The sequence below is a fragment of the Pleurodeles waltl genome, chromosome 11 (assembly GCF_031143425.1).
Source record: "Pleurodeles waltl isolate 20211129_DDA chromosome 11, aPleWal1.hap1.20221129, whole genome shotgun sequence".
In the NCBI taxonomy this organism is placed as follows: domain Eukaryota; kingdom Metazoa; phylum Chordata; class Amphibia; order Caudata; family Salamandridae; genus Pleurodeles; species Pleurodeles waltl.
In genome coordinates this window covers 82,479,125-82,551,213 of record NC_090450.1, presented here as the reverse complement: position 1 = coordinate 82,551,213, position 72,089 = coordinate 82,479,125, and the positions used below count along the sequence as shown (strand labels likewise).

The 72,089-nt window shown below is 44.2% G+C and overlaps 1 protein-coding gene across 1 annotated transcript; it reads left to right on the top strand.

Annotated features, from left to right (window-relative positions):
- The first annotated feature begins 25,001 nt into the window (after positions 1-25,001).
- On the top strand, positions 25,002-64,742 carry LOC138265426 (fetuin-B-like). The gene is made up of 7 exons (XM_069213124.1): positions 25,002-25,308; positions 31,284-31,391; positions 34,971-35,058; positions 35,359-35,522; positions 38,458-38,565; positions 58,615-58,710; positions 64,033-64,742. Exons 1-7 carry the CDS (start codon positions 25,090-25,092, stop codon positions 64,612-64,614), a joined length of 1,365 nt encoding a protein of 454 aa, XP_069069225.1. The 5' UTR covers positions 25,002-25,089; the 3' UTR covers positions 64,615-64,742.
- Positions 64,743-72,089: the final 7,347 nt, after the last annotated feature.

The window sequence follows — 72,089 nt, the reverse complement described above, 5'->3', positions numbered from 1 at the left end:
GCTTTAAACAAGCTGCCTGGAAGAACTTTAAGTGGTTAAACTCCCTAAGACGTTCTTTTCAGAGGTATGTTCCAGATCTTGATAACTTTGATTACCCTGGCACAGCGGCAGCAGATGCACACTTTGACATCAATGAACCATTTTGACGTCTAATAGGAATTATAAGACTTCCGAGATGAGCGCTCACATTTAACTTCTAAACGTTCTGCCACTGATGACATGAAGGAGCACCTAGCATCTTCTGGCTGGATTCCTGAAGTTGGGGATCTTGTTGGGAGAATATTGCAGACATGAAAGAGTTTGGCATGTCCTATCATGCACCAGTTCCTGTCCTTGTTTTTGAAGGTATTCAAACTGTGATTTTGCCACCGCTTGCTAGTTGTAAACAGAAACTACAAGTTTTCATTGATTTGGTCAATTACATTACGTGGCCAGTTCTCAACAGTAGGCCATAAGGGTATCTGGGTAGTTAGTTGTCTCATCTCTCATTTCACCCTGCTAGAGATCCCTCTATATGCATTAAGTAAGCCTAATCTTTTTACTCTCCTGTTGGGGTCTTCAGATGCTGAACTTTCAGTTGTGCCTGTTGCTAATGCCAATACAAGCTACAACTTTGATGTGAGCTTCCAGTTTTCTACTTCTGCCTCCTTACATTGAAATATCATCAATCTCCTTTGCCTAATGAAGCATCTGTTTTTACTCAGTCTGCCTCTGGTTATTTTGCTGACACTTATGATTTTTCCTCAAGTTCTTTGCATACCTCCTTACATAGTGCACGTGCTCTAATATTTTAGTTGAAACAGACATCTGACTCCTCTATGGTCCTTCCTTTGCACTTTGTTTCATTGTTTTTTCTCTTCATCTGGATTGAATTTGCTACAGTTTTCTTCTTGTTGTTGAACTGATGCTATCTTCCAGATTGCTGTTCTTCAGAACTGGTAGCTGAAGTGCTTATTCCCCATTCTTATTTGCATAATATCCAATGAGACTTGTCCCTTGTGAAAATTACTGCATTTACTGTCCATGGCGGTATTGTTTGGGATAAGGTCCCTATGACATTTGGTCCTTCACAGACTTTGCAAATTCCGTATGTCTTTAGGAATGCTGTGGACAATATTGTTACCCTAGCTTCCATTTCTGATGAATGTGATGTTGTGACGGTTTCTAATATGCTAACTGAATTAGAATCATATACGGTATTTGAAAATGAGGATTTGTATTTAATTCTGCAAACTATGGTGAAATGTTATGCACATCACTATTTGCAAAGAGCTAGTACTCCACATGCTTTGTTTAATTATAGACAGTTAGAACACTGCCTCACATCACCTAGAGTTCCAAAACATATTTGAAGAAGTTTGCATATTTGTCTGGTCATGTCTCAACAGATCCAGTTTAATTTCAATCAAAATTTCACGCTTCCCCACCAAAGAAAAATATGCTGACACAAACAAAATTGATTTATTCTGACTCCTTGATTTCCCAATTAACCATAAGGGATCATGAATATTGGAAAGGCAATATTGATGTAAAATCTGTTTGGGGTACCCAACTGGCAACTGCAGGGCAATGATGCTTTATTTAGGGCTTGTGTGATCCCTCAAGAAATGATTGTTTTAAATAAAACAGTACAACAGACTATGGGGTCGATCATGACTTCGGCAGACGTAAAAAGGCATCCGCCGAAGTCCCGACGGTCAGGTTGCCACCAGTGCAGCGCCTTCCCGCAGTCCCCATTAATAGTTTTCCACTGGCCCGGCGGGAAATGGCCTACAACATTGATGCTGGCTCATAATAGAGCCTGCGGCAATGGTGTAGTGCGTAGGGTGCACCAGCACCCATTTTGATGGGGCTGGCCCCGGGGCCCATACACTGCCCATGCCAAGTGCATGGGCAGTGCAAGGACCCCCTGGTGCCACCTGCACCCTGTCTCCGCCAGCCATTACATGGCAGTGCTACCGCCATGTAATCGCTGGCATAAAAGGGACTCAGAATCCCTAGGGTAGCCCTGCTTGCAGCGCTTCCCTAGCGGATTAGGACCACCAGCACCACCAGACCGATGAAAACTTGTAATCTGGCAGTGCTGGCGGCCTGACCGTGGTGCTACTGCCATGGTCATAATGTGGTGGTCGGACCGCCGCATTGGCAGCGGTCCACCCGCCACCGAGCCTTGGTGATCTTAAGAATGCCAAGGTCATAATGACCCCCTGTGTCTTGGGTTGGCAAATATAAATACATCTAACATTCCCTGTGTTGAATGGTTTGATACTTGGCAACAGTACATTAATTTCACAGAAGAACAGCTTAATAAAATGCTGCAGATTGGAACATTTAACTCTTCACTTTCTGGTTTGAATAAGTGACAAGTGTGACCCGTTGACACCAAGGTCTGCAATTCCCTTTTTTTACCTCTTTCACTGGGTTTACAGCAAGCTCTGGCATATTCAGTCACAACACTTGTGTGTAGTCACTGCCTATAGCATAGGAAAGTTATACTGGGATCGGTTAGAACATTCCACCTTGTCTGCAATTAAAGAACACATATCTCTCCTTCCGGATGATATGGATTTACTAGATTTTTTGTTGGGTCGCAGATCTCCTTGTTTCATATATGCTACTTATAATGAAATTTGGAAAAATTCTCAACAGGAAGCTGCTGAAAATTTGCAACAAGTACTAGGAAAATTTTGAGAAAGCTTTGCCTGTTGTCCATAATCGTATGACTACATTGTCAACTCATACTTATTCTTTTAATAATATTGTTTCATCTGCATTTGATATCATGAAAAATAAAATGTCTATGCTTCAACATGGTCAAAGTCAATTGAGATCGATTTTGCGATTGAGTTGGACATTGCAGATAATAAAAACAAACAGAGTGGCATGGAAATATTTGAATGAAACAGGATTGTTTTTGCCTTATATTATGTATCATATACAACAGGTCACGGCAAAAAAGATGCAACCTACACTGTGCCTAAAAACTCTTAGAACACTTAACAAAACTGCCTTTCACTGTAGCAGAAATTCCGTCTGCCATTTGGCTTATTCATGGGTTCATTTCAGAACCAATTTCTATGTTTCATTTCATATCAGTTCTGAAACATTTTGAGGTCGGCAGATATTATTATTATTATTATTATTATTATTATTATTATTATTATTATTATTATTATTATTATTATTATTATAATAATTATTATCATTATTATCTCCAGGGGGTTTCCTAGCAATAAGCATGAATGGTGAGTGGCCAGGCAAGAACCAAAGAAAGAGAATAGTAAAGCATGCTTTAATAGATTTACGGACAACACTAAGGGATGGGCACATTCTTAACAAATTGGGGAAGGAATTCCAAAGCATAGGGCTCAACAAAGCAAAAGAATGACCCCCCTGATGTGTTCTTTTAATTTTGGAGACTGTCCACAAATTGTGATTACTAGAGAGGGGAGAGCGACTGGGATGATAGGGAGTCACCAATGATGTCAAATAAGAAGGACCAGCATTTGACTCAGCCTCATGCATATAGCAAAGGGCTTAATACTGAATATGTTTTTCCACAGGCAACCAACAAAGGTCTTGCATAAGTTTGGACATGGAAGCCTGTTTAGGAAGATGGAATAACATTCTACCACCTGCGTTCTGCACAACTTGCAGACACTTACGTGATGTTTTAGAGGCCCCAAGGCAAAAGATATTGCCATAGTCTAATTAGGATAGGAATAAGGCCTCAATACCTGTTCGCTGTGTTCAGAATCGTAATATCCAAAGACTTTTTCTTAACCACTTTGAGATAGCAAAATAAGTGGAGGTTACCATGGAAATCTAAGGTTTCACTGGGAGTTTGCCATTGTGTCAGAAACCCTAATTCTTCTTCGAGTGCCAAGGATGTCTGGCCAGTGATGGGGTCCCCAAAAAAAAGGCATTTTTGTCTTCTGTCCATTCAGGTAGCTTCAGGAGACAGATGTTCAAGGAGTCAGAGCTGCAAACTTTCTTTGATGAAAGAGAGAAGATGATCTGGGTAATATATGCATAAGACAACAGAGAGCGAGTCCACAACCATCCACAATATCACCCAGGGGGCGCACTTGGTTGTTACACAGCATTGGACTCAAAGCTGATCTCTGGGGTAGTCCTGAGGTGGGAGGATGGAGTCTGGAAGTATGGTTAGAAGCAAAGACCTGGAAGGTCCAGTCTTGTAGAAATAAAGCTAATCAGGACAGAGCCAGATCATGAAAACCTATATCCTCTATTCTTATGAGGCGCAGTTCATGAGATGTTGTGTTGAAAGCTGTATTGAGATCAAGTACTGTCAGCGCAGCTGTACCGCTACTGTCGAGATGAGATCTGAGTAGTTCAGTGACTCCCTGCAGAGTAGATTCAGAGCTGTAGCCAGCCCTTAAACCAGATTGAGATGAAGAAGATCATTTGCTTCAACAAATGCTGAAATGGGATTATTCATATGTTTTTCAAGAATTTCAGAGATTAAGGGTAGAAGTGAAGTTGGTCTATAATTAGACCAATTAGGAGGATCAAGGTTGGGTGTTTTGAGAAGGGGCAGGATCATAGCATGTATACATGCTTTAGGGACTTGACCCTCTAAAAGTGAAGAGTTGAGAAGAGTAGTCACCTTAAGCAGATGTTTATGACAAAGTTTGCTCATAGAGGACAATGGAAGAGGGTCTAAAGTTGAGCCAGACTTTAAAGAATTGAGCAGAGTAAGGAGGGCAGGGACATCCTGGGGTGGGAAAGAATTGATTAGATATTTAGGACCTTGACGAAATTGACCATCACTGCATGACACCTTTGAGGCGACAACAGTCATGATCCCATCCAACTCCCATTCTGATTGAGGCTGGAAAGTATGAGACATGGTTAAAATGGAGGCCAGAATGTCTACCACCTTAAAAAAAAGACAGCCAAATATTCCCATTGAAACTGTAAGCGGGGAATAAGGGGATATCCTTCCTGAATCAGATAATTTTTCATCCAAGCAGAAAAGCATTTTTGGACAATTCTGAGAAGCTCAAGGCAAATGGCAGGCTTTGAGGTATTCTTTCAAAGGCAGTTTATAAGTGCTTTCTTCTATCTCAGTAGGATTCATGCCAAACCTTGTCCAGAAGCTTACAATGTTTTTAATCCACCAAAGAGTGTCATTGAACCAAGTGGCTGGATGGTGCTTTCTGAACTGAGTGAAGCATTTAAAGGGGAGAAGCGATTCTAAGGAATCTCAGAACTACCCATTGGCCTTAACAGAATCAGATTCAACTGACTGATTCAGAATAGGTAGTGTGGTATAGAAAGAGGTGTTGAGAGCAGAGAGATTGAGCTTCAACCAATTTCTAGAAAGTGTGGCTGAACTTAGGAATTGTGCTGTTACAGAGGAAGAGAGTGGGAAAGAAAAAGATACAGCAAAGTGGTCTGACCAAGGTAGAGGAATAGGGCAATGTACTTCAAGACCCTTAAGGTTTGCAAAAATGGGGTTGAGTACATGACCTGAGCTGTGAGTGGGGGCATTATGCATTAAAGGAAGATCTAGCACACTAAAATCCTCTATAAAAGAGGAGGCAATGCTACATGATTGGTCCTCAAAATGAATTTTGAGGTCTCCAATTACACTAAAAAAGGCACTTTTAAGGATGTGACTTGATAGAGCATCCGATAACTGGGTGATCCAGTAATCAGCATATCTCAGAGGTCGATAAATCAATGCACCTGACGGTGTAAAGTTATGAGAGCGACAAAGAGAAAAAAAGCAGGCCTCAAAGTTAGGTAATGAGAGGCCTTGGATTCTATACTGGAAAGGTTTTCTGAAAACAATGTCAATACCACTGCCTTTTTGACCATACAGTCTAATCTAACCAAACCGTAATTCGAAGGTAGATATGAGCAGATGGGTGAAATGTTTTTACCCAAAGCCTGGTTTCTTCCCTTCGATTTCAGATATATGCATATGGACAAACAGGTTTTTATTAGTGGAAATGAATGTGGACTTTTTTGGATCATTCATTAGTCTGTAAAGAGATAACACTTCATGAAATTTCTAATGCGTCCATGGCTAACTTAACTTGTTGTTTGAAGGGGGCTTCCATATCCCTGATAAAGTCAGCATTTCTGTTACTTTCTAATGGAAGCTACTTGATTTTAAATGATTAACGTTGCTGTGGAATGATATAGGTGTTCCTTTTGTTGTTACTGTTTCCAAGCTTGTGACTTGCTGTATGAATATTTTATATCCTCATACACACACAGCTGGGTAAGTTGACTTGTGGCCAACAGTCCCTATTTCTAAAATTAATGTTGCTAAGTTAAGCTGACTGAAAGCTTTATTGTTTCAAAAAGATGTTGCATTAACGTCTACCCTAGAAATTTTTGATATTCAAGTTGCCTGATCTTCCTCAGAAGAGTATTTGCTTTTAAGTACTAACTTGCCACAGCATGTCGGTGACCTTGTACTCAGTATTTTTAATGCTTCTAACACAGGTGGAATGACCCCAGTTTTAAAGGGATTGGGTCTGGATTTGTTTCTATATTCCAGACTGTACTTGGAGTGCCTCCGTCTTTTATACATTCCTCTTTGTCAGGCATTTTTGGAGGCATTCCACTGGTGTTATAACTGTTGATTGCTATTTTGGATCTCTTTTTGTTGCTCCGCACTGGATGTTCCACAAGCAGGCCAAATGATGATGGAATTGGCACACATCCTTCTGTACCGTGAACGCATGATACACTACTTTGGAGTGTCCTTGTTACTGTAACTGAACGAGAACTGGTCTATGTTCTTCCGGACTGTGTGGTTCCAGAATAGACAGCATGCATTTCATTGTCTAATGTACTGTATTCTTTCTAGTGTGCAGAAGACTTATGCCTTGCTACGCAACTATTGCTGCCTGCGGGTCTCAATCTGCTTGTGCGTCTTTCGTGGGTGCACCAACAGTGTTGTCCTTTGTTGCTTCCTTTGCTGCAAGATGCCTATTATGAGCTGCTTTCACCAATATTGATGGATGCTTCTGTTCCAGGGTTTCCTGTGTCTTGCTCCTCTTCTGAGGCTCACTCCTAGTACCGATGCCTTTGGCTCCTGCTGAATGGGCCGGTACTGACCATGTTTGTTCCTTGGAACTTGTTCTTCAAGCCTCTGTGGGTCTTTTGTCTGCAGATGAGGGTTCCTTCCTAGACATTAATGACTCCCTGAACAAGGTGAACATTTCAGAGATGCCATCTGGCAATTCAGGTGTCTCCCAGGCTTTCTAACTTGGCTCCTTATTTTTTAAAAATTTTAATTAATTTTTTAGTAGTTTGTGGTTTTTTTTATTTGCTATTTTTATGGCTTTCAGTGCCTGCTTATGTTTTTAAAGTGTCTTATTGCATAACATTAGACTTTTAGATCCTTTTAGAACTATTTGTATCAAGTAGTCTCCTTTCCCACCAAGTGAAGGGTGTAGGGCCTGCATTTAATGTCCTTAAAGTTCCTTTTTTGATTTGACATCTTTTCCTAATAATGACTTTTTATATAATGTCCTCCAACACTGGAATTATTCTTGGTAGGCATTGCCGCCCTGTATTCTGCACATTTAGATCCAGGGTTGTACAATCAAAATGCAACACACTTGTTTATTTTCAGTGCTCATCGGAGGTAACTTTTTTATTCTAGACATACTAACAAGCTGTTCTGCACTGTCTTTGACGGTAGTTAGGTATACTTCAAAAATAAAAGTAGCTGAAAAACAGTGGTGCTGTGTGTAATACCAGGTTTGTGACAAATTCCAGTAATTGGCCTTTGGAGCTGAAAGATCTCAGCAGTTTCTTAGGGGAGGCGAATGAGGTATTACTGTAGGAGAGAGTTTTCACCTTGTTTCTGACTTTGAATAGTGAAGGAGTGAGCTTAAATTGTGCTAGCTTGCCCAAGATCTTCCTTACGTAAACTCCGAAGTCTTCTCTGGTCTTAAGGCATATCCTGATTTCAAATTTGGCCGTGTGTTGCATTAAACTCCTGAGATTGGGAATTTATTTTGAGAAGTAGGTTGTTGAGGTGACAAAATAGGGCTTAAAGTGTCTTGGGTGCTGCAGAGTCAGTCAGTGCAGATCTATCAGGATGGAAATGGTGGTGTGGTTCTATTTCTTATATCTGTTCACATGGAATTAGTGGAATATTCTTTAGTGAAGCCAAATGAGCATGTGAGATGCTGGCAAATAGGCTGTTGACATTTTCTGTGTAAAAAGGGAACATCAGTTGGATGTTGATTCAGAAGAGATCATTGGTACCAGTCAGTCTGAGATTTATTGCCTATAGTGTATTTGAAGAATAGACAACTTGTGACTATGAATCTAAGTGAGTTTATACTGATGGTGACTTGGGGTGTCAATGTGTCTAACGTTATATTGGAGAGCCAGTCCTGGATTTACATAGATTTAGATTTGAGGCAGACACCCAGCATCCTGGCTTGCATGAGACACATATTGCCTGATTTATAGTTTGTCGGACAAACACTCTGCCAGACACCTGATGAATATCCAGGCTCCTTATTACAAGTGCTGTCAGATATAAAACAGTTGCAATAAGGTGAATGGGAAATCTGTCATGTTTGTGATGGAGTAACCCATCTACCAAACTCTAAATCATGCCAATAGTAGTTGAGGTATTCAATGTCCTCTCTATGTGACAAGAAGCTACATTACTACAATTAGTGGAGAGAAGGAGTCAACATTTCTTAACACAGGCTAAACTGATGAGTAATCAAAAGAATTGCAGTCAATCACTTATATTAGAAACTCACAAGGCAAATATTTAACTCAAAACAGTTAAGCCATTTAGAGTGTAGGGGCACGCAGGCTCTAGAAACACTCATTACACATAACAGACCCTGTGGTGGGGAGAAGGCTCAATTTTTTGTTGTAATAATAGGCTACATCTGCATGAGGTATGATCCAGTCGTGACACAATAATATCCAGTGTGATCCTCGCTACGTAACACCTAATTTTAGAATCTCCTAGAGTATAAAATAAATACCAGATAAATTAGATGTTAAAACAGTCACTGGCAGGCTTGTGAGGTAGGTTTGAGAGTTTACTGATAGTTTCTCTTACAAGGTATTTTTCAAAAGTAAAACTGTACATTCATCCTGCAGTTTGAGAGATGAGGCCGATATTAACCTTAACCTTGACGACATTGCCTTGACGCCAGGTGCAGTTCGACACCGATGGACATCGAATCCACCATCTACTTGGCTCGATAATGCTGATCAGCGTGGCTTGATGTTGACACACTTACATTCACTTCAATGGAGTTCAACGATGATGCATGGCTCGACGGCAACGCAGTGGATTCTCAATGTCGACAAAGGCTCACTCAAAGTTACTGTTTCAGTGGGACCTGTCTGTGTCCTGTAGCCAGCCTACCCTGCATCGCGGTCGGCTTGGATTTTGGATTTTCACTGGTCCCTTGCGACCTCAAGTAACCCTTTGAGTGTTATTGACTTCTAAGCCCTGTTTCCACATTTATTATTTACAAATTCTAATCTCAGCTTCTACAAATTGGATGTTTACCATTTTGGTCTTGCTTTACTCAGATACATATTCTCTATTTTTCTAAGCTGGTGTGGAGTCATTTTGCAGTGTTTTCATTGAGTTACTATATTTTAAGTGTTTTGCACAAATACTTTACACATTGCCTTTCAAGTAAAGCCTTACTCCTCTGTGTGTTCCAAGCTACTAGAGGGTGAGCACAGGTGAATATAGAGAGTGCAACTTACCCTGACTAGGATTGTGGTCCCTGTTTAGACATGGTGCATCCCTCTGCCAAGTAGAGCCCCAATTTCGAACAATAAGGAATGTTTTATTATAGGCGGGGTAGTCCTCACAGTAGTGAAACACAAATTTGGGAGTTTTTCACTATGAGGACAAGTAAAACTGAAAAGTATATGTCCTATCTTTTATGTACACACCACTCTGGCCTATGGACTGCCTAGGGCCTATCTTAAGGGTGACGTATATGCAGTAAAGGGGAGTTTAAAGCTTGGCAAGGGTTTCTAAATGCCAAGTTGACCTTGCACTGGGACACTGTATTCAGGCTGCAATAGCAGGCCAGGGACATGTTTTGAAGTGATATTTAAGTGGTTAGCACAATACATCCTGCAGGCCTGAGGGTAGCATTTAATTTACAGGCCCTGGGTATATGGTATACCACTCTACAAGGGACGTACAAGTGAATATTTTTGTACCCTGTGGAGTCTGGAGTCACATAATGTACTTCATCTCACGCTGGGCATGGGGGAAGTGAGGTTGAGAAAGAGAGCAGTCGTTTCTGCGCTAGCACTCCAGCCAAGAGTGTGTACCTTCAGTTGCAGGCCATGATGAGTGGCTTTTGATTTACCCCATTTCTCTCTCTAAAACATGCACTGTATATTGCTCTCTTTTCTCACTTCAAACTACAAGAGTGAGATAAAGATGCTGGAAGGTCAGGATGGTAGAAAGGGAGGCATGAGCATGAATCAAGACCAGCCAATTTGTTTTCATTTGAGTGACTTCTTTATTAGACTAAGGTCAACAAACACATAGGGCTCGGAGCAATGGGCTGTTGCTATTTGATGTCTTGCTGTCTCCCCACCCCTCCTCTCTTCTCCTGTTAACTGTCACTGGACCTGCCTGGATTGCTTATGGAGGATAACAGGCATGCTAGTAAAAGGAGCCCTGTTATTCTTTAGACATACATTCTGATACACGAGTGGGGAAAGCAGTAAGCCATCCTCTGAATCAGTACAAAAGCCATGCAATGTCAGAAACTCCAGTACCTGGTCACACAAGAGTATTTAGTTAATAAAATATATGTGCAGGTGACCTGAGTGATTAGATAAAAAGTTATATTACGAACTTGTTAGAATTAATTTTTTTGTCTTTGAAGTATGACATACAGATTTGGCCCCTAGGGGGATTAAAGCTTGCTGGCAGATCTCTGTGCACATCACAAGTTGTGTGCTTAACATGATGAGCTCTTTTAAGAGCTTTAACAAGTGATATATATGTACATTGAAAGAACATAAAAATGACAGGGCTATTTCGTAAGAACACCACTATATAGCTCAATGAATTAAAACCTCTCTGCTCAGATCAGGTATTACCCGAGGTCACAAATTATGGCAAAATGGTTAATATCCTCTATATTTATGCTCTTGCACCTAAAGTAATACTCCTGAAAAAATTGTTTCTGGAGGCAGATTGTCGAGTATTTGAATGCCTTAAGAGTAACCCTTCTGAATTCCCTTTTAATTAAACATACAGGCCCTCATTATGACCCTGGCGGTCAGTGTTAAAGAGGCGGTAATACTGCCAACAGGCCGGCGGTAAAAAAAAAAGGGATTATGACCCTGGCGGTAAGCGCCAACACAGACAGCCACTTTAACACACCGACCTCCAGGGTGGTAACGGCCGCTGGGCTGGAGACCTCGCTCTCCAGCCCGGAGGCCGTCACAATCCCACCTTTGGGATTACGACCCGGCCTACCACCATGGTTTTCGTGCCAATCTTACCGCAACGAAAACCATGGCGGTGGGTACTATCAGTGCCAGGGAATCCCTTGCCGGGCCCTGATAGAGGTCTCCCCCGCCCCCTCCCCGACCATCCCCCTTCTTCTTCTGCCCCCGCACATTTACACACCCACACGCGCACCCATATCCACGAATGCACACACACATATCCACATCCACCCACGCATGCACACATACATACCCACACACCGCAACATATATCAACATACTTTGTCATACACATGCATTCACAACACACAACTTACACGGACACTCACAGTCATTCACGCACTCATTCAACGTGACTCCCACCCGCATGCATGCATACCAAAACATACACATGCACACACACACACCCACACCCACACACAACACCCCCACACACGCACACAACACCCCCCATCCTCCTCTCCAGTCTGAGAACCCGACTTACCTGCTTGCAGGGGGTCCTCCGGATTGGAGACGGGACACGGCGCTGCTGTCAGCAGCAACGTCCGCCAGCAAAACACCGCCAGGTTGTATCATTGCTCAGGATATGGTCGGCGGGGTTTTGCTGGCGTGGCGGTGCTACTATCAGCAGCGCCACCTTACCGCCATCCGCAGCCGTGACCGTCGGCGGTATTTTGCCAGCCTTCTGGCAGAATACCGTCAACGGTCATAATACGTGTGGACGGCTGGTAGCCACGCGGCAGTATGTTGGCGGCCGTTGCCGTGGCTGTAGGCGGCAGTTACCGCCAATGTCATTGTTGGAAAATGGGTCATTGGTAAGGGCAGGTAAGTACCTACACTTAACAATAGGCCACTAACCTCCACTTAGGTCCAGTTAGGTCTCAGTAAATTAAACCCAGCTCAACCCTTAGTAGCTTGGCAACGAGCGATAAGGCTTAACTTAGGAGACAAAGCGTAAAGCATTCAAATATCACAAAACAGTAATTAAATAAAACACAGGAAACAGCTTAAAAATCCAAAATCAATTTATAAAAATAGATTATATTTTTATCTTTAAAATGACACCAAGACGAATAAAATTGGATAAGGGGAACCGGAGATTTGAATTTTTAAAGAAATATTGCTTTCTAGCGCATAGAAACAACTAGCGCTCAAAGGGTTAAAAAAGGTCACACTGGAAAGGAACAAAGTCCAGAGTTCAGGCCACCCACGAGGTGACACTGTCACACTTATTTTCAGAAGTGTTTGATTCAGGAAAGTGGACCACAGCACCAGCCAAGGGTTCAGAGGCTCCGGTATGCCTCTTGGGGTCTGGAACTACAACTCCCACAATTTATAGAGATGCTCCAAACGTCTCCAAACTTCTGGATCTTCTTTCAGGGGTCCTTTTTGTGTCCTTGAAGTGTCCACAACTTGATCCAAGGTTCCAGAAGCTCGGAGTTGCTCCTTGGGAGTTGGGACTACAATTCCCAGAATGCACCTGGTCAGAATCCTCAATAGCCACTGGACGCTGTTCAGCTGGGCTCTGCTTGCAGGACTTGATGCAGGGGACTCTGGGCAGCTCCTTTGTAATGGTAGCAAATGGGGAGTCCCTTCTTGAAGCAGTAGAAGACAGGTAAAGTCCTTTTAGTGGTGAAGCCCAAGTGTGCAGAAGCCCAAGTGTCCTCCAGAGTGCAGTGTCCAAGTGCAGTTCAGGGGTCCAGCCGGGCAATCCTTCTCCTGTCATTCTTCCTTGTTGGAATCTGATAGGGATCTGGTAGGGAACTGATGTGTGGGTGCAGGTCTGACAGTGTTATCCCTGCTCCTCGGTGAAAAACAGGGGGGTCCTGGTTCTCCAATCAGGTGCAGGGTCCTTCCGACTGTGATGACCACTTCCTGGGAAGTGTGGCAAAAATCAATCCCAGGGAGCAACATTTCTCAAAAATCCATCATGGCGGAAAGTGATTTTTGGAGGTTACATCTGGCTGAGCCCACCCACTGGTGTGGCTAAAAACCCTAAACACACCCCTCTCCTAATCTAATCAAGGGGGCACCTGATTGTCTGGGTTTGAGGGATGTGGGGGTGTTGCTGGGCTGCTCCAAATGTCCTTCTCTGCCTTTGAAGACCAGTTTGGCAGCCCTCCCCCTTCCTGCCTCACCATCTGCTGAGGGGAGATCTCCTCCCACAGGCACATCTCTTTGTGTGAAGCCAGGCCACTTCCCACCTCATCAAGGCAGCCTGCCCAGGCTGCCAGAGGCTGGCCAATCAGAGCACAGCAGCAAAAACACTGAAGGGCTGAAGTTGGCAACTTTTCAGGTAAAGTTTAAAACTCTTTACCTGAACAAGTTATATTAAATCCCACAACTACAAGTTGTGGGATTTATTATAACAATTAATTTGATACCAAACTCTTGGTATCTGTTACCTAAGGGGACTTTTAAAATTAAAATTAAGTCTCCCCATTCTAGCCTATGGAGGCTATTCACTACAATGAGGGGAAAATGAATTTGGCTGTTTTACCTCACCAGGGCTTATAAAACTATTTTTAGAAGGTCCCTGCGTATAGTTACATGGCACCCAGCACTAGGGGCACATAGGGCACACCTTAGGGGTGACTTATATGAAAAAATAAGGTAGTTTAAGACTTTGGAACTACTTTTAATTCCAAAGTCGAATTTGCATGTAACTTTAATTTAAAAGCAGCCAACAAGGCAGGCCTGGCTTTAAAATGGCACTGGGCACCTCAGCAGTGCACCTATGGGTGCACTACGTATGCTGGGGACCCTACACATACATGCCCTACCATATACTAGGGACTTAGTTGACTGAGCCAATTATAATTAGCCTAATTTGCATACTGATTTTATACAGAGCACGGGCCCTGGTTAGCAGTATCCAGGGCACCATCAGAGTCAGGAAAACACCAGCAAAAAGTGGAAAACGGGGGCAAAACGTTAGGGGGCCTCATATCAATCTGCAACTGATTTTTGGGGGTAAAAACATTTTGGACTTGTCCAACAGGTAAAAGAGATGGAAGGGAACTCTGTGTCACTGAGTGTTTGGCATTCTTATCCTTGTCCGCCGTTTCCTTCCACCAGTTCCTGACATCAGTATCCCTTGTACGTGATACCATGACAGGCAGGAAGAGGACCAAAAGCACAAGGTGAGATCACATCACAGAATCATGTCTCCTTTTGGAAGGATTTAGAAGGAGGGAATGAGCTTAGGACAAAAATTCCATCAACAAATTAGGCATAATGCAATGGTTTGGGTGGAAATGATAGAATACACAGTGACAGGCCTATGCATTTATTCTTCACTTTCACCTGTCACTTTGGCTCTCCCTTTTAGACATGCTAAAACTAGCATATACAGTCAATTTATTTGTAAGATCAAAGTATGTGGTACAGCATAACACTGTAAAAATGTCTACATGTCTGTCATTACAGCCTGGTTGGGAAGTTTTACGCTGCCTTTTGGACCTCATAAAATAAACCTTTGGCCTGGCTCAAATCTTCTTTTTTAATACCTCTAAGTAGGCTGGGGCTGAATATCAATTATGCCAGAGTTATCGGAGTAACTTTAGTAATTCTGTGTTACTCACAATGCTCAATCACTGATTAATTCAATTAATGCAATGCAATTAATGCAATTAATTCCACATGCTTGATTAAGAGAATTTTGTGGGGGAAAATCCTACAACAGGAGAACATTTAGTGAGTGCTCAGCATCTGCTCACACTGCTCTTTATGTTCTATTAAATGTAGTGCTATTTTCTTAGAATGAAATGCATCCCAGCATCCACTTTGAATGCAAAGGTGCTTTTAGCGCTATGAAACTAGCTCTAAACGCTGGGAGTAAACTGGGGAAAAATCCTTCCCCAAGGACATATTTAGTAAGTGCGTGAGGCTGCTTACTCTCACCATTCAGGTTCGGTTGCATTTAGCTTTATTCCCTACCACAACATGCATCCTCACACCCATTTAGGACTTGGGGAGGCAATTTTGCATAGCACTAAATGCATAATTACTCTTCTCGCATAATTCTGCTTAGTCTTGCAGGATTTTGGGGTAATTCTGCACGATTACACTACACAGAATTACACAAGTTATGCCCACCCCTGCATACCCCTTCCCACTAAGGTAGGCCCTAAATGTCCAGGGTGCCTGGTGTTTAAAAACTAGGACATGTATATTTAAGGTTTTACATATCCTTGCAGTGAAAAACTGCCAAATTCATGTTTTACTGTAGGAAAGCTGGCTCTCCCATCTGGAAACACTGAGGCCCTCATTATGACCCACGATGCGGCCTGACCACAACATTATGACTGCGTAGTTATCGTCACGACCGGACCGCCAGCACTGCCACTTTCGGCTGCCTGACGGCCTGGCAGTGGCGGTGGTCCCAATCCGCCAGGGCAGCACTGCAAGCAGCACTAAGAGGATTATGACCCCTCTCTCATCCAGCATTTACATGGAGGTTTTACCGCCATGTAAAGGCTGATGGAGACAGGGTGCCGGGGGCACTTGGCTTGGGCATTGCCCCCCTGGCAAGCCCCGTCAAGCAACTCAGAAAGTGATTTGGACGGTGGGTGCTGGTGCACCCAATGCACAATAGCATTGCCGCCGGCTCTATTATGAGCTGGTGTCAATGTTGTTGTGCGTTTCCCACTGGGCCAGTGCCACTGACCCAACGGGAAACTCATAATAGGGCTGGCGGTAAGGAGACCGCACTGGCGGTCTCCTGACCGCTGGAGTTTGGCGGATGGCCTTTTCCGCCCGTCAAACTCGTAATTAGGGCCTGAGTTACATTATAACAACTTATAATACTTAGTAATAGTTGGTGAGCAGCTAGAAAAACTATTCAAGGACTCATAATAAAAGTAATAGAATCCAACTTAATAGTAAAGCCGAATTTTATAGTACTATTTTGAAAATGGTACTTTTGGAAAGTGTCATTTCACTTTCTAAGTCAAATGTGCTTTTCTGCCAGTGCCCAGTGTCACCTGACTGATGAATGGTTCCCCTGTGGTGAGATGTGGATTTCTCCGAGACAGTGGACAAAAGGCTTGAGTGCGGAGAGGTGTTTCTCTTCCCTGAGCTAGATGGTCTGGGGGGGTTGTGCCCATCCGCTTCCTGAGCTGCAGTGGGTCCCTGTCCTGTGTCTGGCAGATGTTGCTCACATCTAGACCTGCCCCCTTTGTCTTCCTAGTCATCTTCGATCTAAACCCAGTGGGCGGGTGGAGCTACCCCAGAACAAGACCACAAGGTATATTATAGTAGCCACAACTCTGGCTTGGCACATGGAGCTCTCACCAGAGGACAAAGGGTCCTACCAATGCTGGATTTAGGTGGAGAAATGCACTGTGGGATAGTTTACTGTAGAACAAACAGGAAATGCTGCAAAAGTATGTAAGGTCCTCCTAGGATATTCTACCACATAGGACAGGGAGTTGCCAGGGTTTACCATCACCTACAGATTGGCACTGGTAAAAGGGTGGCATAAAAGTGGTATCTCCAGTATCCCTCTCAAAATAGTCCTGGACCTGTGAAGAATCAGAAGAAGGATTGCTTTGCTGTAAGGAGAACCTCAGGAAATACTGGTCTTGCTTGCCTTGAAACCATTGTCCCAGAGGTGATTCTAAGGATCAGTAAGCTGACCTCCTATTTGAGCTGTTAGACACATCAAGCTTCCAGAGGACTTTTGCTGCAACTGCCCAGCTAAACAGTTTCTACTACACACTGGACCCTGCTGCTGACCTCTGCTGGGTTGAGTCTTGACTCCTAAGTGCTATCACCATGGCCCTGGACCCTTAGCCAGGGCTGGATCAATGTACACTCCTCCTAACATTTCCGGAAACCTGGGACTTAGAAATGTTTTGCCAACTTTGTGCTCTGACTACCAGTGGAGGACCAGGGCCAACCGGCCAAGCTGATTGAGTGAAGGTGCATCGCCTTCGAGCCAAAGATTCAGGTTAATCCCGCTGAGTTCTCCAGAGCAGCAAATCCAGTCCAGCAGGACTTTGCAAAGAAAGAGTCTGGCCTTATGGAGCCCTCTTCGACGTCAGCCTGCAGTCTTGCTCTGCTTAAATAATCTGAGCTCCTAAAAAGTAACTAACTTTAAAGATAGAAATCTCCACCGGGGAAAGGCACAAAAAGTATATGGCAAGTGAGGGACCTTCTCTGGGCATGAAATTTAAATTTCTCCCACTTTGAGTTTCGCACCAAAAGTGAAAGTTTCACTGAGACCCTGTCCTATAGCTATCCCAGGAAGTGGAGCCATTTTCGGTTCCAGCCTACTGCCATGCCCCTCTGAGGATATTTGACTTCCATTCCAGAGACTAATTTAGAAGGTAACATTTTTCACTGGGACAAACCGTGTCCCTGTATCCAACCGGTGCTCCATTGCGTTAGGCCTTAACTGGTAACATTTAGCCAGCCTAACATGGCTAAAAGCATGATTTAGAACTTGGTGGATGGGTTCCTGCATCAGAATGGTTACAGATATCCTGTCCGCCAAAATCTAAATCCCTTTAGGACATAATGGGATTTAGATTTCGGCAGACGGAATAGCCATCACCATTGTGACGCACTAATCCATCCGGCAAGTTCTAAATCAGGCGCTAGGAAACCGTGGTTGGCCCCTAACATTTGTTGGTGCAATTTTGAATCTAAAACTTAAAAAATTCATAACTTAAGTTCTACTTTTTGGATTTTTGTCATTTTTGTGTAATTGTATTTATTGAAATTCATTCTAACTTTCTAACTTAATTTGGGATTGTTCTTGTGTTTTCTCATTAATACTCTTTGAGGACTGCATAAAAACTTTACACATTTTCTCTAGGTTAAGCCTGACTACTTTTGTCTCAGGCTACAGGAGGGTTAATGTTAGGCCTGTCAGCCTTGAGGTATCCTTCCCTCCAACTTTTTGCCTTCCTCCAACATTTTTCAGACCTTGTTTTCGTTGGTGTTAGGCCTCTGCATACTATACCACTGCTAACCAGCGCTAAAGTGCTGGTGCTAGCTCCCCTAAACATGGTCATATCGGCTTATTCCCAATTGGCATATTTATTTTACATAAAAGTCCCTAGTAAAGTGCGTCCAAGGCCCATAAATTAAATGTTCCTAGTGTGCCTGCCGCACTGACTATGCCACCCACTTAAGTAGCCCTTTCAACATGTCACAGGCCTGCCATTGCAGAGCCTGTGTGTGCAGTTTTAAACTGCCATTTCATAAACATTTTGCCAGGCCTGAACCTTCCTTTTTTGGTACACACAAATCACCCCTGGGGTGGGCACTGGATAGGCCAGAGGGCATGGTGCAATGTATTTAAAAAGGAGGACATGTACTTTTAAGTTTTACACATACTGGTAGTGAAAAACTCTTAAGTTTGTTTTTAACTTTTAACTTCTGAAAGTCCCATCTCTCTCATAGGACAATACTGGAATTGACTTATTGCAGAGAAAATTCCTTCAAGTTTGGTGTCTCTCAAATCATAATTTCAATTCCTAATTTATGGTGAAGCCGAATTTTAATTTGCAATCCAGAAAATGCTACTTTTAGGAAGTTGCCATTTTTTTACCTTAGGGATTTGGTGCCTGCAGCCTTCCTGGGTCACATGACTGGTGTAGTTGGCAGTTGGGTTTTGTGTATTCCTGCTAGACAACCACACACAATGAGAGGTTAGGTGTGTCTTGTTGGTGTAGGAAGCTGCCTCTTTATACAGTAGAACAAAATTAGGTACACTGCCCAAAGAGTCCAGGCAATCCCCAGAGGAATCACAGAAGCCCAAATGACATCCCAAATGCTCTCCTTTGTGGTACTGTGGTCGAGCTTTAATGCATATCGGAGGGCAGTGGTAAGCATTAAAGTCAAACACTCATACAGCAAGTGAGACACACACTCAATGAAGAACTATGACAGCAATTGATAAAAATAACATGTGCTTTTATATAAACTTTGATACCAAGATTGCTGAAATGAGCTGGGTACTTTTTGAGTTATGAAGCATAAGAGTTTGCAAAGGTTGACAGTGCATTTTTCAGATGCTGTAAAGATATCCTATAGAGGAAGAACAAGCACTGCATACAGGTATTGTACAGCGACTTATGGGACGAATCTCCTAGACTTAGGATAAGTATGGTATAGGGTCCAAGGCCACACAGTAGGTCTCTTCATGCGACACTGGGGCAGCTGGGTGCAGGGGTGCAATTCAGAGTTGGGTGCCCCGTGTAAGTCTATGGGGATTGGTTCAGTTACAAAGTTGCTGAAGGAGTGGACTGGAAGATCAGTCCAGAGGAACCCACGGGGGCTCAACCCTTGAGGACCTTGGGCATGTGGGGACACTGTTGGTCCACTTCTCCTCAGGATGTGGGACGCAGGTGCAGTGGTGTCTTGTAGCATTGGGTCTGGTGGTGCAGTTCCTCACGGTTGCAGGGGTTCCCACAGAAAAGGTTTGCAGGTGTGGACTGGGGGTCAGTCCGACCAAGCCAACAAGTGGGCACAGGTCTCATGATGCTGAGAGACATGGAGACACCCTCGGTCCTCTTCTCTTCGGTTCGGGGTGGATGGGTGCAGAGGTGTCCTGAGGTGTCGGGTCTTTGTCTTCAGGTCACTCGCAGGTGCTGGGGGGTTTACAGAAACAGGCTTCAGATGTCGTTGTGAAGTCCACATTGGACAAACTCAAGCTGGGCTTTGTCTCTGGGGGGCCTGGGGACCACGCTGACACCGTTGCCCCAATTCAGCTCAGGCTAGGTGGCTCGGGTGCAGTGGTGATGTGCAGTGTTGTGTTTTTGGTGATTCTCACAGTTCTTTCTTGGGTGCCTGAAGATGCAGGGAAGCAGCTCCTCTGTCCCAAGGGAGTTATTCTTGGAGATTTGTGAAGTACTGGCAGCTATCCCAGTTTCTTGAAGGCTGCAGTGGCAGGACAGTTCAGTTGCTTCACGAGGGTCGTGTGCAGCAGGCAGGCCAGCAGGGTTGCCGCCAAGTAAGTCGTGCACCTCTGTTTTGGGGTTCAGCAGGCTTCTTGCCCACTCCTTCTTTTTGTCCAATGACGATCTGAGTATCTGGTATCAGGGGGTCCCCAAAATACTAAGTTTAGGGGGCATTAAGAGAAGTGAAGGGCAGTAGCCAATGGGCTACCTACCCCTGGGGTCACTACACCCTCTAGATGACCACTTTCTTTGGGGAGTGAGCATCACCCTGTTCCAGAATTCCTAATCCCAACACACACAAGATGGCAGAATTTCCAAGGTTGTGTGCACTTCAGGCTGGTCATCCTTGAGGTGTGTCTAGCTGGGAGATACGTCTCATCTCCTGCATAGGTAATTTTCCCGCCTGTCCAGGTGCCAGATGGGCCCTGGGGCAGGGGAATTGACATCTCCCTGTGAGCAAGGTCAGATCTACATACCAAAGGTGGGGGATTCTTTGAAGCTCTTGCCTTGGATTGCAGGTCATTTTGTGAGGAGGTGTGTGCAACACCCTTTCCAAAGCAGGTTTTGTTTCTGACCTCCAGAGAGCAAAAGCTCTCTACCTTGGTGAGTCGGATTCCCATCTGTTGGTGGCAGGCTGGTTAGATCTAGTCTGTGAGCTCACCAGCAGTTAGTAGGTTTTCAGGGGCACCTTTAAGGTGCCCTCTGGGTGCATGTATTAATAAATCCATCACTGGGTCAGTGAGGGTTCATTAATACGAGATGTCTGATACCAAACAGCCCTATTTTCAGTGAAGCCATCATGTAGCTGGGGAACTCGTACTGACCACTGTCCAGCACATATGCCTAAAATGGCTTCCCTGTGCACTTCCTATGTCTAAGAATCAACAAAGACATACCAGGGGCAGATCTGCAATTGTAGGTATGACAGCACATGTAATATAATGCAGCCTGCCTTAGGACTGTAGGACCTGCTGTAGGGGTGACTTCCAAATATTAAACGCAATGTTTAGGGCACATGGTACACAGGCTGTGTGTCATGTTGAGTTTTCACTTTTAGGTAGTACCTTGCCACGCAGCCTGCTATGGCAGTCTGCTTGTGTTTGGTGCTCAGTCCCTCAGAGTGGTACAAGTTGTGCTGCAGCTCTTAGGGACCCTCTGCAGAACCTAGGTCCTAGGTACTAACTGTTTTACTTACCATGGACTTACAAGAGTGCTACAGGGCCTGGTCACTTGGGGATCAAGTGAACAGGTGTCTTGTTTTGGGGAAGGAACACTGGCACTGGGGACCTGGTTAGCAGGAACCCAGTGAACTTCAGTCAAAGTTGCATCAAAAAACAGGCAAAAAGTGTGTGGGGTACTGCAACCGGAACCCAGCTTCCTACCCTGTATTGTCACCATAGCCGGCTTGGAGCCAGGGCTGGTGAGGGAGGGAAGTCTTGCACTTCAAACCACTATCTAGAGATTTCTCCCACCTTTCAGAACCAGGGCACCAGGGTATAAAAGGTGGGCTTCAGACACCACCATTTCAGTACACTTCTAGACCTGTGGATACTCTACCAGGAAGAAGGACTGCTCTGCTGTTGAAGGACTGCCACTCTGCTGGACTGCACTCTGCTGGACTCCTGCTTTGCAGTCCTGACCTGCTGCACTCTTGCCTGGGTGAGAAAGACTGGACCTGCTTCTCCTGAACTCAGAACCCAGAGTGACTCCAAGGGCTAGTTGGCTAGCCTCCTGATCTGAAGTCACTGGGAGATGACAGACTTCCAACAACCCTGCTTCCTCACCTGGACTATGCCATCTGTGAGTCTACCCTTCCAAGTGGGCCCACCCCATTCCTAAGATGCTTTCCTGTGGAACTGACACATACTCTCTGCTGACGACTCCATCCCAAGCAGAACCAACGCATCTCCTTTGCAGAGCGGTGCACCCCAAAGCAGAACAAACGCATTGCGACTACTGTGTGAATTGGAGTGGTTGCAAAAGGCACGCATCGCTGCCATATCCCACATGTTGGGTTTGATGCCTCGCCTTCAGAACTGCTGCTGCACAACGTTTTTCAAGAACAGATCCTTGCATCTGTCATTGTCGATGGCAACTTTGACGGAGATGTTGACCCGCCACATCAAAGCTTCACCGGTCTTCAGAATTGACGTATCACCTCAATTGTGCATTGCATCCCAGACACTGGCCTTTGCATCACAAGCCCCGTCAATGGGATCCTCGACATCAATACAACAGATTCTCGAACCGCAGACTTGCTGCATATCAGGACCAAAGCATCGCCTCAGCTGCGTGACTCATCTTCGACATGGATACATGAAATGCTCCACAACCCGGATTTAAGTTAGTTTAATCAGCGACCGAACTGAGTCCCTTCAGCTGGCTCATACTCCATCGTGATCGGCCTGAACTTGTGACTTTGTCCCGGTCTGCAACAACCAGAAATCTCCCAATAGCACTTTGTGCCTTTTGGTGCTATTTTTACTAAAACTTTAAAATTCTATATCTCCGGGTCTATTGATTGAATTTCTGTCATTTTGGCTTTGTTTTATTTATTAAAACCAACCCTCATTGTTTAACCTTTGTCGTGGGCTCCTTTTGTTGTGTGTTTTCACTGCATTACTGTTTCAAGTGTGCCACAAATACTTACACTTTGCCTCACTGCTCTGTTCCAAGTTACCCGGGGTTTGGGCACAGATTAATTTTGGGGTTTGCTTGTGTTTTATACTGATAAGGATTGTGGTTGGTCCTTGACTAGGGCTTACACCCCAGTCAACCAACAAACCAATATCTTACAATTAAGCGCAGGTTTACCTAGTGACTTTTGTGGTACTCCCTGACAAGGATTGTGGCTGTTCTTTGAAGTGGGTTCTTATTTACTACAACAGATTTTCCTTCTTACAAAACCACTTCAAACTTTTCACCTTTCGCCCTCTTGAAAACTTGGGCGTGCAGTGATACAAATGATACTTTCACATCATGCCATCTCCTGTTGTAGGAAGCCAGATAATCAAGTTGAACAACTTAGAAAGTAATTACATACTTCCTGCTATGGACTGCCCAAATAAGGAAACTAAGTAGATTAATGCCAGACTCCATGTAAAAATATTGCTACAATAACTAATGAATAATATTGAAGACATAAGCATTATCACAGAAAGAGTAGAAAGGTAGTGGCAGGGGAGATGATGCATGTGAAGAGCGGTGACAGTGTTTGATCAGATAATAAGAGTCACATAATCAAAGGCACATTGGAGATTTACTCAAAGTGTAAGATATTGTGTATGTTTCATGTATGTCTTTGCTGATTTATACACAGAATTAAAGGACATTTTGTTGGAGGCACTGCTGGTCCAGTGAAGTAATTTACTAATGAGGAGCACAGGAGCAAACCCCATGCTTCTGTTTTGGGAACCATCAAAACTACTGTAGGATTTGCTACTTTGTCACTGTAGAGAAGATTACCCTTTGCTAAGCCTGCCTGGGTCGATCTATAGACACTGATCAATTGTTCCCTCAGCAGTTCCTACTGCTGATGTGAGACATTTGGAGCTAGGATTTCATATCTATTAACACAACTAACACTGAGTATATGGCTTTCAATCCTTACAAACTGTTCAGGCAGGAAACAGGTTTAGGCCAAATCCCTCTTATAATTTGTCTATTTAGGAGCCTGCTTAAGTGTTAATAAGAGGCGGTGGGAGTAAATCAATAATTGCATCCCTTCCGATTCTTGATTCATAGATCTGATGCAGTAAAGAGATATACGATAAGGTCCCCCTTACTTCTCTCTCACAATAAAGAAGCATGGTTCAATTCTTAGTCTTTGTTTATCTACATTGGGCGCCAGCCTCTCTACTTTGTTTCAGTTTAGAAACGTTCAGATCCTTCTGTGTGCTCCCAATGTTTGAGAGTTTCTGGTAACATCTTGGCCACTCCTCTAGAAGATCAAAATGAACGTTAACCTTAGGTATTTCCCCAATGAGGTCAACACTGAATGTTCAGGGCTCCTCCAGAATGTGCATTTCTAGCCACATGTATTCCTTCAGCGCATGTCCAACACTGGTTGGCCAATGATCAGGACATTTGTACCAAGACACCCTTAAAAGGGAAGGCTCGGGGGCAATGCCCCTACTCAAATCCCATAATAAAAGTCTCCCGCCCCGTCCACTCATGGCTGGACAGGCAATATGAGACACTGGGAAAACCCAAAAGTTACTTTTAAGAGAGGAGGGAGAGACGTATCACCAGCAATCCAGCCAGGCAAACAGCCCTGAGGGAAAGAATAACATTTTATTTTAGACTTCTTATAATTTTTCCCCAAAGGCTCATGGAGACGGTCTGCCTCACTTGCCACACTCTCTCTGCGCATTATGGGCTACCAAAAACCACTAAAGTCCTGAGTTTGGAGACTCGGGCAGAGAAGGTATCATGATGTTCCAAAACAAATATATTGAAGGGACTCTGATAACGGATGACCCTTTGCAAAGGAAAGGCCGATTACACAATCTAATTGGCTTTAGCTAAGTACCACCCATAAATCATTTACTCCAAATAATGCTGATTCAGCCCACGGATAACGGACACGATTGATGAAGAGGGCTATATAAATCATGCTAGTATGAGTTACAACTGGACTTTTATTATGTGCTTGTAATTAAAGTTCGTCTAAACCCAATCGCAGCTCAGAAGGGGGAGGAGCGTGAACATGAAGCAGCTGACTGCAGTCCTGTGTCTCGCGCTGCTGTCCCTTGTCAATGCCTACCTCATCGTGGTCCCCGAAAACCGCCCCCCTGTGGTGATATCCCAAGACTGCAACGCCACCGAGCGTCAAGCGGCCTTGGCCCTTGATGAGATAAACAAAGACCGAGATGATGGCTTCATCCTCAGCCTGTACCGCGTGGTCGACGCCCACCTCCAGTCAGATGTAAGTGGTTCCCGTTGCACGCATTGTACCTCGGAAAGCTTAATGACCAGTGCTTAATTTGTGCTTGCTGGTTCCGGTTCATCCTCAGCCTGTACCGCGTGGTCGACGCCCACCTCCAGTCAGATGTAAGTGGTTCCCGTTGCACGCATTGTACCTCGGAAAGCTTAATGACCAGTGCTTAATTTGTGCTTGCTGGTTCCGGTGCTGAGCACCGGCACATATTTTTGAGGGCCGGGACTTATTCTTCTGCCTCAAGCATTTGATGTGAGCAAAAGGCACATTTGGGAACGGCGGAGGAAGAGAAAATGGAAAAAGCGTCACAAAGTGAGAAAGCAGAAAGCTGCCAGAGTCAGCTGAAGGGGTAGGGAGTGGCTGTAAATGGATTAAAGAGGCCCGAGATGGTTTCAGGATTACGCTGCCCCAAGGAGGGCTTTGGACACCAGCACGTTTTTATTTACAAATTAAGCACTGTTAATGACACAGAGTGCTCTTTTACTATTATTTATTGTTGATATATTTAGAAAAGGAGGTAGCAATGTATGCAAAAAACTAAGAAAAATCGGTTTGTCACGTTACCATCCATTTATACTTCATAATTTCTTATTGTGGGAATATATTTCTTGAACTGCTGCTGATAAGAGACTGCAGCCACACTCCCCAGTGTACCCTTGTTATCACACTCAGTATGTTGAGAGGCTGACAACTCGCCTTTAGATTCATTTCATCTGCCATCTTTATGAGAGAGAGCTCTGCTACCTAGACCTTGCGTATTACCGGGCTCTTGTTAAACTCCGTCCCTCTCAGTTTATTTTCTTGGGCGATTGCAACGTTTCCTGTTTCAAAATGTCCTACATTTCATCATTCACCTGTGAGGAAACTGGCCGATTCACAAAAAATGCTGACAAACTCTAAATCGTGCGTTTATGGCAGCGATCTGCATTGCATTGCGGACATTCAGCGCTTTAATAACTGGCAGGAGCTATCTGTTGAAGACACTATTCTTGTTTCCCAGATGTATGCCTGTCAACCCCAACCACGCAACACCGGATTATCAATAGCGCAGCCTTAGTCAGTGAAATGTGCAAAACGCCTTTATTTTGTGTCCTAGTTTTATCACTTAACATTTTCCATGTGGATAAGCCCCTTGTCCTACATTGCCACAAACATTTCCATTATTTGAGGGCACTTGTCCCACTGCACCAGGGGCGGCTCCTCCGTTTGGGCGCCAGCAGCTGCCAAACTTCTACACTACAACTATAATAAACTATGTTTATTACTGTTGCAGTGTAGGAGGGGCACGGCCACGGGCCATGACGAGCACATAGGGGGAGCGCTCAGTGCGCATGTATGTTTGGCCGGCCATCTCAGGCCGGCCAAACATACATGCGCACTAACCTCTGTCGAACCCGGCCACGCAGTGCCTGGCTGGACACTCCGACCAATCCGAACCCTGCTGTCATGCAGGCAGCAGCATGACAGCAGCATTCAGATTGGCCGCAGGAGCCTGTGCATGCGGCAAAGGCAAGAGGAGCACGAGGTGGCACCGGCGGCAGCGGGGCTTTCAGGTAAGTTTTTTTTTACATTTATTAACTCTTCTTCACCACCCCTCCCCCCGCGCGCTGCCCTGCCCCCACCACGCGCCTCGAGCCGCTACTGCACTACACCTTCCATTTTAGGGGCTGATTTACAAATGTACTTCATATGGGTAGGCATTATAACCATTTGTGAATGTTACTAATTTCGGGATCGTCCCATGGCAAAACTATTCGAACATCAATAATCCTAATCCCAGGAGTCACTTGCAGCAACAGATTTTCTCTTGATGCCGCATAAAACACAAATTGTGATCTATTGGTAAATATGATGTTGTATTACAAATGTTAGTCAATAATTTAGCTGGGTGTGCATGAAAATTGCTTTTGTGTAAGCACACAAAATTACTCAAACATTACACGAAATGCAAAATTGACACGTGACATTATATTTTAGCATGAAATGCGCCCTCAAGTCCATTTTGGATGCCATGATGTATTTCCCGTTTAGGAAAGCACAAAAAAACCACAAGTGCTGCAAAGAAAAGCAGCTCACTTTCTAGTTATTCGTCTTGTTCCTTTTTCTCCTGCACTGCAATTTTGTTGCAAATATGGCTTTTTTGTGTCTTGTGGCAAACATGTATAATTTCAGGAATTTCAAGTAGCAAGAGTAAATCAAAATTCACAAAATTACATGAGCCTAGGCCAGCATAATGGAAATTTCAGTGGGGCCCAGAAACCACACCTGAATCTCTTAATGTTTTCCCATTGTCCACTTAAAGCATCGATGAGTTTAATTAGCACAAACTTCTTCGCACAACAGGATGTTCATGCAATCAACTTCTGCCACAATGTGCAAAGCTTCCAAAACATTCACTGATATGCAGCACAGATTACCCCTTTTGAGCACTCCAATTGTACTAATCCAGGTAACATTTTTGACATATCCTACTTCTAAAGATACTTAAACCATAACCCTTTGCTTCTAGACTCACAACTGTATTTACAAATCTACCCAGTCACAGAGTTGTAATGTGTGCTTTCTTTGGATGAAGTAACTACAATGTCAGGATTGTCATGAAAATATAATAGATATTTTACATTGATATTACTTATTTAACCGATTTGAGGCCTGTATTGAATTTTTTGGATGCACCTACCAAGGTTTTTGAGAGAGATTTCTGGTACAATTGTAACTTTTAAGGCATATTAACCAAAATACATAAATACATAATATTGTCAAGATATTTGGCGGATCTATAAAAATTTAAGATTCATCTTCATATAACATATTCAGAAATAAATGCTAGCGGAATTTAAATCTCGCACCCTTTTCTACTAGTTCAGAGATCAGTATGCTAAAGTTCCATGAAATCTTGACGTTCAAGCAGCAGCGCAGACATCTAGCTCTTTGCACAAGCATCAGCATAACCTGTAGGTCTGAATTTAGTGTGCTAATGCATGCAAACACAGAAATGTAAAACGGTTGTTTGCAGGCATCATCACACGATAGATGGACCTATTGAACTTGCTAATGCTTGTTTAATTAAAGTTTTGTATGTGCCTTAATGGCAAAGAAGCTTAATAAGTAGTTTCATCATGCCTTCTTAATGTTATTGGTATCTGGCAGCAGATGAAATTTTGTAATGAAAGTTGTCAATGTCTACTTTGTTCACGGCATGTCTCTTACACTCCTGTATCTTTTAAGTAGTTTCCTGTGCCCCCTGGTTTCAGAGAATAGAACATACCAAGAGTAACAAATAGAAAGCATGAACAAAAATTAAAAATAAGGCACAATTGAAGTTTACTCTTGGCTTAGGCTGATATGTCTGAAGGGAAATCATGGCTGGGGACTGGTAAAAGGTTACAGTGGCATCCACTTGCCTATATGTCATTGATCGTAGGCTAATGTCCAATCTACTACAAAATTCCCACTCTGTCCCTACCTCAGCATGGTTTTGGTGTTTGACAACTGCTGGCTCTTACTTTTGCCACGGGTGGAACAGGGGTGCTGCAGGCATTCACACTTGTTGCTGAAATTGTCATTAATGTCTTGAGGAGCAAGGCAACCATTGATTTCACCAAGCCCAAACTTCTGCCCCCGCAATAATAGACCCTCCTGTCCAGCAAGATTTACATTGACTGCCTGAGGAAGCATGGAGCATGGAATATGTTGCTAGGCATACAAAGCCAGTGTATGAAAACACTTCCCTACCTGGTAAAATATGTTGGCAGAGCCAGGAGGCCCGAAAGGCCTATGGAGTATGGGCTGTCTCCTGCTCAAATATGCAGATTTCGACACAAGCAGTCCTATGAGATACTCCTTCTCAGGAATGTCCACGACTCTTCGAAACTCTCTGTGGATGCACTAGAGAACATTACCTACCTTCGTCTCCTTCAGAAAAGCCCAGAACTCGTGTCTGTTCTGCTAGCAGTTCATCAAGACATCTTTAGTTTCACTGTAATGAATGCCTCCTCAATATAAGTAGTAGTCAATTCTTTTTTGAAACTATGTTTCTGGTTTCTCTCTCTACTTTACTAATTCTTTGAGTGTTGCAAATTTTCTTGTGACATGTTCTTTGCCATTTACTGCTATATGCAAAACTCACTGACACATTTTGGTGCAGACTGGCCTATCTGCAACTGTTAAATAACTAACTTACTAAATGGACACAGAAAGCAACTTGAAGGAGGAAGAGACAACTAGCAGATGTGTGTTGCCAAGCACTTCTACCTGGTACAGAAAGGCAACTTCAAAGTTTTCTAAATGGAGGTTTAAGGTATTCACGAGACACACAGAAAAATAAAAGGTTATCCTCTGGCAATTGTAGTAAATCCAGACCATATATACAATAAAACTAATGTTAATGTTTTGATTGTGAGCTCGTCCCTCCCCAAAATGGCTGCCATACCTAAACCTGTGTTGCACTCTCAACATAAACAAATGTATTATTTCAGAGATTCTATTAGCCAAACCTTTACAAAATATTTAGCAGTCACAGGCGTGGCCATCCATGAAAAGGATGTGAGGACAGTAGATGTGTGTATATGTTTTTTGAGCATTAAAATTAGTTGTAAAAACATAACAAGAAGGTGTCCTTCAGAAGCTTTTGTGCATCCCAGACATTAAAACAACTGTAGGGAGACCCCGAACCTTCGTTTGATTAGAAAAAGATCTAGGCCCTGCTCACGGGAGTTGGGATGAAGAGAAAGCACAAGGGGGGAGGGGAGGGCACTTTTTCCTGTGCTCCCCACTGAAAGAAAGCCCCCGCCCACCTTGTTACATACATGAAGGGTGGAGTGGCTGGTGCAATGTGGCAGGAGTCCGCTGCCTCTGAATGGCAAGAGGAGCAAGGCAAAACTGTAGACTTAATTAGGTGAAAGCTGGGGGAAAGGACAATGGAGGCAAGATTTGGGGGGGTCAAGGAGGAGGGCCTCGTTCAAGGGCAGGCAGGCTTGGCAAGAATATTGTGGATTTTGGAGCCACGACCACAAGGGCTCATTGCATGGTTAAAGGTTGCTTGCAGTTTCAGAAATGTCATGGAGAGTGAGAGCGGTGGGAGATACATAAGGGATGGTTTAGACCAGTGGTTCCCAACCTTTTGACTTCTGTGGACCCCCACTTTATCAGTACTGGAACCCAGGGACCCCCACTGAATCATTATTGGAATCTGCCCCCCCCCCCCTGAGTTAATACTGAAAGCTGGGGACCTAATCTGTTAATATTATTACATTTTTTAAGCCACTGCGGACCCCCTGAGGAGGCTTCACGCCCCCCAGGGGTCCCCGGACCACAGGTTGGGAACCACTGGTTTAGACTTTTATGTCAGTACAGTTGGCAAGATCGTTTGAGAGGCTCTACTGAATGGCTAGGAACTCTAATTGCCTTAAATATAGCACTCTATGCCTTTTGCACCCAAAGCAAGCGGCATAGAGTGACCTTTTCTTCCCATTGTTCCCTGAAAGAGCATCTCCAGTATCTTGCACAAGCTAGTGGGGTGACCACGTTAGCTGCCGAAATATAAACAAAACAGCTAATCCCGCTTTGTTATTATATAAATGTGTTATGTGGCAGCAGCGTAAGGATTTAAGGGTGCGTGCCCAGGTCACAGAGCCCCCCCCATACCCCTCCCTTTTGACCAACCTGCTGTACTATAGTGAATGCTTATACATATATGACATTTTAACTTTTCATCTATATGTCAGATTTTTAAGATTCCAGTCGTTCTGTAGCGTAGTGCAAACCGGGATAGCGAACGTTGCACATCAGATACTGCTACACTTGCCACACATTGCAATGGATACATGTATAAGTGAGTGTTTTCGTGAAAAGTGCTCTATGTGGTTGGAAGTGTAGTTTTTTAGTAAATATTAAACATTTGATCAGGTATTTCATCAGCTTGAACACTCACTGTGTGAATTACATTTGTATCCCTTTTCTAGGGTGTTCGGGATGTCTATTTCCTAACAATTGATGTCCTGGAAACAGATTGCCATGTCCTAAGTGGAAAGCCCTTTAAAGATTGTCACATCAGGCCCATTCATCGAACGGCAAGTACTGTTGCAGCAGACAGATTTATGCTCAGAATGTACACATCACCTAAAGTGTGTTTGAAATATGCATTTTGTGGAGAGGTTTAAATTATGAAACTGCTTTTATGTATCCTCCATATAGAAGGCAGACATGACACTATAAAAAAACAGACACACAAGTACCTATCCTAGCTCCAACAACAACCATCACCATCTGATCAGCATATTCGAGAATGCCGTCTTGCAAACATAGTACATTCTGCTGGGAGTTACCGCCTTCCACATGACGGTGTACGTCATCAGCCACTTACATCAGTGCTCGCTGCCATCATGACCATTGTACCAGAGCACACTTTGTCATGTACTCAACTCCTAACTTTTTGCAAGTCATTTGCCTACCTCAGTATATATCCACAACGCCTACATTGCAAAGGCTAGAAAAGAAAATGCAAAGATGATTGATTCTCTCCCAAAACACTAGGAGGCTATTCACAAAGTAATTTTGGTGTTTATAAAGTCGCACTCTTTTAGTATTTTTTTTCGTACACTTACATTCCTTTGTGAATTGGTCACAAAACATGTAAAATGGGAATAGGATGGAAATAAAACAGGACTGTTCCATAAAAATATGTATACTATTAGGGCAAATGGAAATAACTATGACTTCCATACACTTTCTACTATTAGGAGTAGGGTGTTGGGGCCCAGTCACAAAAGTCCCACCGTCACCTTTTTGTAAAAGAGAACTCCTGTAGTACTGCATTCCATACATGCTTTTGGGAATTTGTATTTTTGGATGCCAGAATCTAGTTATTATTAGTTTTCATCATCTCTAGTTATAGAGGTCACCAACCATGATAGACTTTGCATTCCATCTTGCCACATCACTGCATATTCCACCATCCTTAACACAAAAACACACACACATGCACACACACATACACACAAACACACAAAACACACACGCACACACACAAACACGAAACACACTCATACTATTGATCAACACACAATGTGCACAATCAGGGCTATTCACAAAGGTGACTTACACTTTTGAGTAACTTCACTACTTTTGGGCATTCTCCATTTCCAGGTGTAATGTTATTCAAAAGTATAGACTTGCGTGACTTACATTTCTCCACCTCTTGTAATAGCGGTTGGAGCCAAATTTGCGAGTGTAAGTCCTTCTTGTTCTCCTTTCAAAAGTGTAAGTTACTACAGCCAAAAATGAGCAGTAATAAGGCCAGCACCATACATATCCAACCACTGCTACTATAACACCCTCCAAGGATCTCCCTATGTTAAAATATATTTTGTTAAATAAAAATGTAAATTAATTATATATATTGATTTTAAATGTAGAACGTGTTGGTTGGTGATTCTGTTACCACAAAAATAACATCACACATTCATTTCTCAACTAGATGTATACCAATATTTGCTTAAAATATTGCACGACATGACAACAGTTGATTTATGTAGTGCATGCATCAAGAAACAAAGGACATGCTATTATTCAACTAAAACCTTGTGCTTGATATTATATTACTCTTGATATGATTATTCAACCAAAGAATTAGAAGTACTAAGTGAGAAATCTATAGGCATTATTGTGCGAGAATTACCCGTCACCAAATCTATGGTTTCCACATTGTAGGGTCCCTTTCATGGGTGAAGAACAATTACCCACACTACATTTACTGTATAACTTACAAAAGCTGTTCATAGTTCCTAGGGTTGCTGATGATTACTCAGCAGCCCATTGAGAATGTACAGTCTGGGATGTATTGCTTCCTTGTTGCCCCCAAGTATCCCTTCTCTCTCCCCCACTACCAGGGAAACTCAGAAGCAGCCGGATTTTGCATATGTCCCCGACTTCCTTCAGGTCCCAGTGGCAGCTGGAAATGATCCTGCTCTAATGTCTCTTCAGTGAAAGCAGGAGAGAAGGGAGAGACTGCAGAAGGAAGGAAGTATTTTGAATTTTTATCAGCTCAGGTCAGGGTGCTTGGAGTGCTGACACAAATTACATTTAGAGCCCACATTCTAAACCCTTTGAATAGCTGGAGAAGTGCAACCCACTTTTCTAATGGTTGGCAGTATGCAGAAATGTAAGAAAGTCCTCATTTTTGCCCTGGTCACCCCAAACCGTTTGGACAGAGACTGGTGGTTACTGATTCTTGGCTGTGCCCCGTGTACTGCTTACCAGTCCCAGGGCCAGTGCTCTATGTAAAGTGGATATGCAAATTAGGCTAATTATAATTGGCAGTATCAACCTACCTATAAGTCCCTAGTATATGGCAGGGCATGTAGATTTAGGGACCCCAACATAGGTAGTGCACCCATAGGCGCATTGCTGAGGTGCCCAGTGTCATTTTAAAGGCAGGCCTGCCATGCTGGCTTCTTTTAAACTAAAGTTATATGCAAATTCGACTTTGGAATAAAAAGTAATTCCAAAGTTTTAAACTACCTTATTTTACTTACTACCTTATTTTTACATATAAATCACCTCTAAGGTGTGCCTTATGTTCCACCTAGGGAACTTATAAAAATAGTTTTATAAGCCGTGGTGAGGTAAAATAGCCAAGTGCATGGGCCGTGCAGGGGCCCCAGGGGCCCCCAACAACCCCCATTCCACCAGTCTTTCCATGGCAGTGTTAACCACCATGGAAATGCTGGTGGATGGGGACTCGTAATCCCCAGGGCAGCGCTGCCCTGGCGGATTACAACCGCCGGGACCGCCAGATGCAGGCTGGCGGCAGCCTGGTGGTGTTGCGTTTGGTCCGTGGTGGCTCTACCACGGTCATAATGGGGCAGTCGGACCGCCCTGTCTGCGGCGGTCCAACCGCCATCACCAGGCTGGCGGTCATAAGACCGCCAGCCTCATGATGAGGCCCTAATCCTCTGAAAAATAATATCTCTGGTTCCCCTTATCTGATTCTATTCATTTTGATGTCAAAGTAAGGATAAAAATAGTTCCTATTTTTATAAATTGGTTTTAGATTTTTAAGCTGTTTCCTGTGTTTTATTTAATTACTGTTTTGCGATACTTGAATGCTTTACACGCATTGTCTCCTAAATTAAGGCTCATTGCTCGTGGCCAAGCTGCCAAGGGTTGAGCTGGGGTTAATTTATTGAGACCTAACTGAGCATAGTGGGGAGTAGTGGCCTATTGCTAAGTGTAGGTACTTACCTGCCCTTACCAATAATCCACTTTCCAACAAGAAACATAAATATGTTTTTAATGGGAACTGTGCCAAAAGGCAGCAAATTGTTTGCCAAACATGTATGTGGTACACCCTGTTCCCCGTGCAGGATTGGTGGGAACATTTAATTGCAAAAGATTTAAGCTAGTTGAGATGTGCTGCTCAAGACTTGGGACCTACCCAAAAAATATTACTGTTGGTAAATTACTGGAGAAATTCTGTCAGATACATGGTCCAACAACTTCATTTCTATGAGCTTGAAGACTCACATTAATGAATACTTTGATGACTTAATGTGGCATACCACCAAAACATATGGGACCATGGCAGCTAGAGAGTCACATTAGAATTGCACTTGTCTCTGGTTATAACCATTCCATATCTTTTCCTCCAGGTGTTTGGTCGGTGCAAAGCAGTCTATTATACAAGTTTACTTTGGAGAAAAGCCCGACTGTTCAGTTACAGCTGTGTCCTCAGTTCAGGTACAGTGTTGTTTCTTATTTCAGGATACCATGTAAATCTATGTAATAGAACATGTATGTCATTATTATGCATTCAATAATATGGTGTACCATATACTTCCATGGGTTATTTTGAGCTTAAGCGTGTGAACTGCAATCTAACAAAAATGACAAAATTGAATTTGAACTTATATTATTGTAGCATGATCCAGATATGTAAAAGGCATGTAATGTAGATAGCAGCCTGGGCAGCAGGGCATAAAATATTATGCAAAATTGTAGTCTATAAATAGATTTCATTATTGTTTTTTTCTTTCACAGTTCCCCGGGAGTTAATTTCCCGCATGTGCCCAGACTGTCCAGTTTTCACCAGAGATACAGATAGTTATAAGACAAAAGCTGAATCAATGGTTACAACATACAACAACGAAAGTAACAACACCAACTACTTCAAAATTGATTACATAGAAAGGGCAGCTATGCAGGTAATCATAACAAATCTCCTGGCGAGACTCGACAAGCACTTAGAAGGATACTCTAGGAATGGAGGCCACCATGTAATGCTTGTGGTTTTGGAACTTTAGCTCGACCAATTCCCCTGTTCTCTCTTTTCATAGACTTCAAAAGTACTTTATTTTCTGTCATATTTTCTGTTTCTTTTGAGTCTTTCTTATGTGGATTTGCCTGGATGGGACCCTTGCTGGCTATGTGTACGGGCACATATTTCACTTCAGTGATGAGGGAAAAGCTCATCAGAGATTGCTTGGTGTCTAGTCAGAGGGGGTGGTGGCCTAGTGGCTTTGATGCAATTGTTCTGCTTCATGTGGGGTTCAACCAGTGCTTAATTTGTAAATAAAAATGTGTTGGTGCCCAAAGCCCTCCTCTTAAACAGGCGGCTGCTGCAATTAAATGTTCGAACACGGAATACTGAGGCAGCGTAATCCTGAAGCCATCTCGGGCCTCTTCAATCCATTTAAAGACACTGCCTGCCTCTTCAGCTCACTCTGGCATCTTTCTGCTTTCTCCCATTGTGACCCTTTTTCATTTCCCATATGCGTCTTTTGCTTGCAGTAAATGCTTGAGGCAGAAAAATAAGTGCTAGCCCTCAAAAATAAGTGCCGGTGCTCTGCACCGTAAACAACAAGCACAAATTAAGTATTGGGTTCAACTAATTTGATTGGTCAGTCTTGCTTGGTAATCACACAACATAATTAGGAAATGGTCGAATACGATGCATCTACGCTCCCAGCAGTGAAGAAACTTCAAATGAATGATTTAAAAAAACTTTAAATGCAGCCTACATTTTACATATGTGTATTGAGGTTCAAATTTAAAGATCTGTATTTACATTAGGGCGGAACAACCAACACATATCAGTAAAATCAGCAATTTAAATAATCTGCACCCCATTTCTTTCATAGCAGATGTTACAGGGCAAACCATAACTCAGTGAGTTGAGTTTTATTGTGGGTATCCATGTGCCTCACAAAGATCATACATTAGAATCCTAGCAAGACCAAACAATCTTTTTAATCTTCCACAGTAGATATATGGTATACAATTTAATTGAGTAAAAGTACATTTTTCATTTGTAGTGGTTGTCTGTGGAAAAATGAGGGTGTTAAGAGTCATATAAAATAGTCAACCATTTCTCTTTTAAGTCATTAATACAGTTTTAAAGTTTGAGTGCATATGATTTCTATCCAAATAGTAAAAATATTAGTTTAATGCAGTGGTTCTTAACCTTTTTGAATCCGGATTCTCCGAGTGAATCATTATTGGAATTTGGGGCACCCAACTGGGTCATTATTGGAATCTGGGGACTGTGTCCTAAGCAGTTTTGATGATTTTTACCCCTGATTAATACACTAAAATACGGAAACAATCATTCATCAAATACACAAATCATTAAATATTTTGCTTGATTCATAAATTCCTCAGACCACAGGTTAAGAGTCACTGGTTCAATACATACCTTATACGTCTTAATCTAGCAATCAAAAACAACTCTTACAATAGTACCTTTGCTCAGTAGGCAGTAAAAGCTTGCAGGACAATTCTGCATCCTGAACAAATTGTTTGAAGTTTTAACCTAACTTCAAATCAAGAACCACAGAGCCCTTGCTCCAATTATTGCCTGGCTTCAATGTGTAGGTAAGCTCACTTGGAGACTTTAAGTCAAGAAAACCTAAAAAAGCAGTAATCGGACCAAAACATTCCATATAGTGCAGAGTTATTAACACATCACCTTCAGTGTTACAACCACTGAATTATTTTCAAAGAAACTCACCTCCAATTATTTCAGTTCAATGTTTTTCAGAGCCCTTTTGTTTCTGTGGGTGGGATAGAAATCCTTTGAGTCCCTTTGATTGTTGTGCCCTCATTTATGCTTTCAGAATCAAAAATGAAATTGGATGGGTTACATTTGATATCTCATCAAACAAATGCCGCCCATATTTTTCCATAGAAGTCAGGTACTCCATAATTTTTTAATCAAGGTGTGCAGATTTTCACCAAATTTAAATTACTTCCAAAACTTTTGACATGGGAATTTACAATTTTCTTTCCTCAAAATGTTAAGTGAATGTCTATCTGCCATATGTGCAGTGGTCCTAAATTTAACATTAGAACAAGAATTCAGTTTTCAGAGCATACCATTCACACATAAAAAGTTGGAAGTGTTCTCTGAGGTCTTTGCTGCGAATACCATGATAGATACCTCTTTCTAAATTATTTGTTAACTTCATTTACACTTACTAAATATGTTGCGTGGTATACATAGGTTTCTCTAGATGGTTTTTAACCAATTGATTGAGTACAATTTTTAGGTTCTGGACTCTGATTCAATCGATTACATTTTTATTAAGAGGCTTTTACTAAAGCTGTTACTTAAAGGACCAATCAAACCTATAATATATTTTTAGATTTGCTTCCTTATTGTTTGAAGAAGTGGAGTAATAATGAAGTACCAAGTTTGCAGGCAAGTTGCATTAGCTGTCTGTATTTTGGGGTTCATGTCAATAATGGTAGACAAGTGGCCTTATTTTTTAAATTCACCAAACCCCAGGCACAAATATACCAGTTGCCTAGACAGTTAGCAATCATGTTCAGAGTCCTCAGTTTGGGTAGCTAGAGGACTGTGAAGTTGATCATGGGCAATTTAAGTAGATATCATCATGGAAATAAAAAATATCCCTTTGCTATAGAAGCTGTAGTGTCAGTAGTTGTTTCACTAACCAATCAATTTTTTTCCACATAGGTAGCATCAGTGAATATATCATATTTTGGGGGGGATTCTTTGCTTAAAGAAGTATGCATCATCTGAAAGTGCAATGTATTTATACTTTTGTAAATGAGGACACTTGCAGCATTTTGGTTATTATTTGCTTACCACTGAAACATGCATTGCTTTGCTTTCAGTGGGTTTTTAAAGCGGCATACTTTGTAGAATTCACTATCCAGGAGACCAACTGCTCAAGGTTAGAAACAGATGTTTCCCACTGTCAGTTCCTGGACGATGAGCATGCTGTAAGTACATGATTTATATTACCTTACTACTACTTTTTTCTGTTACCTTTTAAGGATATATGGTGGACCTTCAGGAAGGTTTCATAAAATGGAGTGATCCTTTTTCGAACCTTTCACTTCTATATCTTTTTTGAGATACTCGTGAGGTAGCAAAATATAGCTGCAAAATATAGCTGTCCTGTCACAAATCAGCTGTTAAAAATTAAAGGAGTGAATGCTAGCATGATACCCATAACTAGTCAACACGTTAACCCATCTACTACCACCCCACCCCACCCCACTAATGTGAAGACGGGGTGTACACCAAAACTTCACAAGTGCAGGGCATGCTGTAGTATCCATATATAGTGCTGACTACAACAAGTCAAAAGGGTTGTCTGTGGAGCTCCATTATAACTGGTTGGTGCTACTAGTTAACATGATCTGGTACAGCTGGACCTGATGAACCTTCATTGGGTTTTAACTTGCACAAAAGTATTCAGATAAAAAGTATCATGTTAAGCTATGATAATGCTCTATCTAACACAATGGGGTGGTGGCAAGCTAGAAGAGAGGGGGATAATTGCTCAGCCTGTTCACCAACTGGCATTAATATTAACAGGACAGCAAGACCTAGGGCCCATGTAACAAAGGAGTGAGCTTTTTGAGCTTAAGCTTGCAACCTCATCGGCAGTCGATACAGCTTTTGTTTGCTTGTGTTGCATAGACTATCATCAATCTATACGAGCAGGATTACATCAAGACTCGTGTCTTCTCTATGAGCTGTGATTGGTTATAGCTAAATACGAAGCTTTGCAAATACTGCTTCATAGTCACAGTTTGATCCAATCTTGATGCAAGCCATTACAATGGAATTTGTCCGTAGAAAAAACTAAATTATTTTAATGTCTAAATGAGGGAGACCAAGTAGACTGACAGACAATTGCATTTATAGAACTCACACTACTGTTGGCAGTGTCTTGTGGGTCTCTTGGAGTATTGTCTGCCATTTATCCACCCAGTCCCTCATAGACCCCACTCAGAAGAGTAATTTACGTTTTCTAGTGGATAATAATGTGACCATACTCCTCAGACCAGAGCAGTTGCTAGAAGGTGTTGCTTTAAAATTACTCAAAACAATCATGTCCTTACAATCACTGAATCATAGGACTGTTTTAGCTACTGATGCAACAAGTGTAAGCATTTACATTTATAATCTCTCATATCATGTTTTTTTAGCCTCCTTCATCCACAAACATGCACACAGTGCCACATACTGTCACTCCCAAAGTCTGCGATCTTATAAAAAGAACACATATCCACTGCCAGATTGTAAATTGTAATTGTAATTGTAATCGTATTTATATAGCGCTTACTACCCCTGACGAGGCGTCGAAGCGCTTTTCGATGAGTAGCACGCTACTCCGGTGCCCAACAAGAATTAGTGATGGATTAGTATAATTTAATAAGGAGTACAGTTTTAGTATTATTATGAGTTAATTTGAGTTGCGGATATGAGAGTTTGTTAGTTAGATTGACTGGAGTAATGGAGGGGTCGAGGAGGAAAGAAATCCAGAAGTGTTAATTGGGAGTTTATCCTTCATTTGCTCAATCCAAAGGCTTGAGATGAATAAAAGGGGGGCGGAGGGGAAAGAGGATGTGGAAGGGTTAGGGAGAGCATAGTAGCAGGGTGAGATGAATGCAGGAGAATTTAGTAGGGTTGTGTGGGAGGTCACAGAGGTAGAGTGAGGTTTGGTGAGTTAGATGTGGGGGTGGAGGGATGAGCTTAGGCAGAGATATTTAGGAGATGGAAGTGGTCGAAGGGATTTGGGATGAGTCCGAGTGAGAATGGAGGATAGTTTGATAGAGACATGACATAAGAGCGATGAGTAGATAAGTGTGATAAAAAGAGAGCAGAAATTCATAGAAACATGCCAGGCACAGAGACAACATATACACATATATATATATATTTATACACACACACACACATGACTATACACACACATCTGCATATACAATACATAATTAGAAACATGGGTAAAAAATACTTAGTTGTCCATCCATCATCCTGGTAAAAAGGCGGGAACTCCCCCACCTACCTCGAGGGTGGACGGGGCGTGGCCCAGCGGGCGGAGCCCACAGGTGCTCCACAAAGGGAGAAACCCTCCACTCTGTGTCTCCAGCAGAGGAAGACAGAAACCGCGCGTCCCAGTCAGACACAGACCACGCTCCAGCACATCATCAGCTCACCTCCAGGAAGGATTCCAGATCCCCTCCGCCATGGGATCTCTGAGCGCACAGCCCCGCCCCGCCCCATCCCTGCTAAGCCCAAGAGCCAGGGTGGGCCGTCCTTTCCAGAAGGTGAGCTTCAATCCACATTGTACACTAGGGTACGTGATGGGCCACGGGGGCAAAACGTCTTCAGCAACCTTGTGTGCCCCCGGCAATGTCATTGCCACTAGTGCGTCCCCGCGGAGATGTCCTCGCGCCCCTGCGCATCAACAACGCACCACGCGAGTCGGCGGCAAACGCAGTGGGGTCGCCTTGGAAAGCTGTCCATCATTCTGGCAAGAGGCGGGAATTCCCCTACCTACTTCGAGGGTTGACGGGGCGTGGCTCAGCGGGCGGAGCTTACAGGTGCTTCATAAAGGGAGAACCTTCTACTCTGTGTCTCCAGGAGAGGAAGATAGAAACCGCGCGTCACAGTCAGATACAGACCACGCTCCAGTACATCATCAGTTCACCTCCAGGAAGGATTCTGGATCTTCCTCTGCTATGGGATCTCTGAGCGCACAGCCTTGCTTTATCTTTGCCAAGCCCGAGAGTTAGGGTGGCTTGTCCTTTCCAGAAGCTGAGCTTCGACTGCGGCACCTGCTATGTTTATATTGGTAAGTGCTTCCTTTGAGGTTTAGTTTCTGTAAAATGAGCATCGTGGCCTACACAACCGGAGCACTTTCCACGAGCATGTCAGCAAGCGTTACCTAGCATGTTCTACATACCCCGTCCACACTGTACACCAGGGGTACGCGATGGGCCACGGGGCAAAACGTCCCCAGCAACCCCGTGTGCCCCCGGCAATGTTACCGTCACCAGTGCGTCCACGCGGAGGCGTCCCCGCGCCTCCGCGCATCAACAACACACCACCGGAATCGGCGGCAAACGCAGCGGGGTCGCCCCGGAAAGCCGTCCATCATCCTGGCAAGAGGCGGGAATTCCCCTACCTACTTCGAGGGTGGACGGGGGCGTGGCTCAGCGGGCGGAGCTTACAGGTGCTTCATAAAGGGAGGAACCTTCTACTCTGTGTCTCCAGGAGAGGAAGATAGAACCCGCGCGTCACAGTCAGACACAGACCACGCTCCAGCACACCATCAGTTCACCTCCAGGAAGGACTCCAGATCTTCTTCTGCTATGGGATCTCTGAGCGCACAGCCGTGCTTCATCCTTGCCAAGCCCAAGAGCCAGGGTGGCTTGTCCTTTCCAGAGGCTGAGCTTCGACTGCGGCACCTGCTACGTTTATATTGGTAAGTGCTTCCTGTTGAGGTTTAGTTTCTGTAAATGAGCATCGTGGCCTACACAACCGGAGTATTTTCTACGAGTATGTCAGTAAGCGTTACCTAGCATGTTTTACACACCCTGTTTATATTGTACACTAGGGGTACGTGATGGGCCACGGGGTAAACGTCTCCAGCAACCTTGTGTGCCTTTGGCAATGTTATTGTTACTAGTGCGTCTTTGTGGAGATGTCCTCGTGCTTCTGTGCATCAACAACGCACCACCGGAAACGGCGGTAAACGCAGTGGGGTCGTTTTGGAAAGCTGTCCATCATCCTGGTAAGAGGCGGGAATTCCTTTACCTACTTCGAGGGTGGACGGGCGTGGCTCAGCGGGCGGAGCTTACAGGTGCTTCATAAAGGGAGAACCTTCTACTCTGTGCCTCCAGTAGAGGAAGATAGAACCCGCGCATCACAGTCAGATACAGATTACGCTCTAGTACATCATCAGTTCACCTCCAGGAAGGATTCTACATCTTTTTCTGCTATGGGATCTCTGGGAGCACAGCCTTGCTTTATCTTTGCCAAGCCCGAGAGTTAGGGTGGCTTGTCCTTTCCAGAAGCTGAGCTTCAACTGGGGCACCTGCTACGTTTATATTGGTAAGTGTTTCCTGTTGAGGTTTAGTTTCTGTAAAAATGAGCATCGTGACCGAACCAACCGGAGTATTTTCTACGAGTATGTCAGTAAGTGTTACCTAGCATGTTTTATACGCCCCGTTTATTTTGTACACTAGGGGTACCTGATGGGCCATGGGGTAAACGTCTCCAGCAACCTTGTGTGCCTTTGGCAATGTTATTGTTACTAGTGTGTCTCTGTGGAGATGTCCTTGTGCTTCTGTGCATCAACAACGCACCACCGGAATCGGCGGTAAACGCAGTGGGGTCGTTTTGGAAAGCTGTCCGTCATCCTGGCAAGAGGCGGGAATTCCCTACCTACTTCGAGGGTGGACGTGGCGTGGCTCAGCGGGCGGAGCTTACAGGTGCTTCATAAAGGGAGGAACCTTCTACTCTGTGTCTCCAGGAGAGGAAGATAGAACCCGCGCGTCACAGTCAGACACAGACCACGCTCCAGCACACCATCAGTTCACCTCCAGGAAGGACTCCAGATCTTCTTCTGCTATGGGATCTCTGAGCGCACAGCCGTGCTTCATCCTTTGCCAAGCCCAAGAGCCAGGGTGGCTTGTCCTTTCCAGAGGCTGAGCTTCGACTGCGGCACCTGCTACGTTTATATTGGTAAGTGCTTCCTGTTGAGGTTTAGTTTCTGTAAATGAGCATCGTGGCCTACACAACCGGAGTATTTTCTACGAGTATGTCAGTAAGCGTTACCTAGCATGTTTTACACACCCTGTTTATATTGTACACTAGGGGTACGTGATGGGCCACGGGGTAAACGTCTCCAGCAACCTTGTGTGCCTTTGGCAATGTTATTGTTACTAGTGCGTTATTGTTACCCGTGCGTCATAGTCAGATACAGATTACGCTCTAGTACATCATCAGTTCACCTCCAGGAAGGATTCTGGATCTTTTTTTGCTATGGGATCTCTGAGCGCACAGCCTTGCTTTATCTTTGCCAAGCCCGAGAGTTAGGGTGGCTTGTCCTTTCCAGAGGCTGAGCTTCGACTGCGGCACCTGCTACGTTTATATTGGTAAGTGCTTCCTGTTGAGGTTTAGTTTCTGTAAATGAGCATCGTGGCCTACACAACCGGAGTATTTTCTACGAGTATGTCAGTAAGCGTTACCTAGCATGTTTTATACGCCCCGTTTATATTGTACACTAGGGGTACGTGATGGGCCACGGGGTAAACGTCTCCAGCAACCTTGTGTGCCTTTGGCAATGTTATTGTTACTAGTGCGTCTCTGTGGAGATGTCCTCGTGCTTCTGTGCATCAACAACGCACCACCGGAATCGGCGGTAAACGCAGTGGGGTCGTTTTGGAAAGCTGTCCGTCATCCTGGCAAGAGGGGGGAATTCCCTACCTACTTCGAGGGTGGACGGGGCGTGGCTCAGCGGGCGGAGCTTACAGGTGCTTCATAAAGGGAGAACCTTCTACTCTGTGCCTCTAGGGGAGGAAGATAGAACCCGCGCGTCACAGTCAGATACTGATTACGCTCCAGTACATCATCAGTTCACCTCCAGGAAGGATTCTAGATCTTTTCTGCTATGGGATCTCTGAGCGCAGAGCCGTCCTTCATCTTTGCCCAGCCCAAGAGTTACGGTGGCTTGTCCTTTCCAGAAGCTGAGCTTCAACTGCGGCACCTGCTACGTTTATATTTGGAAGTGCTTCTTTTGAGGTTTAGTTTCTGTAAAAAATGCGCATCGTCGCCTACCCAACCGGGGTATTTTCTACGAGTATGTCAGTAAGCGTTACCTAGCATGTTTTATACGCCCCGTTTATATTGTACACTAAGGTTACGTGATGGGCCACGGGGTAAACGTCTCCAGCAATCTTGTGTGCCTTTGGCAATGTGATTGTTACTAGTGCGTCTTTGTGGAGATGTCCTCGTGCTTCTGCGCATCTACAACGCACCACCGGAATCGGCGGTAAACGCAGTGGGGTCGTTTTGGGAAAGCTGTCCATCATCCTGGTAAGAGGCGGGAATTCCTATACCTACTTCGAGGGTGGACGGGGCGTGGCTCTGCGGGCGCATATTATAGGTGCTTTATGAAGGGAGAACCTTCTACTCTGTGTCTCCAGGAGAGGAAGATAGAACCCGTGCGTCACAGTCAGATACTGATTACGCTCCAGTACATCATCAGTTCACCTCCAGGAAGGATTCTAGATCATTTCTGTTATGGGATCTCTGAGCGCACAGCCGTGCTTTATCTTTGCCAAGCCCAAGAGTTAGGGTGGCTTGTCCTTTCCTGAAACTGAGCTTCAACTGCGGCACCTGCTACGATTATAATTGCAAGTGCTTCCTTTGAGGTTTAGCCTCTGTAAAAAGAGCATTGTGGCCTACCCAACCAGAGTATTTTCTACGAGTATGTTAGTAAGCGTAACCTAGCATGTTTTATACGCCCAGTTTATATTGTACACTAAGGGTACGTGATGGGCCACGGGGAAAAAAACGTCTCCATCAACCTTGTGTTCCTTTGGCAATGTGATTGTTACTAGTGCGTCTTTGTGGAGATGTCCTCGTGCTTCTGAGCATTAACAACGCACCACCGGAAACGGCGGTAAACGCATTGGGGTCATTTTGGAAAGCTGTCCATCAGCCTGGTAAAAGGCGGGAAATTCCTTTACCTACTTCGAGGGTGGACAGGCGTGGCTCAGCGGGCGGAGCTTACAGGTGCTTTATAAAGGGAGAACCTTCTACTCTGTGTCTCCAGGAGAGGGAGATAGAACCTGCGCGTCACAGTCAGATACAGATTACGCTCTAGTACATCATCAGTTCACCTCCAGGAAGGATTCTAGATCTTTTTCTGCTATGGGATCTCTGGGCGCACAGCCTTGCTTTAGTTTCCAAAGAAAGTATAAATCAATAGAAATATACATATAATCTGAAAAAAATAATTATCCCCATAGGCATATGCAGTTCATAGTTGTTTGAAAAAGGTGGTTATGAAGGAAAGAGCCAACTCTTGAGTAGTTTCCTGAAAACAAGAAAGTTATCTGTGGCTCTTATAGTTGGGGGTAATGAATTACATAGTTTGGCTGCTTGGACGGAGAAGGATGTACCACCTACAGTCTTTTTCTTGTATGGTGGTGTTCTAAGGCGGGGTGCCAGTCTTGAGCGGAGGGTTCTTTGTTGGATGTATTTGGTAATTTTCTTTCTGATGAAAAGCGGTCCTGTTCCATGTATAGCTTTGTGGGTGATACAAAGCAGCTTGAAAGTGCATCTTCTGGCAACGGGTAGCCAGTGTAGTGCTCTCAAGGCAGGGGAGATGTGGGCTTGCGGCTTTATATGTAGTAGTAGCCTGGCTGCGGAATTCTGGATACGTTGTAGTTTTTTCATAACAGATAGAGATGATCCATGGTAGAGGCTATTGGCATAATCCAGTTTGGATAATACAAGTGAGATAGTAGCTTGCACCTTGTGTGGAAATCCGAGGTGAGGGAAAATGCGTCGTAAAGTCTTTAAGGTGATGAAGCTTGTGCGTGCTAATTTGTCTACTTGGGCATTCATAGTTAGTTTGGAATCCATGGTGATTCCTAGGTTTTTCACTTCCTTGGATAATTGAGGAGGTGGTCCGAGATCGTCAGGCCAGCCGCACAGAGGGTCATAATGTTTCCAGTCACCACATGTGAGTATTTCAGTTTTGGAGGTATTTAGTTTGAGGTGGCTCCAGGTCATCCACTGATCAACGGCTCTGAGGCAACTGAAGATTTGAGAGTTTTCAATGTTTTTGGGGTCTTCTAATTGAAGTAGTATTTGTGTGTCATCTGCATAGTTGTAGCATGTGAGATGGAAATCATTGATCAGTTCTGGTAAAGATATCATGTAGATGTTAAAAAGCAAAGGTGAGATGATTGACCCTTGGGGGACCCCTGTTTTTGTGAGGTAGGGTTCGGATGAGAAGGGGGGTGAGTGGATGATATTTGCTCTTTTTTGGAGATAGGAAGTAATCCAGTCGAGCGCAATCCCTTGTATGCCGGCTTCGTGGAGTCTTTGAGTTAGGGTGTCATGGTCAACTGTATCAAAGGCAGCTGAGAGGTCCAAGAGAAGTAGTGCAGCAACTCCATTTCGGTCAACTGTGTTTTTAAGATCGTCCCAGATTGCCATGAGTGCCGATTCAGTGCTTCTTCCTGGGCGGAATCCAGTTTGGAAGTCTGAAAGTATAGAGTTGTCTTCAATGAATTGTGACATCTGGGCGAATGCTGCTCTTTCTATCAATTTGCCCAGGAAAGGTCCATTTGTGATAGGTCTGTAGTTGTTTGGGTCTTGCGGGTCTAGATTTGTTTTCTTTAATAATGGTCGTATGTATGCCTTTTTCAGGTCTGTAGGAAAAGTTCCTGAAGTTAAAGAGTTGTTGATGATTCTTCTTACAGGTGTGGCAGCGGAAGTAGATAGCAGGATGTTCTTGAAGATCTGTGGTGGGCAAGGGTCAGAAGGGCAACCAGAAGGTCTGCTTGCTTTGACCAAATCCATAAATTCATCCTGGGATATTTGTTTGAAGGACTGTAGAGGTTGGGATGGTTTATTCTTAAAGGGTATTTTAGTAAAGGGGTTGGTGCTGATGGTTTTCTTCTGTTTTAAATAGGAGTCCAGTGTGTCTGCCTTGGTTGTGTAGTGAGTTGCCAATTTGTTTGTGAAATCTTGAGTGGTGGGATGACTTCCTTCCATGCATGTGGGTTTTCGAAATTCATTGAGAATTTTGTAAAATTCCTTGGTTGTAGATTGAGCATTTAGAATTCTGTCTGAGTAGTATCTTTTTTTAGCTTTTATGATTGATGATTTGTATATCCTGTTAAGTTTGTGTAGCTGCAGTTTGTCTTGACTGTTGTTTGTTTTGAGCCAGGTCCGCTGCAACTTTCTGATTTGTTTTTTAATCTTTTTAAGTTCTGTGTTTCTCCAAGGTGTTGGTTTTCTTTTGTCATGTTTAGTTTTTCTGAGTGGTATTAGGACATCAAAAGCTTCCTGTAGCCACTCATAAAGTTTAGGTACAGAATTGATTGTATCTAGATCTGTCTTTGCTGTTAGTTGTGTTTCTAAGTGATCCAAATTGAGTTTTCTCCATGGTCGATAGGTGTATGTATGTAGGTGGTTGTGGGGTGTGTTGATTTGTGGAGTTGTCTGTCGGAAAGTTATCAGATGGTGGTCTGACCAGGTGGTTGGTGTGATGCTATGAATAGTAACAAGTTCAGGCTTAGCAAAAATGACATCTAGGATGTGACCAGCGATGTGTGTGGGATTGTGTACAATCGGATGTAGATTCAATGCGAGTAGGCCAGTGGTGATAGCTTTTGGATGGGGCATATTGGGTTTGTCAAACCAAATGTTTAGATCCCCAAGAATGCATAGATTGGAGTATAGTGTAATAAGGTTTGAGACTATGTCAAGAAAGGCATCTGGGAAAGTGGAGTTGTTAGGTGGAGGTCTGTAAAGGAGGAGAAAGTTACAGGTGGAAGTTGGAGTAGGGTGGCATCTGGTAAGGAGGGCTTCACAACCTTGTATGGAGATGTTGTCTGTTTTACTGAGGTTTATTTCCTGTTTGAATATAATAGCTAGTCCACCTCCTCTCTTGCCTATACGGTTTTGTGTGATGGTTTGATAGCCTGGAGGAAGGGCTTCGTGCAATACTGGTGCCATGTCATCTCCCAACCAGGTTTCCGTAATGAATAGTAAGTCAGGTTGTGTGTCTGTGAGCAGGTCGTAGATGTGGTGCTTGTTTTTTGAGAGTGATCGAGCATTTATGAGCTGGCAGTTTAGATAGGGTGTGTTAGTGGTAGTGTTGTTTTGTTTAGTAGAAGGGTAAGTAGTATAATGTGAGCTTGAAGCAGGAGTGTTGCTAGTTGTGTTGACTGTTTGAGGCTCACAATAGTCTTGCTTTTCAACATAGTGTTCCTCTTCCAGCAGGTTAAGGAGGCATTTTGTTGGGTCTGTGTGTGTGGGTGGTGAACTTGGTGGCTGAGAGAGCCATGAGGAGTGTAGTGTTTTTTGTAGGGTAGTTTTATTATGAAACAAACAAGGGGATGCAAGGTTGCTATGAGTGGCATGTTTTTTATTATGTTTGCGTTTGTTTAGTGTGGAAGGAGTATGCGTTAGGGGTGGGGGAGGAGCATGTGGATCATGATGTAAGGCTCTAAATTGTGCAATGGAGGAGAGGCGACTGAATGAAGGTTGCTGGGATGGGGTGCTTGTGGTAGGTGTTTGTGAAGAGTGGGGGGGTAGGGGTGGAGATAGGGTGGAATTTGTATCCTGTGTGTAGTCTTGGGGGTGAGAGTGGGTATGATGAAGAGTGTAATGTAAGTTTGTGTTGCTTTGATGTGCTGATGTTTGTGGTTGGTATTGTTTTTGTGGAATAATGAGAGGGGTTATTGGTGTAGTTGTTTTTGGTGAGGGACTTGTATGCGAGTTAGTGCTGTTAAGTGGAATTTGAGTGTTAGATGGGGTGTTGATGTGTTTTGGAGATGAATGTATGAGGTGTATATGAGGTGATGGATGTGTGTCAGGGAGATAAGTATTAGTTGAGATGACTGGAAGAGGTAATATGTGTGGTGGAGTGAAATGTGGGAATTGTATGGTTGTGTGTAATTGGTGAGCAGAGGGGAAGAGTGTGTGTAGATGATGTGTTTGAAGGCAGGGTTTTGGCATTGTTATGAGTTCAGGCGGTCTGTGTGAAGCGAACAGCGGATAGTGTTTTTGGTTAGTATGTGTAGAGAGTGTGTATCTGGGAGACTGAAACTGAGAGAGTTGTATGTTGTAGTTTTGTATTGTGTGGGCGGTGGCAGGTAGTGTTAGTGGGAGGGGATAGAGTAGTGTTTGCTGTGAGTATGAAGGTGTTTGACTGTAATAGTTATGGGGTGTATGTGTATATGTGTTGTATGTAGGGTATTGTGTTGGGTGGTGGGGCAATGCATTATGTCTGTAATCAGTTTGTGATGCATGAGTTGGATATCTTTGCAGATAATGTGTTTGCATGTTGAGGGATGTGTTGGGGCAGAAACCATTTCTGGTAGAATGAGAATGAGAATTGGGCAGCATTTCTGGCCCTAGTCCCTAGTCCCTACCTGTCCCGAACAGACCCAAACAGACAGCTGCCCTTGTCCTCTCCGCCCTTTGCCTCGACGCCCGGGCTGAGACGCCCTGAATCCTAGCCTTTTATAGCCCTACTGGCCAATAAGAAGCTGGTCCTAACCCTAGCCAATCCGATTTTTAAACCCTAATTTAGCCAATTAGTGGGAGACCCAGCCCTAATCACCAGTCACAGCCCTATTTCCTGACCCCCAATCACAGCCCCAGCCCTAGAAACCAACAGCCAATCAGAATCCCAGCCCTATCCACCAATCACAGCCCTAGAACCAACAGCCAATCAGAATCCCAGCCCTATCCTCCAATCACAGCCCTAGAACCAACAGCCAATCAGAATCCCAGCCCTATCCTCCAATCACAGCCCTAGAACCAACAGCCAATCAGAATCCCAGCCCTATCCTCCAATCACAGCCCTAGAACCAACAGCCAATCAGAATCCCAGCCCTATCCACCAATCACAGCCCTAGAACCAACAGCCAATCAGAATCCCAGCCCTATCCACCAATCACAGCCCTAGAACCAACAGCCAATCAGAATCCCAGCCCTATCCTCCAATCACAGCCCTAGAACCAACAGCCAATCAGAATCCCAGCCCTATCCTCCAATCACAGCCCTAGAACCAACAGCCAATCAGAATCCCAGCCCTATCCTCCAATCACAGCCCTAGAACCAACAGCCAATCAGAATCCCAGCCCTATCCTCCAATCACAGCCCTAGAACCAACAGCCAATCAGAATCCCAGCCCTATCCACCAATCACAGCCCTAGAAACCAACAGCCAATCAGAATCCCAGCCCTATCCACCAATCATAAATGCATTCCTGGAGCTAGCAACCAATGAAACACCATCTCCCAAAAGAACCTATCATAACAGCATATGCAACAACCACGAGGAACCTATATAAGGAGCAAGTTAACTAAAGTCCAGTCCCTGGGTCCTGGGGGAGGCTACTGGTGCTCTATTCAGTATCTCCTTGGATACAGACAGGCTGAATCCACACTTTCAAGCTAGCAGAGTCTACTTTTCAGGTAAGGGGGAGATTGTTTAAGAGACAAACACTGCAATAGTTCTGGGCGCACACTCTAAAAATCGGGCTTTTTAAGGCAAAAAAGACAGGGGGGCAGACAGCTTTTAAGCACAATTTAAATCACACAAACAGATTAAAAAACAGTCTCCTAAAACCACACTCTGAAAGATCTATGTAGTCTTTTTACTAAGAATAGGGGTGAAAAAAAAGGGGGGCGGGGGGGGGGGGGAGCCACTAAACTAGCAAGGGAATTCACACAGTCACAGCAAAAAACGATTTTGAAACAAACACCACTTTAAAAGAGGCCAAGCTGCCTGAAAAACACAGAGAGTTCACAGTAAAACAAACACTGTTTGAACAATTAATACTATTTGACTAGAAAATATCTTTGGGCTCCTTACCTAGGTCTCTTTGCAATCCTTGAACACTGGGCTGTATCAGGACACAGGAGAGAATGCACAGAGGAACACAAAATGGAGGTGCCTGTCTTTGGCCTTCCCTCCACAAACTTAAGGAGCCAGAGCAGGTGGGGGGGGGGCGGGTCTCAGGTGCAGCAGAGACTCAGGGAGCCAATCAGCTAAGTCCAGTCCCTGGGGCCTGGGGGAGGCTACTGGTGCTCTATTCAGTATCTCCTTGGATACAGACAGGCTGAATCCACACTTTCAAGCTAGCAGAGTCTACTTTTCAGGTAAGGGGGAGATTGTTTAAGAGACAAACACTGCAATAGTTCTGGGCGCACACTCTAAAAATCGGGCTTTTTAAGGCAAAAAAGACAGGGGGGCAGACAGCTTTTAAGCACAATTTAAATCACACAAACAGATTAAAAAACAGTCTCCTAAAACCACACTCTGAAAGATCTATGTAGTCTTTTTACTAAGAATAGGGGTGAAAAAAAGGGGGGCAGGGGGGGGGGGAGCCACTAAACTAGCAAGGGAATTCACACAGTCACAGCAAAAAACGATTTTGAAACAAACACCACTTTAAAAGAGGCCAAGCTGCCTGAAAAACACAGAGAGTTCACAGTAAAACAAACACTGTTTGAACAATTAATACTATTTGACTAGAAAATATCTTTGGGCTCCTTACCTAGGTCTCTTTGCAATCCTTGAACACTGGGCTGTATCAGGACACAGGAGAGAATGCACAGAGGAACACAAAATGGAGGTGCCTCAGATGGGTTTTTGCTGACTCTTTGCAGGAGATAGGATCTATTTTAAAGCTGCCTGTCTGGCATTCAGGCACCTGGTTGTCATAGCATTGGTTTAGGAGAACTCCATTTTCTATTGTTAATTTTATTGTAATGTCAGAGCAGGTGAGAAGTTAGTGTGAGGAGGTCATATATGAAAACAGTCTGGTATACAAATCAGCATTGCAATTCATGACATTACAATTGGGTATTGAGGATAGTGAAGCTATAAACCGTCCTCAGTGTTGTTATGCACATTTTCTTTACATTCCCCTTGCAAGTAACAGGTGACCACCTACATTTGTCCTACTTTCATAACTTTAGAAACTGAAGACTGGAAAGACTCCTTCACAAGAGTGTGTAACCAAAGGTGACTGTTCTACTAAGTCCAGCATGCCTCAACGTCTCAATGAGGCAAAATTTACTGTTCTTTTTTTAGAATTTGCTGAATTAACAGGATTTGGGATGGGGTGCAGCAGTACTCAAATGGGCATAAAACTTTCTGAGACCAACAAACCAATTTCACATATTTATGGTCCAGAGTGGACTTGTCCACCTATGATGCACTCCAACAACGGAGGGAAGTAAATTCATCAAGCTCCAGCAGCTGCAGTGAGCACAAAATGTAGCCACCCCCCACATTGACCAAACTATCTATTACTACATAGACATTCCCCTAAAATATAAATTAATTCTCCAAGAAGTTTGAAACCACGACCACAGAGTAGTCTGGATCATTCCCTATTTCTTCCTAAAACCACATTGGAAGGGCAAGCAACATTCTCAATCAATTTTAGTCAATTGGGAAAACATGGGAATACATGGGTGGGTCGAAATGGACAGCATGGAGATAACAAAAATTAAACCATCTTTTCCCTGCTCTGGATCTACTTCTACCCAGGGCCACTGGAGACTGGGAAATAAATTAGGATTATAGGATTTTGGAAAATAACAAGCCTTTATTAGTATTTCTAGTTCAACTCCTGAATGTTTCCCTTAGGATTTCAAACTGTGATTCCGGCTGCCGTCAGCTCATACTTAAAGTCCTAATTCTTGTACTTAATACTGTATGGTAAAAATGAAACAATGCTTAAATTGTGAGTTATGAACTCTGCTTATTTAAAAAACTCTGTAAGCAATGTTCAGTGCCTTACTCTTGGTCTCAATGATGAAGTAAAACAACCTACTAACAGAACCCATTCTGAAGAAAATTAATACCTGCCTGTGGTACTCAATGAACACTTGATTTACATTTCAAATACCATTAAACTTGATTAGCAATAACCTTAACTATTCTGTTAATCTTTGGTAGTGCAGCCTATATTCTTTAACAAAAGGACTCCTAGAATGCAATAAGAATACCCTGCTGCTCTTCTTGACTTCTGTCGCCACATTAACCCACATAAGATGAATGTTGCGGGGCTGTTTAGGAACACTGACTTTATAAAAGGAAATTGTAAGAAATGGGGCCTAGTTGGCAGAGGTATGCACCCTGTCAACGTAGGGACCAACACTCTAGTCAGGGTAAGTCAGATACACACCTTAAATTAACCTGTGCTCATCCTCTGGTAACTTGGCACAGAGCAGACAGACTCAACTTAAGAGGCAATGTGTAAAGTATTTGTGCAACACTTAATGCAGTAAAAACTGTGAACACACCACACAATAATAATCCACACCAAGTTAGAAAAATGAATCTTTATTTAATGAAAAAAATACCAAACTGACAAAAATCCAATTAGTAGGAGTTGAGATATGAAATTTTAAAGAATATCTACAAACAAAATGCTTAAAAGTTTAAAGCACCAACTGAGGCTATCTGGTTGTGCTAGACCGGGTGAAATCCAAAATTTCAGGCTGGCAGCGTTGGAGCGTGGGCTGACTACAGGGACCAACCTTGTCCTGCTGAAACAGTTCTTTGAAAGGAGAAATGTGTCGATGTCGGAGATCCGATGTGGGGAGCAAGAGGGCCGATGCAAAGGCAATACATTGGTTCCAATCCATGCAGTCAAGGGATGAGTCGACAGCGAGCCATGCAGTCATTGATGTGATGATGTGATGTCCTCAAGGTGCGGCATCGAACCCTTTATGATAAAGGTGATGTGTCATTGTCGAGCCATGCAGATAGTGATGTCAAAGAGATGCATGGGGGCTGATGGCGATACGTCGATCCTTAGCTGTGCAATTGGTAATGCAAAGTCCTCATTCTCAGTGGCAGTGGTGATGCATCAGTGTCCAAGGGAGATGCAGCAGTTCCAATTGGTGCAGTGCCAGCACTGCATCGAGTTCCTCAGAACACAGCTGCAGAACCCTCTTCCAAAGGCCTAGGATTGGATTGGCACCACATGTCAGGACTCATAGGTGGCAAAGTCCAGGTCCTGTTGGAGAGTTGTAGGCAGTCTTTGATGACCCTGAGACTGCAGAACAGGGGACATGCCAGCAAGCCCTTGGAGTCACTTGGTTCTGGGGATGTAGATAGTCAGGTACAGTCCTTCTCACTACCAGGAAAGGAGAGCAGCAGGCAACAGGGCAGGTACAGCAAAGCAGGAGACCGGTAAGTCCAGCAGAGTCCAGCAGAGTGACTGTTCTTTCAACAGCACAGCAGTCCTTCATTCTGGTAGAATGTCCACAGGTCCAGAAGTGTATTGATTTGATGGGGTTTGGAGTCCAGTACTTATATCCAGTCATGCCTTTGAAGTGGGGGAGGCTTTAAAGGGAGAGCTTTGAAGTGCACATACTCCCTGCCCTTCCTTCCCTGGCTGCAGACACACTACAGGGGGTTATGCAGCTCCTGGTGGGGGGACGGGCACAGCCCTATTCAGATGAAAGAGTCAGCCCCTCCCTCCTATCTACCTCAGGAAGACCCGTCAACCTGGTGATGGCCCATCAGGATGTGAAAGACATATCTCAGCACTCTTTGTGTGTGACTGTCTAGAGGGAATGCACAAAGCCCAGGTGTCACCTACCCCAGACATGTATTCAGGGACAGGCAGAAGGCACAGAATAATTAAAGTAATAAAATACCAGCTTTCTAAAAATTGCATTTTCAGACTCAAAACTTGAAATCTGACTTGACTGTAAGTTGTGATTTTAAATTGTGAGTCCAGAGACACCAAACTCAAAATCTATTGTTCCAAATGGAAATTAAATGTATAAAATGTAATACGGTAATCCCAATGTTAACCTATGGGACAGATAGGCCTTGCAGTAGTGAAAAATGAATGTAAGAGTTTTTCACTACCTGGACATGTAAAACTTTAAAGTATATGTCCAGCTTTTTAAATACACTTGGCCCTGCCCTTGGGGTTGTTCAGGGCCTACCTTAGGCGTGACTTGTGTGTATTAAAAAGGAAGGTTAAGACCTGGCAAGTGGGTTAACTTGCAAGGTCGACATAGCAGCTTAAAGCTGCACACAGAGGCTGTGCAATGGCAGGCCTGAGTCCTGTTTAAAGGACTATTGAAGTGGGTGGCACAAACAGTGCGCATTCATTTTACAGGCCCAGGGCACATGTAGTGCCCTTTACTATGGGCTTACAAGTAAATCAAATATGCCAATTGTGGATAGTCCAATGTTACCATGTTTTAGGGCAATAGCACATGCATTGGCCAACAGTGGTAAAAAGCCCAGAATCCTAAAGCCAGCAAAAATGAAGTCACCAAAACAGGAGGTCAGAAAGTAAAATGGCTAGTGGAAACCAAGCCCAGGGTGCCAGGTCTAACAGAAATTTTAACACACACAATGACCCAGATGTCATGTGCAGTTCATTTATATCAAGTGACTTCTTGATAAAAGGTTTATCGTGCTATTCTCCACCACACATCCCCCCAAACATGCCTGTCCCCTTAGAAACCTGTTCAGATAATTTGGCAACACTTTCCTTCAGGGGGGCCAGGGCCTTGGCTATGGCCTGTGAGAGTAAAACATCCACCTTAGGAGGTAGGGTGCGCTGTGAAGGGCCCTCCCCTGGGGACAGGTTGGAGAAAAAAATCGTGGTCCTGCATGGACTGCATTGTAGAGGTGACACAGTGGGCAGGCAATAGACAGAACGCCTTGTAACAATATGAAGGGTAGCCCTCCCGCGGTCCTGTCAAAACAAAGCCCAACGTCTGCTGCGCACGCTTTTCGAAGCCGCGCTATGCTCCCTAGCCTGGAGCCGACCTTACCGCAAGCGCGGTGATTCACTGGGGTTGGAGGGGTTAAAAATGAGCCTCAAGCTCAAAACCCCTGTCGCGCTATACTGATAGTGATTGAGTGCTCACCGCTCCTCGAATTGTTAAGGAAAAGTGCTCCGGATTGCCAGAGTAGTGCAGGAGAGCGCCCTCTGGTGGACCCGACACGTCACTGCAAATCGAATCTGCGCTTGGGCTAAAAAAGCCTACTGCGCGCGGTGACATCTAAGAAGAGTAAACACAGAAATTATGCAAAAGTAAATGAACAGCTCAAAGGCAGTAAGGGCAAAGAGACTTAACTGACGTCGAGCAGTGAAGAAAGAGGAAGGATGGGGCCAACGGAGGATATATATACAGACTGTCGGAGAAGGAAGGATTGGACACTGGTTACCATGGAGATGATGGCTTCATGGGTGTTGTAGTTTTGAGTTACTGTTGAACTTTTAACAGGCTGTTTAATAAAAAGTGAAGAAAGATATGCATCATCCTCGCCGCCGTGTCCTTAATAGAATTTAAACTTTCCTTCTCGATAGCTAGGAAATTTCTCATTATCCACTACACCAAACACATCATGTACTTCAATGGCTCTTGGGTAGCTGACAGTCTGGAATCCATCCAGGCCTGACGCATTGACAAAGCTGGTTTAGACTTTTGATCTCCTTCTGTGACCTACTGTCTTGCCTGAACAAATGACAGGGCGCCTGCCCACTTAGAGTGCACCTTAGAGTTTTCCTCCTCCACACCCACTCCCAGCACCCACTGTGTACTGTGCTCCCTGGCTGTCAATGGAGACATCTTGATCAGACAGTGAAACTGACCTAGAGGCAAGGACATTTTTGATTTCCTGCTACTTCCTTTAATTAGTTAACACATAAACTTTTGTTTTACTTCTTTGAAAAACAATTGTAAGTGTTTTGAAAAAATATAATCTAAGGAGAAGTACCACATATATTGAGAGAGACTGCAGAATTTTGTCCATTCCATCATTTGGTCCTAATGCTTGAAACAAGGTCCTCCTTCAATCCCTAAAGCAGCACAAAACCCTAACTTAAGGATACCGCACAATGTAACATCATCAAAGTTTAAAATCTTGAACTTTCCCACCTGAATAATTATGTACCCCATCGCCATTCTTCCGTTTATACATTTAGGCCAAGCAGTAAGGAATGTGATTGAAGTGGAGTTGTGAATTAATAAATGAAAAATACCAAGGCATATGTGCCTCACCTTTATTAAGGGTTACTGTTTAAAGCAGAATACAAGCAAAACAGAGAACGTTGCTCTCCTAAGAGTCAATTCATAGAATATATGAAATAGAAACATAGTATGCTGAGGTGTGCACTCTGGGTCACTGCATTCATTTCCTGAATAAACACGAATTCGTGGTCAAGATGAGATCTACATTTCTGGGGATGAATGCAAGGATATAGGGCAGAGCACATTGTAATAAAAAGGGGTCTTGGGCTGAGTTTGCAAAGTGGAGAATTTCCGGTTTTGAATCTCTGAGGCATAAGTTACTTTTCCTCAACCTTTCCTGCACATATGGAAAAGGTATAGTGATACCGATCCTGTTACCAACATTTTTGTCTAGGGGAATCATGATCTGCCTTCCATTGGCATAGCATTGGAAAGGTATACTGCATTTCTCAATAAAATCAGCTGAAACACAGCTTCAGAATATCCTTTGACATTAAAACCGAACGCCCTAAAGCTCATCCCATTGGAATAAATAGCAGGGAATATACACCCAATGGGACAATATTTGTCTCAAAGATTGAGGATGTAGGGACTGATTACCACCTTGGTGGAGGGGATTTCTCGTTCCCAAATGTGACGGATATCCCGCCCGCCGTATTACACGTTCCATTATATCCTATGGAACTAATAACACAGCGGACTGGATATCTGTCACATTTGGGACGGAGTAAACCCCTCTGCCAAGGTCGTAATCAGGCCCATAATCTTTTTGCCATATTTTTGTCATACAATATTTCTTCGTAAATATTCTGCTATACAACTGCTATAGGGCATAAACATTCGTTGAAGAGCAGTGAGGTTAGTGATCCGGGTGGGCCGCCACATGGAGTTACTTTGGTGTCAGATGTGAACCTCCCCAGTCTTATTTGCTTTGTTTTATTATGGGGGCAATGATTTCCAAAACTGTGTTACGTACTTGCGTATTGTTACAGTACTTCCTTCCAGCTCACAAAATTTAGTACTATAATTTTCACTAGCCAAGACTTCCCAAGAATGGCCTCCACTCTAAACATATGCACACTGTTTGCACTGTTTGCATCAGCAATGACAAAAGGCACAACTGGAACACCCAGTAATCTTCAAAACAGAAGAAATGCACATTAAATGGATATATTGATGTGATGATGCAATATGGTAGAATGTAGTAACAAGTATGAATCATAATGTGTTTTCTTTCCTGAACAGCATGTGGGTTTTTGCAAGGGAAGTATATCTGAAGGGACTGAAATGCCTGATGGGCCGCCTACAGTGTCTGTTAACTGTGACATCTATGATCCCAAGGTGAAGTATAATATTTAAATGTACAGTCTCAGATTTGTAAATGTTCAAAAGACAGCATCACATGCATGAATGCAAACACCCCATAGCAATCTTTCTCAACTCACCCATTGTTTGAATAGGGTTCATTTTCAGACTCAACTGGTACTAGGCCGGTCATAGCCATCCTAAGGAAGATAAGATATTGGTGACAAATGGAGTACACCCCAGGATGCTAACTATTCACATATTGTCCACTAGCAGTTTTTTGCAGGAAGATCTGGGAAGGGCAGGTGTTTCCTACCTGCTAAATGTCTAAATAGGATTTATGGTGAAAACTATAACCCTGGTCTATTGAAGAGTGGTGACGGTAATGAAACAAGTCCCTTTATTCAAGGCAGCAGAGCAGGTCTGACCTAGATGAAATTATTTCAGTCAGTCTAAACAACAACTGAGCGTTTGGTTTAGTAGTTAGAGCAGGAAGGATTGATGGAAATAACCTACTTGGATCTTACCAAGGCCTAGGACTCTCCTCTACATGAAAGCTCCTAAAATGAAGAAAAGAAAATAGTGGATGGGTTGATGGCCAGTATCACACAACCTGTTTTCATATTTGTATTTAAAAGTCATAAACATAGAAGGTGTTAGTGTGGCCCCCACGGTGGTGAGCTGTATTGGTAACTTTGAGGTGATACAATAAGGGTTCTTAGTGAATAAAACCTATTCGCAGGAGATGTGGTGACCAGCAGGATGTCACAATGACTGGTACTATGTCCTTTAAAACATTTATAAAACATATGGAAGGGTATGTCCCTTCAATATATTGAAAGTATCCAGTTTTGTAGTTGATCGCAAGCCCTAAGCCAGTGTTGCTACACAATTCAACTGAAATAGCAACAAAGTCATGAATTTGGGTTGCAGAATACATGGAGAGTAGATGATGATGGAAATGAGCATTGCAGTCCATCCAATTAACCTACATTTTTGTGATGAAAGGGTCAGAAGCAAGTCTATTGACTGAACTGACGATTATCGGTGACCAAAATAATCTTTTCAGATTGTTTGTACATTATTATCACCTTCAAATACTTTTTGGTCCCTTGAGAAAGCTTATAGGGCAACTTTCCTGATTCAAACAAGTGTTGGCTGTCCTGAGAGTGTACTCTGAGGAAAATAATCAATAAAGAATCACTTTCTACCCTGACCTGGAGTACAATACGCAATTTCTGATTATGTGCTGGGTTGCTATAACTAAACTCAATCATTACAAACATTCAAAGCAAAGTCCAGTCAATCAGTGGGATTTTGAGGAACATAATCAACGGGTTCCCTAACAGAAAAATGTTGTATAACAAGTGTAGACAAAAATACTGAAAAAACAGCACAGAAGAGACCAAAATGGCAAAAGGTATGTTGAAGTGATTATACCAAGAAAGATGGTGCATATAACACGGTTTAGCCTATGAGAATGAATGGTCAGAGAAGAGACAATAGAGGGAAGAAAGATTTTCAGACACGTAAATGAAGAGGCATATAGCCAATAGACATCTTACATAAAGAGAATCACAAGGTATAACTAGATCAAATATTTAATGTCGCAATTAAAATGTGTGGTACATACCTTGGCTCATCATAACAGCACAAGACCAGAGTTAGAGCTGCGAAAAATTAGTCCACGTTGCTAGTGTGTGTGCACGCTAATCCGTGTGACTATGCATTCTTGTGTGTGTGGTCCTGTTTCTGTTTGTAGTAATATCCAGACACAAGATGGATGTCATCCCCATCTGCAAAAGTTTGAACTTAATGAAATTTGTCCCATTGGAGCTTGAACCCATGTCCTAGCATTGTATTCAGATGTCATTGATGTGTAGCAGAATTCTCAGTTGATTTTAAAAGATGTTGTCTACATTATAAATCTAAATTCTCCTTAGAGTGCTCTGTTGATCAAATAATTGCGTATTGCAATGTTGATTCCTATTTTGATAGCATTAATATGGACAGGTAAGACTACAACACTGTCAGCTCAGCTTTTTCATGTCTCACAACAGTTCTAGGAAGGTTAGTTAGCAGGGAGGATAGTGATGCAAAACATTGTTCGCCTGCTCATACAGCACACTATGGACTGAAAAATGTTTTACACGTTAGTGTTACTCTGTAGCAAGTCTTGCAGTCCGACCTCTCAATCAGGTTTGCTTGAAGAGTGTGTTCTTCAGCAGTTTCCTCAAAAATCGCAAGTCTGACTGCCTCGAGGATATTCTAGAGCCCGAGGTCACTGAGGTATGCTCCAATCTCTTTGTCAGTTGAATTGTCGCCAATAGATTATCCTTGTACTGGTTCATCGCAGGCCCCTAAGTGTTGTGCAGTGAGGAGCCAACTTATTTCTGGAATCTATGTCCTTGTAATTAGCCTGTGCAAGAGGAATACAACTTTAAATCTGATCATGGTTTCAGCTTGGAGCTAGTGGATTGTTGTTTCATGAGGTATTAACATAACTCTCTGTCTTCTAGTGCAAAGGTAGCCTGAGTGTCTAATTCTGCACTTGAAATCTGTTCATGGGATCTCTGGCTAGGCCTGGGTAGACAATGTTTCAATAGTCAGTTCACACCAAAACATATGTGATCAGCTACACCGTGTGATTTGCTTGGAGCTGTGGTGATTCTGTAAGGACTATGGATAACTGGACATTAATGATTCAACAACTTCATATAACTAAGAGCTGAATGATAGTTCAGTATCAAAGATAAGGGACATATTACTCAGATTTCCTCCTGGGGTGAAACTCTGTTCCTAGGAATGAGGAACACTGGAGGAGTACTTTTGTGTTCTTTATGCCTTTTAACACTAGAATGTTCATTTTGGTTCCAGTGAGCCAAAGGACAATTCGCAAATATGTTACTTTGTTTGGATCTTGGGGTGAATGTGGTGGTGTACTGCATGCATTCCTTGGGAGCCGGGCCATCATCTGAAACCACATGCGCATTATTCTCCAGTGCAGTGACACCCTATGTTTATTCTAAATAGTAAAAATTGAAAGTGCCTACAGAATGCATAGGTATATGAGGATTCCATTCACCTGCAATAGGCAGAACAATTTGTATGTGGAATGCTGGCAAGACAATGCCCCGTTAAGAACTCGACCCTTATTGGTGTCGGATATGTAAGGTTCTGATATAACAACCCCTGCAGCCTGTTGTACCATATTCCATGAGCACAGCAGATGAAGTGTCATAAGGTATCAGTATTAATGTTGCCGATGCTAAGTAATGGAGGCATACTGCACAGAGAAAATAATAGGCACATCTCCAGGTATTATCAGAAGGAGTCTAGTATTACTGTATGACCTATTGCTACTGGCATTTCAATACTCCTAATCTACCAGGCATGATTGTGATCATGCTAAGGGTGCAAGAACGCTCAAGCCAATTATGTGTACCTATTCAACTGAACATTTCCCAAAGTTAAGATTAAAAGCAAACATTGGGTACCATAGTATTTGGTTGTACAGGATAAATAGGAAGTGTAGGTTCATTGCACATTATGTGGTTGTGTGGAGGACATGTAGATCAGCACAGAAAGCTGTGTGCATGTCATTGACTTTAAATACTGTTTCTATCAAATACCTCGTATGCCATCGTGTTGTGATGCACATTATGAGCCATAGTTCAACAATGCCAGAATTGAGGGTAGAATCATCCCTATAATTCTGTTTTCATTTTCAGGAGTGATGTAGTCAGTAATTCACAAGATTAGTTTCTTTGAATGTTATTCAAGAGCCAGTGTAGGTAAAGCTACCTAAAGATTTAAAATATAACTTTCAACTGGTTCTTGTCCGTTCCCGTTCTCTTGTCTCCATTCCTTCCACACCAACCTCTATGCACAAAGTCATCTGAGTTTTGAGCAATTCCTCTGGTGACCTCAGCCACAAAAATGAGCTGGCCTTCTGAAAGTGGGCAAGTTGTACTCGAGATTGTCACTCTAGAAGCTTTTTACTCTCTTCTTGAAATCATCGCAACTCTTTAGAGGTGCACGTGGCACTGAATTAATCCTGACCAGCATTTTCTGTCAAAGTCAATATCTTCTTTGGGCGGTTGTTGGGAACCAGAGCACAGGTTTTTTGTAGCAGAGTGTACGGCACCAGTGTGTGCTAGCCTCTGCTGATAAACATTTTGCTGAGGCATTCAGACCATACGTAAATGATGCTCACTGAAATGGTATTCCATTGTCAAGCATTTTCTCTGCAAAAAAATAAGAATCAAGGCAAAAGTCTTCGAGCGTCTTTTTCTGTTTCTATCAAAATCATGTAGTTTCTATAGACACGCTTTCTTACATAAAATGTTGTGTTTTTCATCTCAAAAGTTGCACTATTTTGTACATGGGGCCATGGGGTCTCATTTACAATGAGTTTGTGCTGGGCATTTTTCATGAGATCGTAGTATCATATTTGAAGTTAACATAAGCAAGGAATCTTAAGCCCAAAGTTTTAATTTTGAGTTTTTTGCTTCAATATATTAGAAGGAGATATTCTACTGTGCCATTTAATAGGATAGGATGACACAGCAAAGCTACATATATCTTGGAAATGTGTGTTGTTTAATGTGAATCAAAAGTAAATTAAAATTCATATTCAAAATATTGATGATACCACTCCTAGACAGGGTAGTTTGTTATCCAATGGGTTAGTATTTACTTTATATGTATCTCGTTCATCTGTTCTGTAGAAAATGGAATGCGTCCAGAGAACTTGTTTGAAGGCTAATGCAAAAAACAAAACAAAAAAAAAACTATAGTATTCTGTCTATGCGCATTTAATCATTACAAAACAATGAAGCAAGTGACGTGTTTAGTAAACATGTGCAGAAGACTATAAACCCTTGACTTAATACGAATATATGAGATTTGCTGCTGATAAGGCACTACTAAAAATGATTTTGAGTGATGCTATAGTTAATTGAAGAAGTTAAAGTTAACAGTTTCCATTAAACATTGAATGCTATCTATGGATGTCCTCCCTTTATATTTTACCAACTTCGAATCAAATAGACTAGGAACTTTGCCTTTCTTAGTGAAATACTTTTCAAATGGATTTGAGCAAATAGCAGCTAGATCACTTACAATGGATTTAATGCTTTGCATTCCATATAAAAATGCCTCACTAGGATGAGAACATCGTTAAGTACCTTTTTTATTAGCTTGTTTGGTGTTCTGCTGACTAAGGTTCAGAATGTATACATTGTAATTTCACATTGTTGACCAAAGAAACATTGAAAAAAGCATGGCAATGGCATTCCTAAGGAAGCATTATATCTCACAAATAATGTCAATATATTCTGTGTAATCTTATTACAGAAAACTGGCCATCCTCATCATAGACACCATGATCACAACGGTAAAGGTCGTCATGGCCATGGCCACCATGGCCATGGAAAAGGACACAGACATCATCATCATCACCACCATCATCCTCATGGACAAAATGAAACTCATTCAGAAGACGGCCAACACCACCATAAGGAAGATCATGAGCAGAAGCATGGACACGGACCTCCTCCTGTTGAAATTCTAAATCACCCTGACCAAAAACATCATGGGAGCTCATCAGAAGAGTTCATTTTGCCAGATCTAACCCTTCCACCTCCTAGAAAACCAGTCTCAACAGTGAAATACCATCAGATGGAGAATACAACAGATTTTTTCCCCGATCCAATCATTGATGACCGCTCACCTCCAGTGGTTCTTCCTGAATCTTCTCCTGTTGGCTCAGAAGGCAAAGCTGCCCCATGTATGATTGATGAATTTCCAGAACCAGTGCCAGAGAAGTTTCCAATTCACCCTTCAGATTCATCTGGATGCCCGGCAAAGCCAAAGTACGACTTGCCACTCATTGAGCCTTTATTTCCAGTACCTAAGCAACCTCTAATCCAACAATAGAAAAGGGAAAATCTTTATATGGTTTAAAACCTTCATAAACACAGTTTCAGTTAAGCAAAATCAGATTCCAATGTCATGCTATTGTGGTCAATATTGACATAGTCAGTAGTAATAAAATGATGTAAAGGAGAATATTTCTTTATCTTCTGTATTTTTGTAGAGAAATCATTTTTCTTTAATTTTCTTTCAATTAGGAATTGTATTGTTCATAACTGCAGATGGTACAGCAGTCTTAGGACCTTATACGAGGCTGGTGGCCACAAGACCGCCAGACCAGCGTGGTGGTCGGGCGGCGCAGCTGTGGCGGCCGGACCGCCACATTAAAAGTTTGGCGATCAGATGGCCAACCAATCACCGTCTCCACCAGGATCCATGATCCCGACATGGTGATAGCAGTCCTGGTTGTAATCAGCGAGGGTGGCGCTTAACTCAGCACCACCCTTTTGATTACCACCTTATTCTCTGCCAGCCTTTTCATGGTGGTTTCCCCACCAAGAAAAGGCTGGTGGAGAACAAGTGCAGGTGGCTATGGGGGGGGCCCCTGCACTACCCATGCCCAGGGCATAGGCAGTGCAAGAACCCCCCCTAAGCAGCACCATCAGAATGCACACTGTCTACTTTGCAGACAGTGCACATTTCAAGAGTGCTGGTCGCCCCCCACTGTGCTACGAGATAGCACTCAGCTCCTTTAAGGGGGCACTCTATTTCAAGGTTTTTGCTAGTCAGTCAGGTCAGGCTGGCGGAAAACTTGTAATAGGGTCGGGGGAAGTGGTGCCACCACCAATCAATCAAAAAAATTTGTAGAGCGCGCTACTCACCCGTGAGGGTCTCAAGGCGCTGGGGGGGGAGTTAAGGGGGGGGCAGGGAGGGCCATTGATCGAACAACCATGTCTTGAGGTTCTTTCTGAAGACCAGGTGGTCTTTGGTTTTGCGAAGGTCGGTTGGGAGGGAGTTCCAGGTTTTGGGGGCAAGGTAGGAGAAGGACCTGCCTCCTGTGGTGGTGCGTTGGATGCGGGGGACTGTGGCTAGGGCGAGGTCAGATGATCGGAAGTTGCGCGTGGGAGTGTGGAAGTTCACTCTTTCGTTGAGGTAGGTTGGGCTGGTGTTGTGAAGGGATTTGTGTGCGTGGATGAGGATCTTGAATGTGATTCTTTTGTCTATGGGGAGCCAGTGAAGGGATTTGAGGTGTGGTGAGATTCGTTCATGGCAGGGGAGGCCAAGGACGAGGCGTGCGGCTGTGTTGTGGATTCTTTGGAGTTTGCATTTGAGTTTGAGTGTGGTGCCGGCATAGAGGGCGTTACCGCAGTCCAATCTGCTGCTGATGAGTGCGTGGGTGACTGTCTTCCTGGTTTCTGGGGGAATCCATTTGAAGGATTTTCTTAGAGTGCAGAGTGTGTGGAAGCAGGAGGAGGTTAGAGCATTGATTTGCTGTGTCATGGAGAGGGAGGGGTCTAGGATGATGCTGAGGTTGCGTGTGTAGTTTGCTGGGGTGGGTGCGGGGCCTAGGGCGGTGGGCCACTAGAGTCGTCCCATGTGGTTCTGTTGGGGCCAAAGATGATGATCTCGGTTTTGTTTGAGTTTAGCTTGAGGTGGTTAGTGGTCATCCAGGTGGCGGTGTCGAGGAGAGCAGCGTGTAGGTTGGTTTTGGCAGTGGTTGGGTTGCGGGTGAGGGAGAGGATGAGTTGGGTGTCATCTGCATAGGAGAGGATAGTGATTCCGTGTGCTCGGAGGATGCTTGCTAGGGGGGGTCATGTAGATGTTGAAGAGTGTGGGGCTGAGGGAGGACCCTTGGGGGACTCCGCAGGTGATCTTGGTAGTGTTGGAGTGGAAGGGTGGAAGGCGGACTCTCTGGGTCCTGTCGGTGAGGAAGGAGGTGAGCCAGTCTAAGGCCTTGTGGCGAATTCCTATGTTGTGGAGGCGGGTGTAGACTGTGTGGTGGCAGACGGTGTCAAAGGCTGCGGAGAGGTCTAGGAGGATGAGTGCGACGGTCTCGCCCTTGTCGACTTTGGTCCTGATGTCGTCAGTGCATGCGATGAGGGCGGTTTCCGTGCTGTGGTTCTTGCGGAACCCGGATTGTGAGGGGTCCAGAGTGTTGTTTGCTTCGAGGAAGTGGGATAGGCGGGCGTTGACTAATTTCTCTGCAACCTTGGTCGGGAAAGGGAGTAGGGAGATGGGGCGGTAGCTGGAGAGGATCTCCGGGTCGGCTTTTTTTTTTTTTAGGAGAGCGGTGATTTCCGCGTGCTTCCAGGGGTCTGGGTAGGTGGCGGAGTCGAAAGAGGAGTTGATTATGTTGTAGAGTATGGGGCGAAGGTTGGGCTGGCTTTGTTGTATATGCGATGTGGGCAGGGGTCGGAGGGGGAACCAGAGTGGATGGGGTTCATGTTTTTTTCTGTTTCTTCGTGTGTGGTGGGGGTCTAGGTGGAAAGTGTGGTGGGGGGTCATGAGTGGGGGTTGGGTTGGGTGAGTGAGGGGTGTGTTTGGTGGGCGTGTGTGGTATGAAGCTGTTGTGGATTTTGTGGAGGAAGTGGTTGGAAAGGGCGTCACATAGGGGCTTTGTGTGTGCAGGGTCTATGTTGCTGGCTTTGGGTTTGGCAAGTTCATTGATGATGGTGAAGAGTTCTTTGCTGTTTTGAGAGTTGTTGTCGAGGCTTGCCTTGTAATGATCTCTTTTGGCGGTGCGTATGAGTTGGTGATGAGTGCGGATGGTGGTTTTGAGGGTGGAGAAGTTGGTTGTGGAAGGTTCTAGTCGCCATATTTTCTCAGCTTGGCGGCATTTGCGCTTGGAGTCTTGGAGTTCAGGGGTGAGCCATGGGGCGTTCTTGATGTTGCAGGTGGCGATGTGTTTTCTGAGGGGGGCTAGTGTGTCTGCGCAGGTAGTGACCCATTTGGAGAGGTGGTGTGCTCCTGTGTTGGGGTCGTTGGCGTGGGGGGGGGGTTATGGGCCAGTTGGGAGTTTAGTCATTCTGTGGGGATCTTGTCCCACATGCGGTAGGGTGTGGTGTGTTGATGGTAGTGTGTGGGGGGTTTGATGAAGGAGAAGTGGATGCAGTGGTGGTCGGTCCAGAGGAGTTCGGTGGTGTGGGTGTAGGCTATGTGTTGGCTTGCGGTGAAAATTGCGTTGAGCGTGTGTCCTGCTGAGTGGGTGGGTGCGGAGACCAGTTGTTTGAGTCCGAGGTTGGTGAGGTTGTCTATGAGGGAGGTAGTGTTGTGGTCTTGTAGGTTTTCTAAGTGAAAGTTGAAATCACAGAGGAAGACGTAGTCTGTGGAGGTGAGGGCGTGCGAGCTGATGCTGTCGGTGATGGTGTCGCAGAAGGCGGAGCGTGGTCCTGGTGGTCTGTAGATAAGTGTACCTCTGAGGGTGGAGTTGTTGTTAATGTGGATTAGGAAGTGCATGTGTTCAGTGTTGTCGATAGTGTCTTGGGAGCTGGTGGTGACTTTGATGGTGTCTCTGTGTAGGATGGCGATGCCACCACCTGGCCTGTTGAGGCGGTCTTTGTATTGGAGTTTGTATCCCTTGGGGGTGGCGATGGCTATGTCGGGTTCTGAGGAGGGGTTGGTCCAGGTTTCCGTGAGGAAGGCGATGTCAGGTGAGTGTGATGTGATGAGGTCCCAGAGTTCTATGGCATGTTTGTGAAGGGGGCGGGTGTTGAAGAGCAGGCAGTTGAGGTGGTTGTGGTGGGTGGCGTTGGTGTGGTGCGTGAGGGTGTTGTTGCGGGGTGTGTTCTGGTTGTGGACTGGTGTGCGGCAGGGTTGGTTGGTGGGGGCAGGGCAGGTGAGTCTTGCGTTGGGAGAGTTGTGTTTGTTGAAGGTGGGGTCGCTATGGTTGGTGTGTGGTGTGAGGGATGAGAAGCAGGAGAAGTGACAGGTGAAGGGGCCATGAGTGTGTGTGGGGCTAGATGGGGTGCATGTGGGGCGGGGGCCTGGGTTGAGAGACTGGAGGGTGAGAGTGGGTAGGTGTGTCTGAGAGGGCCAGGGGGACTGACGCTGGGCGCAGTCTTGGCGCGGTTGGGTGCGGATGGGCTTGCATTTGGCGCGCCTTTGGCGTGCCAGCAGCACGCCCGCTGCACGGCCGCACCGCGGCTGCCATAAGAGTAGGGGAGGGTGGGAGTGGCAGCTGGGAGGAGGGAGGGCTTGACGAATGAGAGGGCTGGGGCCGCAGGGGATGCAGCGGCGGGAAAAACGAGGAAAAAAGGATAACGAAGAAAAAAGAAACGGTGAGGAGGAGGGGGGAGGCGGGAGGGGACGCAGCGGCAGGGAAAAAGGATACGGAGTGGAGGTGGCGCGGATGGCGGAGCAGGGAGCGACCTGCCTGCAGAAGCAGGGTCACAGGTTGCTCCCTGTTACCGCGCCGCGGCCGCCATAATAGTAGGGGAGGGTGGGAGTGGCAGCTGGGAGGAGGGAGGGCTTGATGAATGAGAGGGCTGGGGGGTGGGGCCGCTGGGGACGCAGCGGCACGTAAAAGGAGGAAAAAAAGGACAACGAGGAAAAACGAGAAGGTGAAGAGGAGGGGGGAGGCGGGAGGGGCCGCAGGGGACGCAGTGGCGGGGAAAACGAGGAAAAAAGGACAACGAGGAAAAAAGAGATGGTGCAGAGGAGGGGGGAGGCGGGAGGAGCCACAGGGTACGCAGCGGCGGGGAAAAAGGAGGGAAAAAGATACAGAGTGGCGGTGGCGCGGAAGGCGGAGCGGGGAGCGACCTGCCACTATGGCGTGGCATCCTCCCCGTGAGTTTGGCATCCCGCGTTGGGACCGCCAAACTCATAATGAGCCCCTTAGTGGCACACAACACATTCAAAAGACTTGTGAAACAGCCATTAACAAATTCAAATATTGATGACAGTCATAAAAAGTTCATCACAAAATGAATTTTCTCTAGGTGAGACAATGGTAGGTGTAAGAAAGTGGGTTGGTGGTTGACTGGGAAATAAACCATGGTCAAACAACAGTCACAGTTCCTTGCAGGATGAACCACAAAAAGTCACTAAATTAAACTGTGCTTAACCCTGGGTAGCTAGGCACAAATTGCAGTCAGGCTAAACTTAGTGGTAATGTGTCAACTATTTATGCAGTACTCAAACAGCAACACAGTGAAACCACAACACAGTAAAAATTCCAAACTGATTTAGAAAAACAGAGAACATTTATATAAATTATTTGACATTGTTGGACTTTTTTGCTTATGCAGGATCATCCCCAATCTTTCTGCCTCCTGCCTCCTATTTTTTCTGACCTGTTGCTGTTGGCTTTTGAACTCTGAGCACTTTACCACTGCTAACCAGTGCTAAAGTGCATATGTTCTCTGTGTAAATTGTATGGTTGATTGGTTTATCCATGATTGGCATATTTGATTTATTAGTAAGTCCCTAGTACAGTGCACTAGAGGTGCCCAGGGCCTGTAAATCAAATGCCACTAGTGGGCCTGCAGCACTGGTTGTGCCACCCACATAAGTAGCTTGTTAATCACATCTCAGACCTGACACTGCAGTGCCTGTATGTGCAGTATTAACTGTAAATTCGACTTGCCAAATGTACCCACTTGCCAGGCCTAAACCTTCCCTTTCCTTACATGTAAGGCACCCCTAAGGTAGGCCCTAGGTAGCTCCAAGGGCAGCGTGCAGTGTATGGTTAAGGTAGGACATATAGTAATGTGTTTTATATGTCCTGACAGTGAATATTGCTAAATTTGTTTTTTCACTGTTGCAAGGCCTGTCCCTTTCATAGGTTAACATGGGGGCTACCTTTAAATCTGATTAAAGTGTAGATTCCCTTTGGGAGCGGATGGACATGTGGAGTTTGGGGTCTCTGAGCTCACAATTTAAAAATACATCTTTTAGTAAAGTTGATTTTAAGATTGTGTGTTTGAAAATGCCACTTTTAGAAAGTGAGCATTTTCTTGCTAAGACAATTTCTGTGACTCTGCCTGTTTGTGGATTCCCTGTCTTGGTCAGTTTGACAATTGGGCTGGTTGCACCTCACACTAGACAGTGACACAAAGGGAGCTGGGGTGTAGTCTGCATTTCCTGATGAGCCATCTGTACTAGGAGAGCGGGGAGGAGTGGTCACTTACACCTGAAAGGGCTGTGCCTGTCCTCACACAATGCAGTCTCCAACCCCCTGGTGAGTGTCTGGGGCCTGGCCTGGGCAAGGCAGGATTTCACATTCAAAAGAGACTTTACTTTGAAGTAGGCCTACTTCAAAGGAGAAATTGGGTATAAGAAGGGCACCCAAAACCACAGACTTTAGGAACACTTCTGGAAACAAGAGGAACTTCTACCTTGAGAAGAGCTGGAGAGCTGAGGAAGAAGAGCTGCCCTGCCTGTGACTGTGCTTTGTGGAGTTGCTGCTTCTGCCAGAGTAAGAGGGCAAAGACTGGACTTTGTGTGCCTTCCATCTTGAGAAGAACACTCCAAGGGCTTGGTTTAGAACTTGCCTCCTGTTGTTTAAAGTCTCAGGGACAGCAAAGACTTCTTTCTGCCAGCACCTAGAGTCTCTGGAGAGACTCCTACTCTGCCCTGTGGTGCCCATCCGGTTCCTGGGACCCTGAAAGGAGAAGCTGGCAGCCTAAGAGGTGGAAATCCACGCAGAGAGCGCCGTGCCGGGAAAAGATCGACGCAACTCTGATCTGCGGCTGAAGAAACGACGCGCCACCAGCTCCGTGGCTGAAAATCGACGCTCGCCAGAAACACGACTGAAGAATCAACGCACAGAGCTGGAGAAACGACGCGCAGAGTCGCTGACGGAGGCTGAGGGATTGCAACCCACGCTGTGTGGGTTTCGGATCATCATGGGGCTGGATTTCTGACGCAAGCCCCGCTGGGCTTGTAAAAACAATGCAAGGCCTGCCCGGACCCGAGAGTGCTGACTGGATCGACGCATCACTCTCCTGCGTAGAGAAGGAACGACGCACCCCACATTCAACGAAAAGAGAAACGTCGCAAGGTCCCACTCGTGAGGGGAATCGACACATGGCAAGCCCTTTTTGACGCACACCTGCCCGTGCCGGGTTATTTTTTATGCACCTAAGGTAGATTTTCACGTTAACAGTGTTAGTGTGTGTTTTAAACTACATAAAGACTCTTTTTAATTTTTAATTGATAACTTGACTTGTGTATTGCGGATTTTTGTCGTTTTGGTCTTGCTTTGTTTAGATAAATATTTCCTATGTTTCGAAACTGGTGTTGTGTCATTTTGTAGTGTTTTCATTAAGTTAATGTGTGTGTTGGTACAAATACTTTACACCTAGCACTCTGAAGTTAAGCCTACTGCTCTGCCAAGCTACCAAGCGGGTAAGTAAGGGGTAGCTGAGGGTGATTCTCTTTTACCCTGACTAGAGTGAGGGTCCTTGCTTGAACAGGGGGTAACCTGACTGTCAACCAAAGACACCATTTCTAACATTGTTGAGCAGCGATGGGATTGGACTTATATTTGTACTCGACATACAGTGATTAAGTCTACACTACTGTTTTGAGTTCAGACC

What these genes read in the sequence shown, in the direction of transcription:
- LOC138265426 (XM_069213124.1), top strand. Translation starts at nt 25,090, where the DNA reads ATGAAGCAGCTGACTGCAGTCCTGTGTCTCGCGCTGCTGTCCCTTGTC. An exon ending in ACGCCCACCTCCAGTCAGAT is followed by an intron (nt 25,309 to 31,283) that starts GTAAGTGGTTCC and finishes TCCCTTTTCTAG; the next exon opens with GGTGTTCGGGATGTCTATTT. An exon ending in CAGCTGTGTCCTCAGTTCAG is followed by an intron (nt 35,059 to 35,358) that starts GTACAGTGTTGT and finishes TTTCTTTCACAG; the next exon opens with TTCCCCGGGAGTTAATTTCC.